Raw genomic sequence first — 72,089 nt, forward strand, 5'->3', positions numbered from 1 at the left:
GTTTTAGCCGTAACGAACTGTAATGGAACTTTTAACAGTGCAGCGCGTCAGCAATCGTGAATAATTTAATGATTGTAAAGGATCCGCCTCGATTGCAAATAGACACCGGACGTTGACCTAGGTTTCTGCGCGGATAACCACGCCTTCTTCGGAACACATTAAAACAACAAACTGCCGAAAGAGGCATGGTCCAACATTGATACAGAATGCGAGTCTTTTGCCCTTTTGGGGCAGTCTGGTGGGCAGTGGAAGTGTTTAAACTCAGAAGAGTGTTCCTGGAGCCACTCTACAGCAATTCTGGACGTTTAAGGTTGTCCTTCGATAATTGCGCAAGTCTATCGGAATGCACAATTGACATGAACGGATGCATGTGATCAGACAGGATGCATACGTACGTGTCACCTGTCACAGTGGTACCTAGACACATCAGGGGTCTCCAACTGCATACGCCCCAGACCTTTACAGAGCCTCCACCAACTTTAACAGTCCCCTGCTGAAAGACAAGGTCCATGGATTAATGAGGTTGTTTCCGTACCCCTACACGACCATAGGCTCGATACAATTTGAAACGAGACTCGTCCGACCAGGCAACATGTTTCTAGTCATCAACAGTCCAATGTCGGTGTTGGCGGGCCCGGGGAAGGCGTAAAACTTTGTGTCGTGCGGTTATCAAGACTACACAAGTGGGATTTCGGCACCAAAACCCCATATCGATGATGTTTCGTTGAATGGTTCGCACGCTGACAGTTGCAGCACTGAAATCTGCAGCAATTTGCGGAGGGGTTGCATTTCTGTTACGTTGAATGATTTTCTTCATCGTCGTTAATCCCTTTCTTGCAGGATCATTTTCCTGCCACAGAGGTGTCGAAGATCTGATGTTTTACCGATTCGTGATATTCGCGGTACACTCGTGAAATGGTCGTATGGTCAAATCACCATTTCATCGCTATCTCGGTGATGCTATATCCCATCGCTCGTGCGCTGACTGTAACACTACGTTCAAGCTCACTTAAAACTTGAAACCTGCCATTGTAGCAGTAGTAACCGATCTAACAACTGCACCACACTCTTGTGTTATATAGGCGTTGCCGACCGCAGCGTCTTGTTCTGCCTGTTTATATATCTGTGTTAATACGCGTGACTATACCAGTTTTTTAGGCGCTTCAGTGCAAATCTACTGTAGATGTTAACGAATTTCTTTTATTGAGAAAAAAATTTCTTGCCATTGTCAGTCTACATTTTCTGTCCTCTCCACTTCGGTGATCATCAGTTATTTTGCTGTCCAAATAATAAAATTCATCTACTACTTCTAATATCTTATTTCCTAAACTAAGCCCTCATCATCTCCTTATTTAATTCGACTACACTCCATTACCCTTGTTTTGATTTTGTTGATGTTCAAAAATGGTTCAAATGGCTCTGAGCACTACGGGACTTAACATCGGAGGTCATCAGTCCCCTATAACTTAGAACTACTTAAACCTAACTAATCTAAGGACATCACACACATCCATGCCCGAGGCAGGATTCGAACCTGCGACCGTAGCGGTCGCGCGGTTCCAGACTGTAGCGTCTAGAACCGCTCGGCCACCCCGCCCGGCTGTTGATTTTCATCTTATATCAAGACACTGTCTATTCTGTTTCACTCCTCTTCCAAGTCCTTGATGTCTCTGACAGAATTACAGTGCCATATTTGTGAATGTTGACCATTCCACGTAGGACACACTGTATGCCTGTGTCCTTTACACATAAGATATCATATGGCTATAGGTCCTCTGATAGCACTCAGCTGCAAAGAGAAAGGCTGCAAGTGATTAAAAGACTGCTTGAATTATTCAAACACTTTTTGCGATGCCAAGACACTTTTTATTTATCACGAAAACTATCATTGTGGAATTTATACAATCAAAATCACAGTCACTTTGAACACTAATCATACAGAATTAAAGAACACCATAATTATTACCATTGCTATTTACAGCACATGCCCTCACTATATACGTCTTCCTCGTATTGACTTCACCGTCAGACTGTAACCACCTATTTTGGTAGCTGAGTGGTCAGCGCGACGGAATGTCATACCTAACGGCCCGGGTTCGATCCCCGACTGGGTCAGATATTTTCTCCGCTCAGGGACTGGGTGTTGTGTTGTCCTTGTCATCGTTTCATCCCCATCGACACGCAAGTAGCTGAATTGCCGTCAACTTGAAAAACTTGCACCAGGCGAACGGTCTCCCCGACGGGAGGCCCTAGCCACACGGTATTTCCATTACCACCTATTTGTGGAAAATCCTTCTGGAATCTCTACTCTCGAACGCGAGCCAATCAGGGGCCGGAAAAGATAATGCTTCCTTATAAGGAAATACTCTGGACAGCCAATAGGAGACGACAAACTTATTTCTTTGTCGTTTCACACGATCGATCACACACCTACGGTACCGCCGGTGTCTCCCAGTTGACTTTATCCCACTTTGCGCAACGTTACGTACACCGCATTAGGTGGCTGTAACGTCTGTCTCCCCATAAACCAGCATCATGTCTCAGGTTTGGCAGTCTCAGTGTAAGCTCAATCAGCAACAGAACCTAACTGTTTCCTATAAGGACTCGCAAAATCTTCCTACATTCTGCCAGTGGAATGGGAAAACAAAACTTGAACAACTTCGTTTCAGCCATCTGCTAAGCTTATGTAGTACCTAGAAGTACCGATAGCCTCAACGAACTATTGTGAATGTTCGTATACACTACTTTTTTAATATTTTAGTGTCTGATTTGGGTTTTAGATCTTCCCTAATTACATATTTTGAATATAGCCGTGCATTAAATGTCTTATATCAAGCACTACTTCTTTCTTGAAGTCAACCAGCATGCTCTCCTGAAAATATGCTTCCATTTCTGATTGTGAATATTATTTGATTTTCCTTAAATTAGGATCAGGACCAGAAACATTTCGCCAAAATGACAGTGGAAAGTGGCCTTAATATGCAAAGCAGATCGTTGCAGTCAGTAGTGGTACGACGCAAGTTACCTTAAACAAATGGATACAAACGATTTTCGTTTTGTGTCTAGAAGTAATTAGTTGCAGATTAGTTGGGTTCTTTTAAATATCGTTGATGGAGAACACAATCAGCTACAAATACTGTTAAGAAGATAATGATGGAATCTGAAGAAATGAATTAAAATTTGTGCAATGGCCGGGACTTTTCTTCAGCTTCCACCATCACCGTAGATAAAGATGAGATACATATGTCTCAAGGAAAATATAGTTACGTCAGAACTATTAAGAAGCTTTAGCTTACCTCGTGACTGCTTTTGGGCAATTACACCTCTTTTCACATGGTTGCGCTCGTGTTATTACTGAATGAAAGTCGTCAGCGGCATATAGTTGCTTAAGCGCTGCAAAATAATACTTTAGTAGTTGGAGCCAATTAATATGTCGTATAGATGACTTGTACAACAGAGAAAAATATACTAATGTGCATGCAGTTTGCAATATTTAAAAGGAATTAGTTGTACGCATTTGCGTTTGTTTTAGTGAACGATATTCTGTTTTGTTCTGCTCCTGAGACGTTTCTGGGAGGATGTAAAAAATGTTTAAACATAAACAGCGGACACGTAGTACACGATTAACTGTGGCACACAATTATCTCACAATATCCTTGCAGTTTTAGACGGGTGCTTTACATGTAATGTCCTTGTTTACGATGACAGATTAACCACCAAGAAAACGTATCACGCATTTCGTCGCAAGTAAAGATCTCAAATCTCAACAACCTTATGACAAGCGTAGAATGTGAATGGGACGTGCAACAAGTTAATATCAGAAAAAATACTTTATTTGTAACAGCATATTTATTGCTTAAGGACTACAAGACAAATTGTCTTGGAGAGGCTTTTTCATATGCTTTTATCACGTAACTCAGAGGATCTTTGAGATATCATCTTGGAGCTATCAAGGTGGTTTTCGGCTACAAATCAGCAGTAGATAGTTGTAAATTAGTTTAGTTCTTTTGTATGTTTAATAGAGGGGATACGAAGATCATTGGCTGGAAAGCGAATATTATAGAGAGTGAGTTTCCCCGCAAGCAGTTAGACTACCGTATATCTCCGACAATACATGTCAACCCGAAAGGAAATAAATCATATTGTGAGCCATCTTTAATCTTCCCGCTTTCTTCTGTACATAAACCATTCACCAGATCTGGTAACTCCTCAAGTTGTATTTGTCGATTATGACTTAGCTCCCTCTGCACGACGATATCGGCTACTAGGGTCGCAAATTCTGCTACAGAAGCTTTCTTCCACTGTTTAAGGAACAGCGCGCACATCTGTTTTTCATCTGGTCCGGAAAACTTTCCAACTATGCAAGTTTTATGTGAGAACGGAGAAGCAGCGAGAAGGGAGGTCACTGTTGCCTCTGCGGTGCTGTGTAACGTTCGGACACGTCTGCTTTAATTCGAGGCGAAGCAGATCCATGGCTGCGAGGTGCTGCACCGCTGTTAATGCGATGCCCTTGCGCTATTTTATAGCTCTTGCTGTGGTGTGCCATGCAGCGTCCACCCTGCTCCTCTATATCTGTTCAGCTTCTGAGGTGAACTTCTGCGTTTATTACTGGCACTGATATTCCAAACAGAGTGTTCACATCATTGTGTCAATGAAAGGATTATAGTAACACTTAAAAAAATAAGAAAGAGAAATTTGGATTTAACATCCTGTCACGTGAGTTTAATTACATTGAATTAAATGAAAAACGTTTAACCATGAATCTCATGTTCAACAACTATCAGACTTTGTAGGAATTAAATGGTTAAACTTACATTAAATTCAGAAATGATGTCCATCATGATCATTTGTATTACGTGTGACCCCACAGGCACGAACACCCTCTTCTATTCATTATTTCGAGTAATCAAACAGCTACTTAAAATCTCGAGGAATTTGTTGCGTGTGTGAATCAGATGCTGTGTCATTTCGTGAAGGTAGCTGGCTGGAACTCATATGAAAGTACACGTATTCCCCTCCCATCTCATACATGCCCTGCACGTCACACTTCTGGCGACCGAAGGGCCAGTCAAAGAATATACATTCGTTAGTCGTTTCTGATGTAAACGGCAGGAGAAGTCTTGCATTATAATGATGGAATACGTCATTTGGCACTCTGACAAAAGGAATCATTCTTGTTACACACTGTCGAGCACTCAACATCTCTTCACATATTACCAAACGTCATACCCAATACCTTCCCACACCATGAATCAAGGAACCAGACACTTCTTGGTCTAAAGAACAGCAGCTTCCTATGATCTTTCACCAGCTCATTACGGACAGTTGGTTTTGGTCTGACCGCCATAGACAGCAGCAAGAGTCATCGGTGGACACCACATTCGCCCACTCAGAGTCCCAATTGACTCTGGTTTTACATCATGCGAGTCTCTGTTGTCTGTGGTACAGCGCCAGTGGTCAACAATGCATAGCATCTCAAGACATCAAACTAATAATTTTTACCGACTGTTCGTGGTGACCCTAACCACTGCATAAAATTTAAGCTGTTGTCGGCTATCTATAATACACTACTGGTCATTAAAATTGCTACACCACGAAGATGACGTGCTAGAGACGCAAAATTGAAATAGGAAGAAGATGCTGTGATATGCAAATGATTAGCTTTTCAGAGCATTCACACAAGGTTGGCGCCGGTGGCGACACCTACAACGTGCTGACATGAGTAAAGTTTCCAAAAGATTTCTCATGCACAAACAGCAGTTGACCGGCGTTGCCTCGTGAAACGTTGTTGTGATGCCTCGTGTAAGGAGGAGAAATGCATACCATCACGTTTCCGACTTTGATAAATGTCGGATTGTAGCCTACCGCGATTGCAGTTTATCGTATCGCGACATTGCTACTCGCCTTGGTCGAGATCCAATGACTGTTAGCAGAATGTGGAATCGGTGGGTTTAGGATGGTAATACGGAACGCCCTGCTGGATCCCAACGGCCTCGTATCACTAGCATTCGAGATGACAGGCATCTTATCCGCATGGCTCTAACGGATCGTGCAGCCACGTCTCGATCCCTGAGCCAACAGATGGGGACGTTTGCAAGACAACAGTCATCTCCACGAACAGTTCGACGACGGCTGCAGCAGCATGGACTATCAGCTCGGAGACCATGGCTGCGGTTACCCTTGACGCTGCATCACAGACAGGAGCGCCTGCGATGGTGTACTCAACGACGAACCTCCGTGCACGAATGGCAAAACGTCAGTTTTTCGTATGAATCCAGGTTCTGTTTAGAGCATCATGTTGGTCGCATCCGAGTTTGGCGACATCGCGATAAACGCACATTGGAAGCGCGTATTCGTCATCGCCATACTGGCGTATCACCCGGCGTGATGGTATGGGGTGCCATTGGCTACGCGTCTCGGTCACCTCTTGTTCGCATTGACAGCACTATAAACAGTGCACGTTACATTTCAGATGTGTTACGGCCCGCGGCTCTACCCTTCATTCGATCCCTGCGAAATCCCACATTTCAGCAGGATATGGCACAGCCGCATTTTGCAGGTCCTGTACGGGCCTTTCTGGATACAGAAAATGTTCGACTACTGCCATGGCCAGCACATTCTCCAGATCTCTCACCAATTGAAAACGTCTGGTCAATGGTGGCCGAGCAACTGGCTCGTCATAATACGACAGTCACTGCTCTTGATGAACTGTGGTATCGTGTTGAAGCTGCATGGGCAGCTGTACCTGTACACGCCATCGAAGCTCTGTTTGACTCAATGCCCAGGCGTATCAAGGCCGTTATTACGGCTAGATGTGGTTGTTCTGGGAACTGATTTCTCTGGATCTATGCACCCACATTGCGTGAAAATGTAATCACACGTCGGTTCTAGTATAATATATTTGTCCGATGAATACCCGTTTATCAACTGCATTTATTTTTTGTGTAGCAATTTTAACTGCCAGTAGTGTATCTGCTCTTCAGAGTCAGTCGAACTGTGCTACGACCTTCCCACTGTGTGGTCCTTCTGGAAAGACCCATGGTTCCTTTTTGCCGCTCCTGACTCATGATTCTGCAGTCATTGTCCTCTAGCCACTTGCCTGTGAGATATGTCAATATGATACTCCCACATCCATTTTTCCAGTGGTATAACAGTTCTCAGAGAGAGTAAGATGGCGGTACGCTGCAAATGCCGTTCTCCGGCCAGCGTGTATTAAATACTTTGCTTGAAAAGTTTGAATAATGTCAGAGACACTCGGTAGTTATCATACACTAACACCATTCTTCAACTGAGTGTAAGACTTTATCTGCACTTACACGACTGAAAAAAGCTCGCATACGGATGAAGTTTAATCGCTGTATTCCTCAGTCATGGAAACACTTTAGTATCAGTATAGTGACGTTAGTTCGAACTATTCATGGTGTGTGTGTGTGTGTGTGTGTGTGTGTGTGTGTGTGTGTGTGTGTGTATGTGTTTGTGTGTATTTGTAAAACTACTGTAGGCTATCGGAGACTACCATAAATAAGCGAGTCTACGGTAAGTTTCCTAGTAGCCTTGGTCAGTTAAGATCATAACCATGTTACAGGCACGTTATGTGTGTTGTATACCTATCGGGCGTCATCACATTTCGGTCGCTTTTTCTACGTGTCTTACTTGATTCCCCTAGAAACCGGTAGCGATGAACGGGCTAGAAACAGAGTGACAATATATAAACGGCCGCGTAATCTTTGTAATACTTTTGCTCTACATAGTTACCCACCTGCCTGTTCCTTAAAAATAAACAGTATTTATAGCAAACCTGAAATTATCAGGTTACCATCCATTCGAAAAGTGGGTGCACTCATCGACTCTTATGTGGCTTATAAATTATAGAGTGCAGCACTCAGTCATCCTTTTTTATACTTTATTACGAAAACCCAGATTTCGGCTAGTGGCTAGCCATTCTCAATGCAATATTTTCTGTTCTCGATGCATGTAAGTCCCTGTTGTTCTTTAGGGACTTGAAGAAACTTCTATCTAACGGTTGCAGTACAAGTGTACTGTGCGGAGGCAACCCCAAAAGTTCTATCCCATTTTCCCGACAATATTCTACAGCATCTAAGATGGTATGGCTGCCATGGTTGTCAATAATATGAAGTATAATAGGGCTACCGATTATTATGTATTTCTTGACGTGTCGAAGCCAGACCATGAACAATTCTTCATTAATATATTCTGATTCACTTATCTCCGTAATGGAACCAGGAGGTAAGCCATCTTGAAATTCAGGGCGTTTCCTCACTCCTTTAAAAATTACCATTGGTGGTAAATATGTACCACTTGCATTCATGAATGCAGCAACTGTCACATTCTGTCCTCTTTCCACGTTGTTAGTGAAACAAGTTCTCGCCTTCTTTTACGACTTACTATTTTTTTGGGTCTGTTCTTAAGAGGAAAGTCGGATTCATCCACGCTATTAAACACTTTGGTTTAGCTAACAAATCATATTTCTTTAAGATTTCTTCAAAATTCTGAAAATATTTACATACTTCTGCTTTATTTAAGCCTTCAACTCTGGCTCTCGGAAGGCCCTCGGGTTTTCTCAGGCTGAGGTGAGTGTGTCTCTTACCAAATGCTCTAAACCAATCGATTCCAGCAACCTTGCTTTATGGATGTTTTAAATTATTTTTTCAGCTAACCGAAATGCATCTTTCTTAACTGGAGTTGCGACAAACCCAATCCTCGTTGTTCTAGAAATGAAGCTCTCCGGAGCAAAGCATCTTTCATTTCAGAACCGAGTACCGTTGGATGACCAATACTGTCTTCTATAGGAGTAGAATGGAAAAAAAAACTGATAGAAGCCGACCTCGGGGAAGATCAGTTTGGATTCCGTAGAGATGTTGGAACACTTATCTTAGAAGCTAGATTAAGGAAGAGCAAACCTACGTTTCTAGCATTTGTAGACTTAGAGAAAGCTTTTGACAATGTTGACTGGAATACTCTCTTTCAAATTCTAAAGGCGCCAGGGGTAAAATACAGGGAGCGAAAGGCTATTTACAATTTGTACAGAAACCAGATTGCAGTTATTAGAGTCTAGGGACATGAAAAGGAGGCAGTGGTTGGGAAGGAAGTGAGACAGGGTTGTACCCTCTCCCCGACGTTATTCAATCTGTATATTGAGCAAGCAGCGAAGGAAACTAAAGAAAAATTTGGAGTAGGTATTAAAATCCATGGAGAAGAAATAAAAACTTTGAGGTTCGCCGATGACATCGTAATAATGTCAGAGACAGCAAAGGACTTGGAAGAGCAGTTGAACGGAATGGATAGTGTCTTGAAAGGAGAATATAAAGTGAACATCAACAAAAGCAAAACGAGGATAATGGAATGTAGTCGACTTAAGTCGAGTGATGCTGAGGGAATTAGATTAGGAAATGAGACACTTAAAGTAGTAAAGGAGTTTTGCTATTTGGGGAGCAAAATAACTGATGACGGTCGAAGTAGAGAGGATATAAAATGTAGACTGTCAATGGGAAAGAAAACGTTTCTGAAGAAGAGAAATTTGTTAACATCGAGTATAGATTTAAGTGTCAGGAAGTCATTTCTGAAAGTATTTGTATGGAGTGTAGCTATGTATGGAAGTGAATCATGGACGATAAATAGTTTGGACATGAAGAGAATAGAAGCTTTCGAAATGTGGTGCTACAGAATAATGCTGAAGATTAGATGTGTAGATCACATAACTAATGAGAAAGGATTGGGGAGAAGAGAAGTTTGTGGCACAACTTGACCAGAAGAAGGGATCGGTTGGTAGGACATGTTCTGAGGCATCAAGGGATCACCACTTTAGTATTGGAGGGCAGCGTGGAGGGTAAAAATCGTAGAGGGAGACCAAGTGATGACTACTCTAAGCAGATTCAGAAGGATGTAGGTTCAGTAGGTACTGGGAGATGAAGAAGCTTGCACAGGATAGAGTAGCATGGAGAGCTGTATCAAACCAGTCTCAGGACTGAATACCACAACAACAACATAGGAGTAGTTGATCCAGCTTGCATTTTCATTTTAATTTGCACTTTAACATGTATAGCCACGAAAAAAATATCATATAATTCTGAAGCAGCTCGAAGGCTCCAATGTCCACTCATTACAGTCTTTTTTACCTCATATTATGCAGCTGGACTCCATTCATTGTAGATTTTCGTTTCTGCTCGTTTTTGTGGCATCTAGAAAATAAGAGGTGGCTTTAAAAAATCGTTTAGAAAAATATTTAAATATATAGAATTTATTTGCAACGATTGTGTGTAAAATGTCTATGGTATCCAATCGTGACGGACTACACTAAAAAACCGCGTTGCTCGAAATTGTATTAGGGTATCGAAATTGTACCATTTTTATGATCCAAAATGAACTATTGATGTGAGTGAAAGAACGAGTAAATAGTAGTGATTTGTGCCAAGAGACGGCAGCACATATCACAGGGACTTTCTCTGTAGGTGCCTCAGAACACACCCGAACGGAAAATAAGTTTCTAACCTCACTAATATAGAATTTGCAAGCGCGTGGAAACTAGAAAATTTGTAAGAGCGCGTTAGACTAAGAAGTTTCAATTACCTCTAAACAACAAAAATTTTATGTCTCCGTAGCACAAAATGGTGTATTCTTGGAAAAGACAGGATGAGCAGTAGAAACCTGCTACACTACAACGACACGCAAAGGCAAGTGCTATCAACACTACGAGACTGACAAATGGCGCGAAACCTTATGTTGATCGGAATTGTACCTATATCGAAATTGTATCACCTTACCCTACAGTCCGCAAATTCGAAAATCCACTGACAAAAGCGACTTTGACTAATGGCAGACTGTGCGACTGCTACCGTCGCAGGTTCGAATCCTGCCTCGGGCATGGATGTGTGTGATGTCCTTAGGTTAGTTAGGTTTAAGTAGTTCTAAGTTCTAGGGGACTAATGACCACAGCAGTTGAGTCCCGTAGTGCTCAGAGCCATTTGAACCATTTTTTAATGGCAGACTGTTAAAGCCATGTGCCTGGAAATACACATCTCAGAAACGGCGAAGTTGGTCTCAGCTGTTTGCGTTCTACGTCGTGAACATGTATGGAATGTGTCCGAAGAACGGTGAAGCCACGGGAAGGTTCCGCGGAAGACGAACACTGAGTGTTCCCGTCTTGATCCAGCAGCATCGTCTATTACGACTACAGTGGGCACAGTATCACTGACCCTGGACCACATACCATTGAAACGAATCTTCTGCTCGGATGAATCGCTTGTTTTGTTACACCAAGAGTATAATCGTGCGAGGAGGTGCCATCTTTCAGTGTAAAGGTATCTAGAAACATGCTCTGCACCTCACCCGCTTGTGCGAGAGGGGAGAATTACGACACAGGGGGTATCCACCTGGGCTCCAAAGCCACCTGTGGTTGTGGACGAAGACACCATGACAACTGCAGACTATGTGCACATTGTTGCGGATCACATGCGTCCCTTCATGCTTGATGTTTTCTCCCGTGGCGAGAGCATCTTCCAACAGAATAACTGTCTGTGACCGTGATACAGCCGCTTGAGGAGCATGATAGTTAGGTCATGGCCACCAAATTCACCTGTTATGATTCCGATAGAATGCATCCGGGACGGTTTCGGGCGGCAACTCCGGCGTGCCTACAAGTCGCTGGCCTATAATTTACGAGAATTGCATGATTTGTGTGTAAACATGTGGTGCCACACTCCTCCGGAAAACGTGATGATTTTTCGAATCCATGCCACACCCAACAGCTGCTGTATTGTGTCTTAAAGATGGGCCAAGACGAACTGAGAGTTAGTCACAATGTTTTGGCTCATCAGTGTACGAAATGGACATTGTGCTGAATAGAAAAAAGGTTAGGAATTGAAGCTTCCTGGTAGATTAAAACTATATGCCGGACCGAAACTCGAACTCGGGACCTTTGCATTTCGCGGGCAAGTGCTCTACCAATTGAACTACGTCGTGAGTCGTGATTGGGTAGCTCAGTTGGTAGAGCTCTTGCCCGCAAAAGGCATAGGTCCCGAGTACGAGTCTCTGTCCGGCACACAGTTATAATCTGCCAGGAAGTTTCATATCGGCGCACACTCCGCTGCAGAGTGAAAATCTCATTCTGGAAACATCCCCCAGTCTGCGGCTAAGCAATGTCCCTGCAATATCCTTTCTTTTAGGAATGCTAGTCCTGCAAGGTTCGCGGAAGTGCTTCTGTGAAGTTTGGAAGATAGGAGACGATATACTGGCAGAGGTAAAGCTGTGAGGACGGGGCGTGAGTCGTGTTTGGGTAGCTCAGTTGGTAGAGCACTTGCCCGCGAAAGGCATAGGTCCGGAGGTCGAGTCTCGGTCCAGCATGCAGTTTCAATCTGCCACGAAGTTTCATATCGGCGCACACTCCGCTGCAGAGTGAAAATGTCATTCAGGTTAGGAACTACTAGCGCTGATTTTCTTCGTTACTTACACAGCGTCACATGACGTTAGTTGGATCTGGATGATTTCGTTTCGCTAGTTAAATTTCATCGTTTGATTTAAAAGTATGTCCCACTTTCGACTCACATATTTAGCTTATGCTGTACGCATTGCAACAGTCATTTGACCTGTACTCTTCCTTGCTTTTGATATCTGTCTAGCTAGTTTTAGTTTTTAGTGTTAGGTCTGTGTCATGACTGTTTCAGCAAAACTGAAGTACAACATAAATCACTCACTAGCAGAAGAAAACGGTGCAGTAAAACCAGGCCCTATATAAATGCGCTGTGTCTAGAATTAGTTCCTGGATACAACTACGTGTAATGAGTGCACGGTAATATTGTCCGAGAGCAATGCAATGAGGCTGAAAAAGGACTGTAACACAGAAACCGAGTAACGATCTCGTGGCACGAAAGGATTTGGGGTCATGATTTGCATAAGGTACTCATACTTACAACAAGTCCAGCACCTTGACATGCCGTACCTCCTGCGGTTGATTACAGATATTTCAAGTCCGCATATCAAATTCAGGCATCGATATATGATAACTGGCACATGAGCAAACATACGAATGCTTCATGATAGTTCTCTTTTCTACTACTGAATATCATCCATTTATGCGGTAGAGGCTCCTTAATCTGTCATGTACAACAGTTAACTCTACCTAAAATAGAATCTGTTTTCCTCATATTAGATCTAGATGTTATACAGAATAATGAGATGAGCGAATCATGTTCACAGCAAGGCTCCAACAATAACAACCAACAAGTGACCTTGCTGTACACAGCCGGCCGGTGTGCCCGAGCGGTTCTAGGCCCTTCAGTCCGGAAACGCGTTGCTGCTACGGTCGCATGTTCGAATCGTGCCTCGGGCATGGATGTGTGTGATGTCCTTAGGTTAGTTAGGTTTACGTAGTTCCAAGTCTACGGGAATGATGACGTCAGATTTTAAGTCTCATAGTGCTTAGAGCCATTTGAGCCCCTTTTTTTTGCTGTAAACAGTAAAAGCTATTTGTGTAACATAAGATACTGCTGCTAACATAGTAACTTGTTTGTCAATATCCAAACTCTGATGTAAACAGTGCAAAATGGTTCAAATGGCTCTGAGCACTATGGGCCTTAACTTCTGACGTCATCAGTCCCCTAGAACTTAGAACTACTTAAACCTAACTAACATAAGGACATCACAAACATCCATGCCCGAGGCAGGATTCGAACCTGCGACCCTAGCAGTCGCGCGGTTCCAGACTGTAGCGCCTAAACAGTACACTAAGGTGAAAAAAGTCGTGGGATATCTCCTAAAATTCGTGTCGGCGTACTGTAGCATCCCGGCGTGGCGTAGACTCAACAAGTCGTTGGGAACGCTTGCAGAAACAATGAGCCATGCTGCCTCCATAATGTTCCATGAATGTTCGATGGGATTCATGATGGGCGACCTCGGTAAACAAATCATTCACTCGAATTGTCCAGAATGTTTTTCAGACCAACTTTCAACGATTGGGCCCTGTGACATTGCGCAGTGTCATCAATAAAAAGTCCATCGTTGTTTGACAACGTTAGGTTAATGAATGGCTATAAATGGTCTCCAAGAAACTTAATATCCATTTCCAGTCCATGATCGGATCATTTGGAACAGAGGACCCAGTTCGTTCCATGTAGACTCAGCCCACGCCAATATGGAGCCACATCCACCTTGCAGTGCCTTGTTGACAAATTGGATCCTTGGGTTCGTGGGGTCTGTGCCACACTCGAACCCTACCATCAGCTCTCGTCGACTATAATCGTAACTCATCTGACCAGGCCACGGTTTTCCAGTCGTCTAGGGTCCACCGGATATGAGAACGAGCACAGGAGAGGCACCGCAGGCGATGTCGTGCTCTTTTCAAAGGTGTACAACTCGGCCGTTTGCTGTCATAGCCCATTAACTCCAAATATCGCTGCACTGTCCTAACGAATAGTGATTTCTGCGTTTAGCACTGACAACTATAAGCAAAGGTTGCTGCTTTCGGTCGTTAAGTGAAGGCCGTCGCCCACTGCGTTTACCATGGTGAGAAGTAGTGCCTGAAAAGTGGTATTCTGAGGACACTCTTGACACTGTGGCCGTCGGATATTGTATTCCCTAAATGTTTCCGAAGCGGAGTATGCCATGTGTCTAGATCCGACTACCATTCCACATTCAAAGTATGTTAATTCCCGTCGTGCGGTCATAATCGCGTTGGAAGCCTCTTCACCAGAATCACCTGAGTACAAATGACTGTTCTGCCAATGCGCTGCTCTTTTGCACCTTGCGTACACGATACTACCGCCATCTGTCTATGTGAATAACGGTGTCCCTTGACTTTTGTCATCTCAATGTATGTGCAATGCAGTGAATCTAATGAAAGCAGCAGCTTCACTTACAGTGCATTGAAAGGAATTCCTTTCTCATAATACAAGAATAAAATGTTTATCTGATATGTAACTGTCTTTTAACCCTTCGTTGTACGACTGCTTTATTATACACTCCTGGAAATGGAAAAAAGAACACATTGACACCGGTGTGTCAGACCCTCCATACTTGCTCCAGACACTGCGAGAGGACTGTACAAGCAATGATCACACGCACGGCACAGAGGACACACCAAGGACCGCGGTGTTGGTCGTCGAATGGCGCTAGCTGCGCTGCATTTGTGCACCGCCGCCGTCAGTGTCAGCCAGTTTGCCGTGGCATACGGAGCTCCATCGCAGTCTTTAACACTGGTAGCATGCCGCGACAGCGTGGACGTGAACCGTATGTGCAGTTGACGTACTTTGAGCGAGGGCGTATAGTGGGCATGCGGGAGGCCGGGTGGACGTACCGCCGAATTGCTCAACACGTGGGGCGTGAGGTCTCCACAGTACATCGATGTTGTCGCCAGTGGTCGGCGGAAGGTGCACGTTCCCGTCGACCTGGGACCGGACCGCAGCGACGCACGGATGTACGCCAAGACCGTAGGATCCTACGAAGTGCCGTAGGGGACCGCACCGCCACTTCCCAGCAAATTAGGGACACTGCTGCTCCTGGGGTATCGGCGAGGACCATTCGCAACCGTCTCCATGAAGCTGGGCTACGGTCCCGCACACCGTTAGGCCGTCTTCCGCTCACGCCCCAACATCGTGCAGCCCGCCTCCAGTGGTGTCGCTACAGGCGTGAATGGAGGGACGAATGGAGACGTGTCGTCTTCAGCGATGAGAGTCGCTTCTGCCTTGGTGCCAATGATGGTCGTATGCGTGTTTGGCGCCGTGCAGGTGAGCGCCACAATCAGGACTGCATACGACCGAGGCACACAGGGCCAACACCCGGCATCATGGTGTGGGGAGCGATCTCCTACACTGGCCGTACACCTCTGGTGATCGTCGAGGGGTCGCTGGATAGTGCACGGTACATCCAAACCGTCATCGAACCCATCGTTCTACCATTCCTAGACCGGCAAGGGAACTTGCTGTTGCAACAGGACAATGCACGTCCGCATGTATCCCGTGCCACCCAACGTGCTCTAGAAGGTGTAAGTCTACTACCCTGGCCAGCAAGATCTCCGGATCTGTCCCCCATTGAGCATGTTTGGGACTGGATGGAGCGTCGTCTCACGCGGTCTGCACGTCCAGCACGAACGCTGGTCCAACTGAGGCGCCAGGTGGAAATGGCATGGCAAGCCGTTCCACAGGACTACATCCAGCATCTCTACGATCGTCTCCATGGGAGAATAGCAGCCTGCATTGCTGCGAGAGGTGGATATACACTGTACTAGTGCCGACATTGTGCATGCTCTGTTGCCTGTGCCTATGTGCCTGTGGTTCTGTCAGTGTGATCATGTGATGTATCTGACTGCAGGAATGTGTCAATAAAGTTTCCCCTTCCTGGGACAATGAATTCACGGTGTTCTTATTTCAATTTCCAGGAGTGTATTACAACACTGCATTATGTCAGTAACAGAATATGTGACATGGAATGTCCATTCTTGAATACCGATTCCTATTATTCTCACATTCTCTATTGCCGAAGAATGGCAGGGTTCAGTTCGTCACTCCTATCATAGTGACCCAACATTATAGACGTGATATTCGGGGGATGATTACTATGCTGAATAAGAATTTCACACTTGTATTCGTTTTTGATTAAAGAATTACTAGGTGGTCGTGCGGTATCGTTCCGCTTCCCGCGCACGGGGTCCCGGGTTCGATTCCTGGCGGGCTCAGGGATTTTTCCTGCCTCGAGATCACTGGGTGTTGTTGTGTCGTCTTCATCATCATAATCCATCCCAATTGCGGTCGGAGGAAGGCAATGGCAAACCACCTCCACTAGGGCCTTGCCTAGTACGGCGATGCGAGTCTCCCGCATTGACCCCTACGCTCTTCACAGTATGGGACCTCCACATCGCCAGGTTGATGCATAAGTTCGTACCGTTTTTGTTTTGCATGTTGGTATCCGGGTTCCCATGGGTGTATTTATCGATTGTCACTTTATTTATTTGTAGATCACTGTTGCTGTTTTTGTTTATCTGCTGTCATTTTGTCTTTTGGAGACAGTGAGTGGAGTTGTGGACGCTAGAAAATGGAGTGCCAAGTGGACAAATTTGAACGGTTTCGATATGTTCTTCTGTTTGAGTTCATTAGAGGCCTGGCAGCAGCGGAGACAGCCGGAAACATTTGCTCCGTGTATGGATGATAATGCCATTGGACGGAGCACGACAAGAAAATAGTTTTCCCGTTTTAAGGAGGATCGTTTAGACATTAGTGACTCTCCACGTTCAGGAAGACCTTCGGGGTTTGATGATCGTTTAAATGCATTAATCTACAATGATCCAAGTTAGTGCAATCGAGAACTGGCAAATATGATGAATTGTTTTCGTTCCAGCGTCGTGCAGCACTTGCACGCAATGGAGAAGGATAAAAAATCTGGTGTGTGGGTACTGCATGCTCCGAGCCAAAAATCACAAAAATCACTGCAAGTCCTCATATGCATCTCTACTTGCTCGTCACCAACTGGCTCATCAACAACACAGACCGTTCTTACCCTGTATCTACTCCTACATCTATACTCCGCAAGCCCTCCAACGGTGTGTGTCGGAGGGCACTTTACGTGCCACTGTCATTACCTCCCTTTTCTGTTCCAGTTGCGTATGGTTCGCGGGAAGAACGACTGCCGGAAAGCCTCCGTGCGCGCTCGAATCTCTATAATTTTACATTTGTGATCTCCTCGGGAGATATAAGTAGGGGGAAGGAATATATTCGATACCTCATCCAGAAACGCACCCTCTCGAAACCTGGACAACAAGCTACACCGCGACGCAGAGCGCCTCTCTTGCAGAGTCTGCCACTTGAGTTTGCTAAACTTCTCCGTAACGCTATCACGGTTACCAAATAACCCTGTGACGAAACGCGCCGTTCTTCTTTGGATCTTGTCTATCTCCTCTGTCAACCCGACCTGGTACGGATCCCACACTGATGAGCAATACTCAAATATAGGTCGAACGAGTGTTTTGTAAGCCACCTCCTTTGTTGATGGGCTACATTTTCTAAGGACTCTCCCAATGAATCTCAACCTGGTACCCGCCTTACCAACAATTAATTTTATATGATCATTCCACTTCTAATCGTTCCGCACGCATACTCCCAGATATTTTACAGAAGTAACTGCTACCAGTGTTTGATCCGCTATCATATAATCATATAGTAAAGGCTCCTTCTTTCTATGTATTCGCAATACATTACATTTGTCTATTTTAAGGGTCAGTTGCCACTCCCTGAACCAAGTGCCTATCCGCTGCAGATCTTCCTGCATTTCGCTACAAATTTCTAATGCTGCAACTTCTCTGTATACTACAGCATCATCCCCGAAAAGCCGCATGGAACTTCCGACACCATGTACTAGGTGATTTATATATATATTGTGAAAAGCAATGGTCCCGTCACACTCCCCTGTGGCACGCCAGAGGTTACTTTAACGTCTGTAGACGTCTCTCCATTGAGATCAACACGCTGTGTTCTGTTTGCTAAAAACTCTTCAATCCAGCCACACAGCTGGTTTGATATTCCGTAGGCTCTTACTTCGTTTATCAGGCGACAGTGGGGAACTGTATCGAACACCTTCCGGAAGTCAAGGAAAATAGCATCTATCTGGGAGCCTGTATCTAATATTTTCTGAGTCTCATAAACAAATAAAGCGAGTTGATTCCTACAGAGTAGATTCTGGGTTTCCAGAAACGACATGATACGCGAGCAAAAAACGTGTTCTAAAATTCTACAACAGATCGACGTCAGAGATGTAGGTCTATAGTTTTGCGCATCTGCTCGACGACCCTTTTTGGAGACTGGGACTACCTGTGCTCTTTTCCAATCATTTGGAACCTTCCGTTCCTCTAGAGGTTTGCGGTACACGGCTGTTAGAAGGGGGGCAAGTTCTTTCGCGTACTCTGTGTAGAATCGAATTGAAATCCCGTCAGGTCTAGTGGACTTTCCGCTATTGAGTGATTCCAGTTGCTTTTCTGTTCCTTGGACACTTATTTCGATGTCAGACGTTTTTTCGTTTGTGCGAGGACTTAGAGAAGGAAGTGCAGTGAGGTCTTCCTCTGTGAAACAGCTTTGGAAAAAGGTGTTTAGGATTTCAGTTTTACGCATGTCATCCTCTGTTTCAATGCCATCATCATCCCGGAGTGTCTGGATATGCTGTTTCAAGCCACTTACTGATTTAACGTATAGACCAGAACTTCCTAGGATTTTATATCAAGTCAGTACATAGAATTTTACTTTCGAATTCACTGAACGCTTCACGCATAGTCCTCCTTACGCTAACTTTGACATCGTTTAGCTTCTGTTTGTCTGAGAGGCTTTGGCTGCGTATAAACTTGCAGTGTAGCTCTCTTTGCTTTCGCAGTAGTTTCCTAACTTTGTTGTTGAACCACGGTGGGCTTTTCCTCTCCCTCACAGTTTCACTCGGCACGTACCGGTCTAAAACGCATTTTACGATTTCCTTGAACCTTTTCCATAAACACTCAACATTGTCAGTGTCGGAGCAGAAATTTTCGTTTTGATCTGTTAGGTAGACTGAAATCTGCCTTCTATTACTCTTGCTAAACAGATAAACCTTCCTCCCTTGTTTTATATTCCTATTAACTTCCATATTCAGGGATGCTGCAACGGCCTTATGATCACTGATTCCCTGTTCTGCACATACAGAGTCGAAAAGTTCGGGTCTGTTTGTTATCAGTAGGTCCAAGATGTTATCTCCACGAGTCGGTTCTCTGTTTAATTGCTCGAGGTAATTTTCGGATAGTGCACTCAGTATAATGTCACTCGATGCTCTGTCCCTACCACCCGTGCTAAACGTCTGAGTGTCCCAGTCTATATCTGGTAAATTGAAATCTCCACCTAAGACTATAATATGCTGAGAAAATTTATGTGAAATGTATCCAAATTTTCTCTCAGTTGTTCTCCCATTAATGCTGCTGAGTTTGGAGGTCGGTAAAAGGATCCAATTATTAACCTAGCTCGGTTGTTGAGTGTAACCTCCACCTATAATAATTCACAGGAACTATCCACTTCTACTTCACTACATTACAAACTACTACTAACAGCGACAAACACGCCATCACCGGTTGCACGCAATCTATCCTTTCAAAACACTATCTGTGCCTCTGTAAAAACTTCGGCAGAATTTATCTCTGGCTTCAGCCAGCTTTCCGTACCTATAAAGATTTCAGATTCGGTGCTTTCTATCAGCGCTTTCCGTTCCGGTACTTTACCAATGCAGCTTCGACAGTTTGCAATTACAATACCGATTGCTGCTTGGTCCCCGCATGTCCTGACTTTGCCCCGCACCCTTTGAGGCTGTTGCCCTTTCTGTACTTGCCCGAGGCCATCTAACCTAAAAAAAACCATCCAGTCCACGCCATAGAACCCCTGCTACCCGTGTAGCCGGCTCATGCGTGTAGTGGACTCCTGACCTATCCAGCGGAATCCGAAACCCCACTACCCTATGGCGCAAGTCGAGGAATCTGCAGCTCACACGGTCGCAGAACCGTCTCAGCCTCTGATTCAGACCCTCCACTCGGCTCTGTACCAAAGGTCCGCAGTCAGTCCTGTCGACGATGCTGCAGATGATGAGCTCTGCCTTCAACCCTCTAGCGAGACTGGCAGTCTTCACCAAATCAGATAGCTGCCGGAAGCCTGAGAGGATTTTCTCTGATCCATAGCGACACACATCATTGGTGCCGACATGAGCGACCACCTGCAGATGGGAGCACCCTGTACTCTTGATGGCATCCGGAAGGACCCTTTCCACATCTGGAATGACTCCCCCCGGTATGCACACTGTGTGCACATTGGTTTTCTTCACCTCTCTTGCTGCCATCGTTACTGGTGACGAGAAATTGTGTATTTGTGTTAACCTAAACAAAGTAGCAGCTCCCCGTAAAAAGACCTGCGCTCATCCACATAAAATAATGTTATGCATCTGGTGGGACTGCGTCTGTGCCTTGTACTACGAATTGCTTTTTCGAGGTGTCACCATCACTGCTGACATTTCTCAGACAGTGAGACGTCTTGCATGCGCAGTGCAAGAATAGCGTTAAGTGACGCTGCTCCACGATAACGCCCACCCGTATTCTGCTAGAGCAAGACTGACAAAAAACACTATAAGGATGCTGGATTGAGAAGTCATTTCCACCAATCTTATTCACCTGATCTTGCACCCTTAGATTTTCACCTTTTCCTTTTCTATCTAGCATCCTTCAAAGGAATTACTCTCCGGATGAAAATGCACTCCGAACATGCCTCTAAGAGTTCGTGACCTCAACACAATGTGATTTCTACAGTCTGGAAAAGCTACCCCAGCGTTATCAGACTGTCGTAAATAGTGAAGGAGAATATATTATTGATGACCAAAGTGTCTGGTGTGCGCTACGAAGTATCTGTATATAGTATTATTAATCACTAAAATTCTCAGCACCAATAATAATAATAAATAATAACAAATAATAATAATAATAACTTATTATTATATAGATTATTACAGATACAGAAGAAACAATTAAAAAGCAGTAAAACGTTTCAGAAAAAAAGGAGAAATTCATTGAATCAGTGGACAACATATTTTATAGGGGGTGGTCAAGAAATTTCGAATTTATTGCGTTTTTACAGCGTCTATGCAACCAAGCGTGACTTCTAAGCCGGTATATAGATATCGAATGTGGGTTTGGGGTTGGAGTAGCCTCCGAACGGAAACTTTTTGCTTGCCCGTTATATGAAGTCCGATACCAGTGATGAGGCACTAATAGAAAATTTGTGTAAACTGATATTCCTAAAAATTTATTTAAGAAACATGTGTCCATATGTTATAGAATATTGTAAGATCTGTTACAATCTTTATGTTTCAGTGCGAAGTTAGTCATTTGTGGAGCAACAATTACTATTGAAGATGGGAAAACAGTGTCAGATAACGTGCAACATAACTGCTCATATTCGTATCACCGTCCTGAAGAGAGACACGTCCTTTCTGTCAAATGTAGTTGTGTTCCATCAGGTAAGAGCACAGATAATGACGAGTGGATTAGAGTAATCACCGTGTAACGTGAAATATGCTCAGATACGTACATTAAGGTGTAAACAGAGCTGTAATATGCATATACACTCTACCACTAAAAATAGGGGGAAATCGGTAGTCGTGATGTACATGTACAGAGAAACAAATTATTACTATTTCAGAAAACTTGGGTGGTTTAGTCAAGAGAAACAGCTTCACATATTGAGCAGCTCACTGATATGTTGGGCCGCTTTTAGCTCTTATTCAAGCAGTTATTCGGCTTGTTACTAATTTACAGAGTTGTTGGATGTCATACTGAAGGATATCGTGCCGAATTTTGCACAGTTGGTGCTTTATATCGTCAAAATCCCTGTTGGAGGTCCCACCATAATTCTCTAAATTCTCTGAATTAGGGATAGATCCGGCGACCTAGCTGGTCAAGACAGTGTTTGGCAAGCAAGAAGACAATCGACAGAAACTCTCGCCGTGTGAAGGTGGACATAATCTTGCTGAAGTATATGACCAGAATGGCTTGCAATGAAGAGCAACAGAACGAAGCGTAAAATGTAGTCCACTTATTGCTACGCTGTAAGGGTGCCCCAGATGACAACCAAAATAGTCAATGAGATTTTTCACTTTGCAGTGGAGTGTGCGCTGATATGAAACTTCCTGGCAGATTAAAACTGTGTGCCAGACCGAGACTCGAACCCGGGACCTTTGCCTTTCTCGGGCAAGTGCTCTACCAGGAAGTTTCATATCAGTGCAAACTCCGCTGCAGAGTGAAAATTTCATTCTGGAAACATCCCCCACGCTGTGGCTAATCCACGTCTCCGCAATATCCTTTCTTTAAGGAGTGCTAGTTCTGCAAGGTTTGCAGGAGAGCTTATGTAAAGTTTGGAAGGTAGGAGACGAGATACTGGCAGAAGTAAAGCTGTGAGAACGGGGCATGAGTCGTGCTTGGGTATCTCAGTTGGTAGAGCAGTTGCCCACGAAAGGCAGAGGTCCCGAGTTCGATTCTCGGTCTGGCACACAGTTTAATGTGCCAGGAAGTTTCAAAATAGTCCTGTCTTGAAAAGAAATGGTCCTATAGAACAACAGTCCTAGTCATCGGGCCATATGAAGGGCGACAGTCAGGTTGCTATCCCTCCGCTACCCAGGGTGTCTCCAGAGACGTCTTCGGTCTGGAATCTCATTGACTGGAGTAGAATTGTCTTCAGTGATGAGCCCCGCTTCGAATTTACCTCCCATGTCCTGCGAGGACGTATATAGGAGACGCTCCGGACAGCGGTTGTATACCAACCTGACTGTTGCCCGCCATATGGGCTGGCAACCAGATTTGGTGGGTGGGGTGCCATTTACTTTCATATCTTCTGTGGTACCCTTACACCACAGGGGTACGCCGACGATATTCTATGTCCCATTTTGATGTCCTTCATGACAGGCCATCTTGGGCATACATTTCAGCAAGATAACACCCGCCCGCACACGGCGAAAGTTTCTACTGCTTGTCTTCGTACTTACCAATCCCTACTTTGGCCAGAAAGGTCACCAGATCTCTCCCCATTTGAGAACATTGGAGCATTATGTGCAAGGCCTTCCAAGCAGTTCCGAATTTTGACGATCTAACGCGACAGAATTTGGCACAAATCCCTCAGGAGGACACCCAACAACTCTGCAATCAATGTCAAGCCGAAAACTGCTTGCATAATGACGAGGTGAACCAACGAGTTACAGACTTGTTAAATTTGTAAAGATGTTTCTCTTAAAAAAATCGTTCAAGATTCCTGAAATATTAATCATTTGTTCGTCTGCACATGCACATCACATCCTCTGATTTCTGTCCCATTCATTCAATTCCTTCGTGGTACGTCGTTTTCATTTGTCTTAGCGTAGAGTGTATTTCGATATACGCATTTATAACAAAAATTCCGCGGAGTGCAGAACTAAAGAAGAGAGTAAGTTCAGCGTGATTTGTCACTGCCAAGTAACACTGCTCAAGGAATGTGGTCCATACATAGAAGGAGCTGGATACTATACAAGATAACTGAAAGAAATACACAATGAGACGAACAGAAATAATACTGTTATTCAAAGACAATAACACCTGAAACCATCGAGATTTATGGTATTATTATGGACATTACAAATGGCCGGACATAGTTCTTAATGCGACGTGTTATTACCAAGGATGACAATGCATGTTCTGCAACCTCATTCCATGCCGGCCCCTTGGTTGGTAAGGAGTTTTCTGGTTGGGCGCCCCATCCCTCCACCACGGTGGTTGACAACTGCTGGATGGTCGTTAGTGTTTATGGGCTTGCTGCAACACGCCTTCCTAGCGCTTTACACTTGATCTTGATGAATTTGTCGGGGGAACGGGCAAGCCGGTCCATTCTCCGAATACTTGCTTGTTCCACGAGCTCCACAACCTGTTTTGTTATATGTGTTTGTGTACTGTCTTCCACAAAAATGGAGTCAGATCCGAGTGCATCTCTGAAAAGACGTGGGGAAGGGGTATCGTGTCACAGTAACGTTGATCGGTGACTGTATCATGTTCAGAGACTTGGATGTCAGCACGCTCACGCAACGTTGTGCCTCCAGTCAGCACAACACCTGGACTACCGAAACTACATGATCGACAATGTTAGAAGCACCCGCATAAGGCGAAAGGTGGGAACACATAATGCACCCAGGAACATCGTCCGATATGATTGTTTTGGTTGTCCAGGTGGTGTGGTGTGCAAAAGGCATAATGTTACTTCGATGGATTGACTTCCAAGACGGTACACTTACAGTGTAACGATGTTACGATAGTCTATTTCTTCCTCATGTGAGTCTTTCTGGGGATGTATTCGGCCCTGACTTCAATTTTATGGATGACAAGCCGAGATTACATCGAAGTGCTCATGTTGAGGGGCTCTTGGAACGAGAGGCAATTCTGGACTAAACTGGCCTGCCAGTTCCCCTGACTTAAATCCTATCTAGCACTTGTGGGACGCGTCGACAATACGTATTACAGAACGTCTACATGTACCAATGACCATCTTCTAGTTGTCAGCCGACTGGTGGAGGAATAGAACGCCCTACCACAAGATCTCCTCTCCAACCTTGCAGCACTGGAGCACGCTGCACAGCATGCAATATCGTACATAGTGATCAGCAATCCTATTAAGAACCACTTCCTGCCTTTTTTGACGCCCGGGCCACCATCATAAATCGCGGCGACCTCCGTGTAACCATTATCTTTGAATAAAAATGTCATTTCTGTTCCGTCTCATTGAGTATTTCCTTCAGTTATCTGCTGTATTGTAGTATGACTTCTCTTCCTATGTATGATACTGATTTCAACGAGCTGTATTACTTGGCAGTAACACATCATGCGGAAATTACTTACGTACTTAGGTTTTGGACACCAGCGAAATTACACTCTTTCACTAACATAAATGTGCAGCCTGCATTTACATGCGCAATTCGCAAACAACCTTTCTATTTGTCTTCGAGGGGCTTCCGGTACTACTACTATGGACCCCATTCCTCCTTCAGTAGCGAACGGTTCGCGGTAAGGAAGACTACCAGTTAGAACTCGTGTGATCTCGAAAATCTCTGAATTCCTTATGGTAGTCATTTACAGAGAAGTATATGGGGGGAAGTAAAATTTAGCCCCACACGTCTTGGAGCATACTCTCTGGAAATTTCAACAGGAATCCCGATCGTTCCACACAACGCCTCTCTTCAGTGCCTGACACTGAGCCTCTGCTTGATAGTCAAACACGTCGCTCGTCTTGGGATATTCTTTATCTTCTGTTCGGTCCAATCATATTGATGTGAGCTCCACAGTGACCACCAGCTATGTCCGACGTGCAATAGCCGCTCTCAGACGGTAGGTGGCAGCACTAGCAGTGAAGGGTATGTAAAGCCTGTCGGGGGGAGGGGGGAGAGGACAATAGTGAAGTCCTCGTAATGCGGAAAAGAAGCGATTTATCTGACATGATCGTTGGCTTTCGTGCCAACGGTGGAAGCATTTCCGGAACGGATAAGTCTGTAAGCTGTTCGCCTCCCGCCATGATTAAAGTCTACAGTACATGGCAAAGTGGCACTATACAAAACAGGGGCCGAGGCAACTGTGGTGCACCACAAGCCATAATTGACAGGATGAACGACGGCTGCGGAAATGTGCACGATCAAATAGACGTGCAACTGTTGAGCAACTGACCGCCCAGACGAACCAAGAGGCTACCAACAACGTCTACTCAACAACCGTTCAGCGAACGTTGGTGCGTGTGGCCCTCTGCAGCAGGTGCCTGGTTCATGCATGTGCTTATTGCTGTTCACTGGCGACGAAGGCCGGAATATGCATTCCAATACACAACTGGGCGTCCACTAAGTGGTGACAGGTGCGCTTTTCAGACGAATCGCGTTTTATGCTCCATCGGACGGATGTCCTTTGGCGTATAAGGCCCCGCAATAATCATTGCGAACGTCCACGCCAGCGGAGGCAGTGTTATGGTCAGGGGAATATTTTCTCGGCATTCCCTGCGTTATCTGGGCATTCTGGAAGGCACAATGGATCAACACAAGTACGCATCTATCGTAGGGGACCTTTTCCACTCCTATACGCAGCTTGTTTTACCTCGACACGATGGCACTTCACAGCTGGACAGTGCAAAGTGTCAGACAGCTCAGAGTGTACGTGTGTGGTTCGAAGAGCGACAGAATGAGTTTACCGTACTGCCCCACCCAACAGACCGATGGATTTAAACCCAATCGAGAACCTGTAAGACCAACTCGATCGAGCTTTTCGCTCCATGGATCCTCAATCGCGAAACCTATGCATGGATTCACATCCTTGTCGGTACGTTCCAGATCCTCACTGACTTTCTTCCTGCATGTCCGCGCTGCAGAAGGCGAATAACCATTCATGCTTTTGCAGTTGGTTACTTTAGTGTGACTGGACCATCTATATTAATACTTCGTGGTAGGTCCCAGAGTCACTGGCAATACTCAGGAATGGGTTCAACGAAGATCTAATTGATGAATAAATCGCAATTTACAGTTTATGTTAGTTTAGTCGCTCACTAAAAATAGCAGAAGTCTGACGTGTGCGAAACCAAATATTGCAAGTGTATGATTGGAGCATACATTCTCTAACAGTTATGTGACAGTTGTTTGACGACATGTTTCAACGTTAACGACGTTGTATGACGTTTATGAACTTTATAAAGAATCAAGTACCTCTTATAAAATAAGACTGCACAAACGTGTGTACCTCTGAGTTGGATGACACATAATTAAGAGCGCGTTGTTTGTGACATTCTTGGTAACCTCTGTGATGTAGCCCAAAAATTCGTTTGAACGTCTTCACTTACTGCAAGCGTGAGCATTTGAAAATCTTTCTAGTCATTGTTTCGAAACAATTCTAATAATGCAATCACATGTACAAAGACCATCGTAGCTAATTCGTAACTGTTATGAGACGATAAAAATGGGAACTACTTTTTGCAAAAGAGCAATACACTCCTGGAAATTGAAATAAGAACACCGTGAATTCATTGTCCCAGGAAGGGGAAACTTTATTGACTCATTCCTGGGGTCAGATACATCACATGATCACACTGACAGAACCACAGGCACATAGACACAGGCAACAGAGCATGCACAATGTCGGCACTAGTACAGTGTATATCCACCTTTCGCAGCAATGCAGGCTGCTATTCTCCCATGGAGACGATCGTAGAGATGCTGGATGTAGTCCTGTGGAACGGCTTGTCATGCCATTTCCACCTGGCGCCTCAGTTGGACCAGCGTTCGTGCTGGACGTGCAGACCGCGTGAGACGACGCTTCATCCAGTCCCAAACATGCTCAATGGGGGACAGATCCGGAGATCTTGCTGGCCAGGGTAGTTCACTTACACCTTCTAGAGCACGTCGGGTGTCACGGGATACATATGGACGTGCATTGTCCTGTTGGAACAGCAAGTTCCCTTGCCGGTCTAGGAATGGTAGAACCATGGGTTCGATGACGGTTTGGATGTACCGTGCACTATTCAGTATCCCCTCGACGATCACCAGAGGTGTACGGCCAGTGTAGGAGATCGCTCCCCACACCATGATGCCGGGTGTTGGCCCTGTGTGCCTCGGTCGTATGCAGTCCTGATTGCGGCGCTCACCTGTACGGCGCCAAACACGCATACGACCATCATTGGCACCAAGGCAGAAGCGACTCTCATCGCTGAAGACGACACGTCTCCATTCGTCCCTCCATTCACGCCTGTCGCGACACCACTGGAGGCGGGCTGCACGATGTTGGGGCGTGAGCGGAAGACGGTCTAACGGTGTGCGGGACCGTAGCCCAGCTTCATGGAGACGGTTGCGAATGGTCCTCGCCGATACCCCAGGAGCAACACTGTCCCTAATTTGCTGGGAAGTGGCTGTGCGGTCCCCTACGGCACTGCGTAGGATCCTACGGTCTTGGCGTGCATCCGTGCGTCGCTGCGGTCCGGTCCCAGGTCCACGGGCACGTGCACTTTCCGCCGACCACTGGCGACAACATCGATGTACTGTGGAGACCTCACGCCCCACGTGTTGAGCAATTCGGCGGTACGTCCACCCGGCCTCCCGCATGCCCACTATACGCCCTCGCTCAAAGTCCGTCAACTGCACATACGGTTCACGTCCACGCTGTCGCGGCATGCTACCAGTGTTAAAGACTGCGATGGAGCTCCGTGTGCCACGGTAAACTGGCTGACACTGACGGCGGCGATGCACAAATGCTGCGCAGCTAGCGCCATTCGACGGCCAACACCGCGGTTCCTGGTGTGTCCGCTGTGCCGTGCGTGTGATCACTGCTTGTACAGCCCTCTCGCAGTGTCCGGAGCAAGTATGGTGGGTCTGACACACCGGTGTCAATGTGTTCTTTTTTCCATTTCCAGGTGTGTAGTTCGTCACATAGGTTTTTGAGGAAAGAATCACTTGGGGGAAAAATTCTGTAGTTTCACTGTAGGCAACAAGTTTTTTTTAGCGGTGCATAAAACGTATAATTTGCAATGTGGCAATGAAAACAGTATCTATTTTTGTTTCAGGACGAATTAACATTTGTGGAGGTATAAGTTCTTAAATACGAGGAAAATAATTTCTCAACAAAGCTATTATTGAAAAATGATTCAGAATCGAGCATTCATCAAAGATAACGAAAAAATCTTCAAGAATAAACTCGTGGTTGACACATAATTTTCGACACCAACAATGGAGAGTCGGTGGAGTACCTGTATTCGTATTCAACGTACAAATAATAGGCTATGGTTGACAAACAGATGTGAATATTTTGTTGTTATTGTGGTCTTCAGTCCAAAGAATGGTTTGATGCAGCTTTCCATGCTACTGTAACCTGTGCAAGCCTCTTCATCTCACAGTAACTACTGCAAGCTAAATCCTTCTGAATCTGCTTACTGTATTCGTCTCTTGGTTTCCTTCTACGATTTTTACACCACACGCTTCCCTCCAGTACTAAATTGGTGTTCCCTTGATATTTAACAATGTGTCCTACCAACTGATCCCTTCTTCTAGTCAGGTTGTACCAGAAATTTCTTTTCTCCCCAGTTCTGTTTAGTAACTGCTCATTAGTTACGTGATCCACCTATCTAATCTTCAGCATTCTTCTGAAGCACCACATTTCAATAGCTTCTGTTTCTTCTTTCTGTTAATCGTCCATATTTCACTTCCATACATGGCTACACTCCACACAAATATTTTCAGGAAAGACTTCCTGACACGTAAATCTATACTCAATGTTAACAGATTTCTCTTTGTCAGATATGCTTTTCTTGCCATAGCCATTCTACCATCTTATATCCTCCATTCAACTGATTTTCCAAAACTTTTCTTGTCTCTGACAGAATTTCAGTGTAACCCCAAACCTCGAGGTTTTTGTTGCTTGTCCCTGAATTTTAATTTCCACTCAACATTTTTCTTTGTTTTCCTTTACTGCTTGCTCAGTAACATGGGAATTGGCTACAACACTATCTCACTTATTCCTCAGTCACTGTTTCCCTTACATGTTCCTCGACTCTTACAGCTGCCATCTGGTTTCTTACAAATTGTAAATAGCTTTTCGCTCCCTGAATTTTACACTTGCTACATTTAGTATTTGAAAGACAGTATTACAGTCAACATTGTCATAACCTTTCTCTAAGTCTACAAATGCTATAAACAAGGGTTTTCCCTTTTTTCAATCTATCTTTTATGAGAAGTCGTAGTGTCTGCGTTGGCTTACGTGTTCCTACATTACTCCGGAATCGAGACTGGTCTTCCTCGAGATGCGCGTCAACCAGTTATTGCATTCTTCTATAAAGTATTTTACAGCCGTGACTAATAAAACTGATATTTCGATAGTTTTCACACCTGTCAGCACCTGCTTTCTTTGATACTGGAATTATTACATTCTTCATGAAGTCTGAGGGTATTTCGACTGTCTCATATATCTTGCTCACCAGATGGAAGCGTTGTCATGGCTATCTCTCCCATGGTTATCAGAACTTCTAACGGAATGTTGTCTACTCCTGGGGCCTTCTTTTGACTTAGGCCTTTCAGTGCTTTGTCTGATTCTCTTCACAGTACACAGCTCGCATCTCATCTTCATCTACGTCCTCTTCCCATTTCCATAATATTGCCCTCAAAGCACATCTCCCTTGTATAGACCAACTATGAACTCCTTCCACCTTTGTGCTTCCCCTTCTTTGCTTAGGACTGGTTTTTCACCTGAACTCCTGATATTCATATGGCTGGTTCTCTTTTCTCCAAAAGACTCTTTAATTTTCCTATAGGCAACATCTGTCGTACCCCTAGTGATATACTCTGCTACATCCTTACATTTGTCCTCTAGCCATTCCTGCTTAGCCGTTTTGCACTTCCTGCCGATCTCGTTTTTTTGGCATTTGTATTCACTTTCGTCTGCTTCTTTTATTACATTTTTTATATTTTCTCCTTTCATCGATTAAATTCAATATCTGTTTTGTTACCGAGGGATTTATACTAGCCCTCGTCTTTTTACCTACTTGATCCTCTGCTGCCTTCACTATTTCATCTCGCAAAGCTACCCATTCTTCTTCTACAGTAGTCCTTCCTCCGTTGTTCTTAATCGTTGCACAGTTCTCCCTCTGAAACTCTCTAAATCTCTGGTTCTTTCAGCTTATCCAGATCCCGTCTCCTTAAAATCCTACCTTTTTGCCGTTTCTCCAGATTTAATTTACAGTTCATAACCAATAAATTGTGGTCAGAGTCTACATCTGTCCCTTTAAATTTCTTACAGTATAAAATCTGGTTCCTTAATCTCTGTCGTGCAGACATCAATATACACTGACGAAATATAGATATATATACCAGCACCAAGAAGGAGTTGTGCGACACAATAGAAAGTTGGTAGCTGTGTTTCTACATCTGAAAGATTACGTCTATTAAAATTTCGCGCCAGTCGCACGAACGGAGCTATTAGCCCTACTATGAGGATGCTGAGCAGGTCTGCTTTAAATACACACTGTAACGGTCGTGAGCTTTAGTTACCTTCGCCATTGGACATAGTGAGTTGATGTTAGTCAAGAATGGCTTTAAGAGGACGTAGGTGTTATTATTAACAGCTCACTATGTTTTAACGAGGTCGTGTAATAGGGCTGCAAGAAGCCGTACGTTCCTTCCGCGATATGGCAGAAACGCTTGGTAGGAATGTAGCCACCGTACAGTAGTGCTGGCCGCGGTGGTCACGGGAAGGCACGGTCGCAAGAAGACCAGGCACCAGATGGCAACATGGCACTGCCGAAACAGAAGACCGTCGTGTTCGGCGTACGGTTGTGACGCATCATACAGCAATTCGAGCAGCAGGTGGCACCACAGTTACACTATGAACTGTTACAAATCGGTTACTTCACGGTGAGCTGCGAACCAGACGCGCTGTAGAATACATTCCACTGACTCCAAACCACGCCGTTTGCGAGTCCGGAGGCGTCAAGCGAGAGCTCATTGGACAGCCAAGTGTAGGTCTGCTGTGTTTTCTGATGAAAACCGATTCTGCCTCTGTGGCAGAGACGGGCGCGTTTTGATTCGATGGAGGTCAGGTGAGCGCGTGCAATCAGTCTATCCGCAGAGTGCACACTTTGGGCTTATACCTGCAGTTATAGTCTAGAGTGCGATTTCGCATGACATTAGAAACACTCTCGTGGCTATCACACGCACTGTGACTGCAAATTTATACGTCAGTCTGGTGATTCTAACTGCTGTGCTGCCATACATCAACAGCATTCCAGGGGTTGTTTTCCATCAGGTAACGCTCACCCGCATACCGGTGTTTAACCGTCCCTGTACTATCCGACCAAGTGCAACAGGCATGGAACTTCATACTCCAAACCAGCACCTGCACGACCCAACACATACATGTTTGCACGCTTGCATTCTACATTCTGGCGGTTACACTAGTTATTAACGGATGAACATTTCACATTTTCAGTGGACTTTCACGTGCTTACATCAGTCTTTGAACTAGCAACGTCAGTGACTTAAATGTAATCCCGAAATTTCATTCCTATATATTAATTATTTCTAGTTGTTGGCATTTTTTCCCACCAGTGTATGATGGCTCAGGGATCAGAAAAAGTTGGCCAGCCTTCGTCACTGCGAGGTGTCTACCCTATCAGAACAGCGCACATGCTAGACCTTCATATAAACTGTTGAAAACTGTGGAAACATCTGTTAAGTGTCGAGATGATCAATGTTTGACAAAGAACACTAACATTAATTTAACACGACATCTTTATTTTTCTCCTCATCATCTATCTTCATAACTTACACAAACTCAAGTTTTGATTTTATTTACTAAGTCCAAGAACCATTTGCTTGTAATAAACGGGGATAATGCTTGCCTCGTCTCTGGCGTTCGATAAGCCAAACGAGGGTAAATACCGAGCACCTCGTTTACTGGGTCCGTGTTTCTGACACTGGGCGTTTGAGCTTGGGCCCTTGAGCGCCGCCAGTCCTCTGTAATAAGGTTACCTACCATTAGGAAATTGGGTGCAATCAGTGACTGTTACGTAATTTATAAATGATAGAGCTGAGAATTGTGAGAACTGTGGCTGACGCCGGGTCAAATGGCTCTGAGCACTATGGGACTTAACATCTGATGTCATCAGTCCCCTAGAACTTAGAACTACTTTAACCTAACTAACCTAAGGACATCACACACATCCATGTCCGAGGCAGGATTCGAACCTGCGACCGTAGCGGTCGCACGGTTCCAGACTGATCCGTCTAGAACCGCTCGACCACACCGGCCGGCGACGCCCGATCATCAGGGAGCTAACATGCATCGAGATTAACAAAATAGTGCGTTGATAATGGCTAGGCACTAGCCGAAATCTGGATCTGCGCAATAAAACCTGCAAAAAAAAAGGACGACTTATTGCTGTGCTCTATCATTTATAAGTCCTCTGTAACCTTAAGCTCTGGACACTCTTCGGCGACCATCATGCTGAGCGGCAGTGGAACGCGGTGTCCCATGTAGCGGAGGTCTTGGCTTATTCCCCGGATCGCGAGGACGGGGCAAATACACTCCTGGAAATTGAAATAATAACATCGTGAATTCATTGTCCCAGGAAGGGGAAACTTTATTGACACATTCCTGGGGTCAGATACATCACATGATCACACTGACAAAACCACAGGCACATAGACACAGGCAACAGAGCATGCACAATGTCGCCACTAGTACAGTGTATATCCACCTTTCGCAGCAATGCAGGCTGCTATTCTCCCATGCAGACGATCGTAGAGATGCTGGATGTAGTCCTGTGGAACGGCTTGCCATGCCATTTCCACCTGGCGCCTCAGTTGGACCAGCGTTCGTGCTGGACGTGCAGACCGCGTGAGACGACGCTTCATCCAGTCCCAAACATGCTCAATGCGGGACAGATCCAGAGATCTTGCTGGCCAGGGTAGTTGACTTACACCTTCTAGAGCACGTTGGGTGGCACGGGATACATGCGGACGTGCATTGTCCTGTTGGAACAGCAAGTTCCCTTGCCGGTCTAGGAATGGTAGAACGATGGGTTCGATGACGGTTTGGATGTACCGTGCACTATTCAGTGTCCCCTCGACGATCACCAGAGGTGTACGGCCAGTGTAGGAGATCGCTCCCCACACCATGATGCCGGGTGTTGGCCCTGTGTGCCTCGGTCGTATGTAGTCCTGATTGTGGCGCTCACCTGCACGGCGCCAAACACGCATACGACCATCATTGGCACCAAGGCAGAAGCGACTCTCATCGCTGTAGACGACACGTTTCCATTCGTCCCTCCATTCACGCCTGTCGCGACACCACTGGAGGCGGGCTGCACGATGTTGGGGCGTGGGCGGAAGACGGCCTAACGGTGTGCGGGACCGTGGCCCAGCTTCATGGAGACGGTTGCGAATGGTCCTCACCGATACCCCAGGAGCAACAGTGTCCCTAATTTGGTGGGAAGTGGCGGTGCGGTCTCCTACGGCACTTCGTAGGATCCTACAGTCTTGGCGTGCATCCGTGCGTCGCTGCGGTCCGGTCCCAGGTCGACGGGCACGTGCACTTTCCGCCGACCACTGGCGACAACATCGATGTACTGTGGAGACCTCACGCCCCACGTGTTGAGCAATTCGGCGGTACGTCCACCCGGCCTCCCGCATGCCCACTATACGCCCTCGCTCAAAGGCCGTCAACTGCACATACGGTTCACGTCCACGCTGTCGCCGCATGCTACCAGTGTTAAAGACTGCGATGGAGCTCCGTATGCCACGGCAAACTGGCTGACACTGACGGCGGCGGTGCACAAATGCTGCGCAGCTAGCGCCATTCGACGGCCAACACCGCGGTTCCTGGTGTGTCCGCTGTGCCGTGCGTGTGATCATTGCTTGTACAGCCCTCTCGCAGTGTCCGGAGCAAGTATGGTGGGTCTGACACACCGTTGTCAATGTGTTCTTTTTTCCATTTCCAGGAGTGTATCTTTAGAAGAAAACTCAGTTTCAAAGTGTGTTTCGCGCTGATGACATTGATGGTCGTTCAGACGAAACAGTCGCTAGCAGGCAGCCGCTGGGGAACCTGCTGCACCTCAGTTGTATGTGGTTTACCCAGGCAAGAGGGGCTGTACCTCGGTGGACTTGTATTACACTGGCTGTTCGTGGGACGTCTGTGAACCTTAGATCAATTTTCTCCCAGCCGTTCGGGTGGCCGGTTAGACAGCATTGACATACAAACCGCGAAGAGACTCCACATGGCTACTCCACCTGAAACATCTGTCAATGTAAGAGGAAGTACCAATAGTAACAGATCATAGTGCCACACCATCAGCAATGCAAAGAATCTTTTCCTTTTATAAAGCGTAAATAAGTGTGCATACTCTGCAATGAAACCCTAGGTGAAGCTAGGTTTGATTAACCTTGCGCCAGACGTAACTGGCCTGACGAACTGTTATTTGCACGTTATATTTTGGATGACCTATTATTTTGGAATTATGTTGATAACATGATCATCATAACCAGAATGTGTAGACAATACTATGCAAAAACGTTCCTATGTCTTTGTATCTATGTAAATCTGTTAAAAAGAATTTTAGCAACAGAGCACAACTTTACAATAAAATATACAGGGCAATTCAGCTAGGATATTCTCCCCAGATTTTTGCTAAACTGTTTAAGATATCGTAATTCTATTGTCACCCAAATGATATGTGAAGACCTCGCCAAATTACGTACGATATATTTTCACGTCTAGCTTAATCACAGAGATATTGGTCACCACGTCATTTTTAATAGAACTATAGTAGTTTCTATATTCCTTATTTTTCTATATTCCTTTTGCTGTAGAAAATATTTTGCAAAAGCGGTTGTAAAGCTACATAAATAAATAAATGTACTAAAAAGATTCCATCAGTAATTTTAGCAAGAGAAACCAAATTCACAACAAATGTGTGTCAGTCACAGGATGTTAGACTGGCTGTGTAGATGTGCGTATCTCCTCGACGCATTATCGCACTATGGTGAGATGTCACGTTTCAGTCGAAGCAAAGCCACGGACTAAATTTGTTTCCATTATCTATTACTATCTAATCTATAGAGATTGGTGTGTGAAAGAGCTCGGAATGTATATTCCAGGTATTGGCCACAAGTGTGAATAGAGGTATTAAAACAATATCTATTTCTTCAGAAGAGAGAGAGGGAGAGGGAGAGAGAGAGAGAGAGAGAGAGAGAGAGAGAGAGAGAGAGAGAGAGAGAGCATGTTAATGGGACTTCTAAGAATGCTGACGAACTTAGCAGCGTTCAGTGGGGATATCTCATAACCTATTTTTCTACATCAATACAAGTAATTCTACTGCTATTCAGGTCATTCTGTACTATCAGTTTAATTGTAAAGATTGGAAGTCTTCTAATTAAGGAAGGTACACTATGTGATCAAAAGTATTTGGACACCTGGCTGAAAATGACTTAAAAGTTTGTGGCGCCCTCCATCAGTAATGCTGGAGTTCAGTATGGTGTTGGACCACCCTTAGCCTTGATGACAGCTTCCAGTCTCGCAGGCCTACGTTCAATCAGGAGCTGGAAGGTTTCTTGGGGAATGTTAGCCCACTCATCACGGAGTGCTGCATTGAGGAGAGGTATCGACATCGGTCGGTGAGGCCTGGCACGGCGTTCCAAAACGTACGAAAGGTGTTCTCTAGGATCAGGTCAGGACTCTGTGTAGGCCAGTCCATTATAGGGGCGTTATTGTCGTGTAACCCCTCCGCCACAGAGCCTGCATTATGAACAGGTGCTCGACCTGCTGAAAGATGCAATCGCCATCGCCGGCCGGAGTGGCCGAGCGGTTCTAGGCGCTACAGTCTGGAAACGCGTGACCGCTACGGTCGCAGGTTCGAATCCTGCCTCAGTCATGGATGTGTGTGATGTCCTTATGTTAGTTAGGTTTAAGTAGTTGTAAATTCTAGGAGACTGTTGACATCTGCTGTTAAGTTCCATAGTGCTCAGAGCCAATCGCCATGCCCGATTTGCTCTTCAACAGGGGGAAGCTAGAAGGTGCTTAAAACATCAATGTGGGCCTGTATTGTGATAGTGCCGCCAAAAAAAAAGGACTGCTTGCCCCCTCCATGAAAAACGCGACCATACCGTAACACCACCATCTCCGACTTTTACTGTTGGCACCACACACCCTGGCAGACGATGTTCGCCAGCCATTCGCCATTCGCCATACCCACACCCGTCATTCGTCAATCCACTAAACGTTTTTCCACTGTTCGATCGTCCAATGTTTGCGCTCCTTACACCAAGCGAGGCGTCGTTTGTCATTTACCGGCGTGATGTGTTGCTTATGAGCAGCCGCTCGACCGTGAAATCCAAGTTTACTCACCTCCCGCCTAACTGTCATAGTACTTGCAGTGGATCCTGATGCAGTTCGGAATTCCTGTGTGATAGTCTGGATAGATGTCTGCCTATTACACATTACGACTCTCTTCGACTGGCGGCGGTCTCTGTCAGTCAACAAACGAGGTCGGCCTGTACGCTTTTGTGCTGTACGTGTCCCTTCACGTTTCCACTTCATTATCACATCGGAAATAGGGATGATTAAGAGTGTGGAAATCTCTCATACAGGCGTATGACACAAGTGACACCCAGTCACTTGACCACGTTCTAAGTCCATGAGTTCCGCGGAGCCACCCATTCTACACTCTCACGATGTCTAATGACTACTGAGGTCGCTGATATGGAGTACCTGGCAAAAGGTGGCAGCATATTGCATCTAATATGAAAAACTTATGTTTCTGGGAGTGTCCGGATACTTTTTATTACATAGTGTATATCATTCTCGTATGTGCATAATCTTCTGAGCACAGAGCAGAAACTGTAGTCTCTTTAATTCTGATGCAGACAATGATTAGTGTAGCTCCACTTAATCCAAGTAGATCGTGAATATATAGGGATACGGTGACGTTTGTTGCAGAAGTGTCACGCAGATTGTGAAATAGACTAAACCGTGTTACATTTGTATCTTGCACGTAGAAAGACAAAAAGATTGGTAACGAGGATCACAAAATGTAAGTATCATTATCATGATTGTTACAAAAGAAAACTGTAGAAGAAGTAAGTTGTTCGCCATGTATCAGTTTATCGCCTCTATGAGCTGTTTTGTGAAAATCTAAGTATCTTCTACCTCATTTTATGTTCTGTTTTTCCGTTCATTGAGAACTCAGAGGACCTGTAACATGTAGTGTGTAACGTCACATAGTATGTGTGATCCCACTGTTGATTTATCTAATGACACTATTTCCTGGTTTTACAGCATTGTTCCTTCTGCGACAGATCTTTTTGACGAATATACTTTGCTTTGACTGTCTCCTACAGCAGTATCGTACAGCTGATTCAAGTTTTATTTAGTTGGTCTATAGTATTCATAGGACTGTATTTTGGACTACTATAATTCGAATATTCTATTTCTTAGCACTACGCCCTCGACATAACTCTTTCACTGATCCAGAGTGGACGAAATAGTCAATCTATTTTAGTATGCACACTTCCTTTTTCAGTTTAAATAGTTCTTTGTAAAAGCAGTTTTCCTTTCCTTACATTATGATGATTAGTTTTTGCTTGCATCAAATTTTTCGTGTGTCCCTATGTAAAAAATAATGTTAAGTCGGAAGGCGCCTAACCGTTGACAGAGATCTAATACATTCCATTAAAGGATACCGGTGGAATTTGGTCCAGATTAGACATAATAAACTATTTGGAAAGATCGTTGAATAATGAAAACGTAACCAAGTTCATTCAGAGATTATGTTTTATTATTATTATTGTTATTATTGCAGTTACTTCACTCTCTGAATGACAGTGTCTCGGAACACTGCATCTTTCCAACCAGCATACTGAAAACTGTCCTGCAGTCTCCAGGGAGCAGTGCCGTATGACTATCTTCTGGCCGGCCTACTCTTTCAAAGTCTATTACTTGACTAAGGAGGAAGAGGCTGCAGTGTGGTAGAAGGGGCTATTTGTGGAAGGAGCCAACTTCAATAGATGGATCCCAACACTGGAGAAGATAGAATTTCAGCAAAACTTGTAAACTGATCCGCCACCAATTCCTCTCCTGTGGCAACCCTTTCATCTCAGTGTAGCATCTCCAACATACATCCCCAATAACTTGCTGGATGTATTCCAATCTCTGTCTCCCTCTACAGTTTTTACCCTCTACAGCTTGCTCTTGTACCATGGAAATCATTCCCTGGTGTCTCAAGAGACGTTCTATCATCCTATTCCTACTTCTTGTCAGTATTTTCCACATTCCTCGCCGATTATGAGGAGAACCTCATTTCTTACCTTAAGAGTCCACATAATTTTCAACATTCTTTGGTAGCATCAGATCTCAAATGCTTCAATTCTCTTCTGTTCCGTTTTCCCACAGTCCATGTTTCACTACCATACAGGGTGTTTCAAAAAGCAAATATGTATTTCGAATGCATATATTTATTAAACTTTAAGACAAGCGGATATGAAACTTCACACACATATTTAGGAACCTCTCAAGTTGAGATTAGAGATGTTCAATATGTTCTCCATCAGCGACACAAACAACATCACATAGATACTCAGATTCCTCCCATACTCGGGCAAGCATGTCCTTCGTCACTGATGTTATGGCATTAGGGAACCGGTTCTTCAACTCTTCCAGGTTTTGTGGGAGCGGTGGTACATAAATGTTGTTTTTAACGAAACCCCACAGGAAGAAGTCAGAGGGTGTTAAATCCGGTGACCGTGGAGCCCACCTGAGACGTGCTAAGTCGCCAGCTCCTTGACGACCAATCCAACGGTTCGGTGGAGTCTCATTCAGATATTCACGCACTTGGCAACTCCAGTGAGGGGGTGCCCCTTCTTGCTGAAAGATGATGATGTCTTCGTGCAGCCTCGGAAAAAACCAGTTTTGTAACATAGCGAGATACTGCTGACGGTTAACCGTGTTTCCATCAAAGAATAATGGGCTGCAAACACATGATCGGTATATCGTACAAAACACATTGACTTTGGGTGAATCTCTTGTACTTTCAGTGGCTGCATGTGGATTCTTTAGGCTCCAAATCTGAACAATGTTTTTGTTTACCTGACCACTAACAAGGAAAGTCACTTCATCACTGAACACAATGCGTTGTGTGGAAGTATTATCATTGTCAATAGCATGAAGAATCTCGTTACAAAATGCCACACGTTTGCGTTTGTCATCAGGATGCAGAGCTTGTAACAGCTGTAACTTGTACAGCTTCATAACCAACAGACGTCTCAAAACACGCCAATTTGTTGTTGAAGGCAGTTGTAACTCCCGACTGGCACGACGAGTTGATTTTGAAGGACTACATTGGAAAGAAGTTTGAATTCGTGCGACATTTTCTTCGGGAACATGACGGCGGCCAGGACTCTTTCCTTTACATACACATCCTGTATCTAGAAACAGTCGATACCATCTACGAATGTTCCACCCATTCGGAGGATCATTTTGGAACCTCAACCTGAAACGTCTTTCCACTGTAATCACGGAATTGAACTTCGCAAACTAGAGAATACAAAATGATTTCTGCTGCAGAGTAGTTATTTTAAACATATGACGATTACCAAGCAAAACAGAAGACAACTGGCATCTAGCGGATATTGATATAAACTAGACTATGTATTCGTTTCTCCAATAGCCGAGCCGAGGCGCAGCGATAATTTGGGCAAAATAATACTTGGTAATACGTATATTCTTTTCGAAACAAGCTGTACAGTGCTGTGTTCCGAACGTATGTTCTTAGAAAATTGTTCGTGAAATTAAGGCCTATGTTTGATTCTAGCAGACTTTTGTCGGCCGGGAATGCCATTTTGGCCAGTGATAGCTTGATTTTTATGTCCTCCTTGCTTCGTCCATCATGGGTTACTTTGCTGCCTAGTTTCTTACTTCGTGATTACCAGTTCTGATGTTAAGTTTCTCGCTGGTCGACAAATCATATGTGTCTTGACTCTCCTTCAGTCTTGCTTCAGTTGTTAACTACAGTGCCAGAACTACTTGTCTGACGCGTTCTCTTCCCTTAAGCCGAGCTCTTCATCATCTAGCAGATCTTCAATTTCCTTTTTCATTTCCATATTATAAGTCTGAAAAAAACTTTCAGCAGCAACGTAGACGACAAGTCAGCAGCTATTTCTCCAGAAGGAAAACATTTCCACTTCGAGTCACTGAGATTGCAATACGAGAAAAGCTGCAAGTAACGAAACTTGACTTATTGTGCTTACGTTATTGAGACTGTAGGTGAAGCTGGAATATACCTGTAGGGTAATTTAATACACGTCATCCCCCGCTGCGTCAGCTCCCTCCTAGAGTTCATTATTCGTAGTGGCTGGTGAGCTGTGGCAAGCCTGAAAGAGTCAAGAAATATATTGCTTCCACCTACGCATATCTCGTGAAAGGATCGTGAAGATAAAATTATAGAGATTCGAACTCATACGGCTTAGTGGCAATTCTTCTTCCCGTGAACCATTCGTGAATGGAACAGGAAAAGGAGGGGGAGGGGGGGGAATGACCGTGGTAAGCAAAGTACACTCCACCACACACCTCAAGGTGGCATGCATAGTGTAAATGTAGATGCAGATCCAGACGTAGCTCAGAACGGAGTGGCTGCCATGTGTTTTACATTATCTTAAAGAAAGACAACCTCATGTTGAAGATCTGACTTAGCGCGTGAGAAATATGACATACAGGAAATATATTCGCAGCGAATATGAACCACCTTCGGCTGTGTATTAGAATGACAACAATGAAAATTTGTGTCGGAGCGGGACTTGAACCTGCTTTTCCTTTCTACCCAAGCGGTCGCTTTAACCACTTCGGCTATCCGTGCACGAATCACAGCCACTCTTAAACTTCCATATGTAGTCGTCTTTGTGTCACAACTCATCCAGAGTCGAGGGAGTGGTATTGGCGGATAAATACTAAACAGCAGGCCTGCTTTATTAAGAAGTACAATGCAATGTTGCTTCGAACGTCCGAAGAAACATCTCAGGTACTGCTATTTCGTACAAATATGACAGCTGCAGTCCAAATTGCCGACTTTGCGAACCAGATCTCGCTGTGTACTGAATGGAACCCCACCCCATTCACACCAAGTGCAGAGTAGTCTCCACACAGGGATACGCCAATGGGATGTTGTACGTCTGAAAAGATGACGCAGTACCATTCCTCTGTCCATTGTTCCCATTATACGCACCACTGTCGCCTTGCGTCTCTATGGTGGACGTACATCAGAGGAAACCACAACAATGGACCCAACGCTGATAGTTCTGATGCTAGAGATAATGTTTCCTGTCTGGATACTTGTGTTGCTGTAAGCGAACCCAATTCCTGATTCAAGGTACGTAGGCGAGTATACGATCGGGTACGGACGAATGAACGATATCACTCTCGTCTCGGGAGACGGTCGCGTGAGGCCTTTACGATCCTGCTTGCCATTGCGTATGGCGCTCCTCAACCGACCGATTCCGTATTCGTGGAAAATCGTTGAATGTTGAAAACTGAAATCACAGTTTCGACAGTCCACGATGCTCTGGCTGTCGAACTCCGATTCTTGTTTCTCCTTCTTAAACGAGGCATGACACGATCTTCTCGCAAACAGCGTGGCGATTTCTGAATCAGAAGCATAATTTTCCTGTATATATCAGTTCGTACATATGACAAGGCGCGATATCAGTATGTTCCAAAAAAGGAAGCTCGGAAATGCGATTTTTCAGGGGATCACATCTCGAGTACTTTGATCACAGAGCTAAGGGGTCAAATGCTTTGGATAGTCTTCGACCTAGTGATCATTTGTATACCTATCGGAATAACGGGCTCACTGTAGCTATACTACAGAGACAAAATTCAAATATTACAAACTTCCTGCAGCAAAATTGAGCAATCATAGGAGCCTAATAGAAGCACTAACCCAGAAAAACCATGATTTTTCGGTACTAAATTCTTAAGACGATGTTCTCCGAAAATCTTAAAACGTTTTTCAGTATCATTATCCGTTACCTTCGTTACCGAGATTGGGATATTCAAAGTTACCGTACACATGCACGTAAAATATGAACATAATATCCGGTCTGAGGCGTAAACGTCATTTTAACTCAGGTAGCGAACTCACGACAGTAGTTCTAGGGTCATAGCAAGGGTTCTGATGTCACAAAACTGTATTTTTAGTCAGCATTTATTCGCCAATAACACTTTGTCGAGTGCTGTCTCCATTTAATGGGCACTTCACGCCTATACAAATATGCCCCAAGTGGTGCTGAAGCGCCAAACAATATGAGATTAAAAGGACGTCAATATACCTGAAAATAATTTAAAATGACTGCTACAATTTATATAAAATTGGAAAGACTGCAAATTCATAGAAATAATTCTAATTACATTTTTATTCTTTTAAGTTACAAATCTTCAGCCGAGTGTTTTCTATGAACTGCTGTCGATGAGCAGAAAAAAAATCTAAATCGAACTATTTTGCTTTATGCTCACATTATACGTATTTATTTATTGTTTATTTGTGTTAAAGCGTATGAATGTTGGAAGCTGGATTTTAATAATCCTTTGCAAAGTTGACCAATGATTCTGCTGTGGTGCGCACACACAACTCTGAGTCTGAGATATTATTATCTCGAGTAGTCGCGAGCGAACAGCTGAGAGGAGCCGGAAGTGGAGAGAAGCCGCGCGACACTCGAGGTCGCAGCCTGCCGTGGTCGTTCCACTAGCGCCGGAGGAGACTTCGGTATTAATTGAGGATTTTTGGTAATTTGCCTTTTTTTACAAGTATTTGTTTTGTGGTTGGGCACTGGAGGGATTTTGTCAGATTTGTGTACGGATACATTGAGAGTAATATTCGTGTCTTTGCCACGACCAGAGACGTGTTTATTGAGCATAGACATTGTGAAATAATTAACGACTGTGTAAAGTTTTTCAGTGTTTAAATAATTTATTTTGCGAATATAGCAGATTGGTTTCTTTGTACCGTTTAAGGCTACTTGGTGAAACCCCTGCTGATCATTCAATTTCTCTAAAAAAAAGAATATGACAGTAGTTGTTGCAATTATTATTACCATGCATTGCAGTCTGCGTGGATCGCAGTATTCCTTTTGAGATATTTTTTTAGCATGATGGTGATCACACAGTTGTAGCGGCAAGTCGAGGTAAGTTATCTGTTGTGTGTGGGAGCGTTGCAGAACAATTGGTAGCAGTTGTCAGAGAATATTTTAAAAGCCGCAGTCATATACTTGAGAACTGATAATTTTTTAGCTTGTTGGAAGGGCAATTCATTTCTGTTTCTTTTTGTTCCCAATCAGAATTCTATTATTGCCAGAGATATCATGGGTGACGAACTGCAGGGAACTACACGCAATTCAGGCGATAAAAAGACGCTGACACAATCTAATTTTGTTACGAGAGATTCAAGCATTGCTTCTGCTTCTACAGAGCGAAATAATTTTGTCTTCTCCTCTTTCCATAATAATGTTACACAATTATTAGTAGCCCAACTTGACGAGATGATAAAATCCATTAATGAATGGTATAGAAAATCCAATAACTAAATTAGAGAATTTAATAATAAGATTAAAAAATTTAACGACAAACTTCGTGACGAGATCAAAGAAACTAGTAGCAATCAAGAAGAGAACTTTAAGTTATTTCGGGATGATATTAATGATGATTTAAATCGTAAACTGGAGGAAATCTCAGAACGGTTGAAAACTCAGGAACGTGAGGCACTCAAGTCTGATATTAATAATCTTGAGCCCAGACTTGATAATGTACAGTCTGTTGATACTGTTGAGTTGAGACCACAGAAGTCACAACAAGAGTTGCAAATAGAGAAATTAGCACAAAGGTTTGAGTCATTACAGTTACAAACTAAAGACGAAAAATCAGTTAATGACTATTGCAAACCGTGTCGAAGAATTATCCGAGAGACTGACACAAACGAGCAATGAATCAGACAAAAGATCAGCCGATACTCAGCCGGCTCCGTTCGCTGATAACGAAGAATTTCAGTCTCTGCAGTGTTTTAAGGTCTGATGATGATTAATCAGCAAAATAAACGTGACGTAAGAAAGACACAGGGACAGCTCGCCAGTATCGAAGAAAAGATCGGTCGTGATAACGATACCAATAGGTTAAATAATTGTCACGTTGTAAATCACATTGAACGCATTAATTCTCAAAATGCTAATCACTTTTCTCGTGAACGTGATATGTCTGCAGGACACAATGTCAGGAATTCGAGTCACGGTAGACGTTCCCAATATCGAAGAAAATATCGGTCGTTATAACGATGCCAATAGGTTGAGTAACTATCACGTTCTAAATCACAGCATTAATCGCATTAATTCTGAAAATGCTAATCACTTCTCTCGTGAACGTGATATGTTTCCAGGACACAATGACTGGAATGCGAGCAACGGTGGACGTTGGGCTTTACTCCTTCAGGAATTCAGTTTCCCTGTGATTTACATTCCGGGTTCAGAAACCATTATTGGTTATGCACTTTCATGTTCGCCTGTTCGTTCAGTCCAGAGTAACGAAGAAGATTGCGAAGAAAATAATTTTAATTTCTTATAGATGCAAAAAGTAGTCTTGAAAACTTTATTTCATCTTCGTTATGTGATATTGTTCATGAACAGTAGAAGGACCCAACCTGGAAAGACATAAAGGAGAAATGGCGAAACAAATCAAATACTGCGGTAAAACGGTTATACCTTGTACATAACGACAGTTTATTCAGACTCAGATGTTCTGACAATCCTATTTGGGTAGTGTGCATCCCAGACGAACTCGTAAACAAACTCAATTGGTGTACACAGTTACGCACACTTCGATCAAAGAAATGTTTTCATAAATTACGGGATACATGTTGCTTCAACAGCATAGAAAATCGAATTCGTACCGTGTTAGCAAAATGCAAACCGTATCAAAAGGCAAAACCACCTGCCGTTATGCACAGAACACCACTATTTCCAATCATTTCTGCGAAACTAAGAGAGTTAGTTTCTGTTGACTTTTCGGTCCTGTTACGAGACTTATACATGGTCATTCTCTGATTGACCATATCTCCAAATTTTTGTCATTCACACTTTCGTAAGGAATTTTCTGAAAGAAGTACGGCATGTTGACAACGTAATTTTTGATCATGGCCCAGAATTTCGTTCGAATACATGGCTAAAAACTTTGAAACGTAAAAGAATTAAAGCAATATTTATGTCGCGTATTATATGACCTTGTAACACTTCAGAATGCATTATGGAAGTATTAGGTAAACTTTGCAGATTCTATCGCTATCGTCAACACAGAAACTGGGATTTACACCAACCTGATTTTCAAAATATCATTATCGAACTACCGAATGATTCTACAACTTTGCCTCCACTCCTTGTATTAAAGAGTAAACCACCACTAAATCGTATAAAACAGTTAGTAGCCTTCCCTTCACAACTACATTTAAGACACCGTGAAGTAATTAATTTAGCATTGGGAAACATCAAGAAAGCCGCAGAAAAAAGAAGAAGCTGCAGAACTCACGAGTGAACATCAAGAGTTTACAGGTAGCTTAGAAAGTGTTGTTCGAATTGCACCGTTTATCTCATAAAGGAAAGTCTTTAAGTAACAAGATTATCTTGGTGTATGAAGGTCCTTTTCGCATACGCCGAATCGCAGATGCAAATACTGTGGAACTTGAAACCAGACGTGCGCATAAATCACGAGGTCTTCATCATGTATCGAACATCGAAGTTCACAAAGAATGGTAACCTAGGGGGTTTATTGTACTTTGGTAAACATCTGCAGTGGCGAACGTAGGTGCCCCAGCTGTTGCACTGCATTTTCTTACTTTAGCTTTCACCACTGTTTCATACTCTTCAACTAATCTGTACACTTACTAATGTAGATCTTATTGCCAATCTATGTAGCTCTCATTGTCAATTTACTTAACAGGGCATTTTAATGAATAGTGATGATCTATGATTTGTGTTGTGTGAAGTAAAGTATTTTGAATTTGCTGAGCATCGTCTGACAAGTTGACAATACAGTGGAAAGCGACTATCTTTTTTACATCTATATTTGCACTTTGCCAATATGGGAATGGTAAGCCATTTGCGAACAATTTGTATTCAGCTGGTATTATTCTGAGTTTACCGGTGGAGTATCTGATTGAAATGTAACACTGTTATCTTATTTGATGACCAGCCGCTGTGGCCGAACGGTTCTAGGCACTTCAGTCCGGAACCACGCGGTTGCTACGGTCGTAGGTTCGAATCCTGCCTCGGGCATGGATGTGTGCTGACTTTATTTTGAATGAGACACTGTGTATGAGTGGATCTGAACTGAAAAGGGTATTTTTGTTGGGCAGTAGTTAAACTACGAACATTTGTGACTGATGCTTTTTGTGCTGTCTAGGAAGTGTTTTGAAGAGTGATAATTCCAGGTTTATGTTCATACATGTGATGAATCTAGGGAATACTATGCGATATAGATACGGAATATGATGAGGAATTTTGTTTTACGATTGCCATGGGAGGCTTATGATGCTACTGTGGTGCAACTATGGTATATTATTGTGAAATTACGGCATATTATGTGAAGTGTATTATGATTCTTATGGTATTACGCTGCAGGTTAATGAAATATGTTTTTCTGAGGAAGACACTAGAGGCATTATATACGATTTAGTGGTGAAGCATATTTTGCAGCTATTTATGTAACAAGACAAGGTAAGGAACGTACACTCTTTACACGAAGCAACCCACAGTTGTGCTAGAGACACGGAGGTTCTGTTTGTGCACACTTCAAAAGTGGTTCAAATGGCTCTGCGCACTAGGGGACTTAACTTTTGAGGTCATCAGTCCCCTATAACTTAGAACTACTTAAACCTAACTAACCTAAGGATTCGAACCTGCGACCGTAGCGGTAGCCCGGTTCCAGACTGTAGCGCCTAGAACCGCTCGGCCACTCCGGCCGGCGTGCACACTTCGTTCGAAGGTAGTCACAGTGATATTTTCAAAAGAAACTTATTTGGTCATAATAGGGTTTCTGAGAGGACAGTACTACTGAAGTTTTGTTGCTACTGACGAGATGTTTTATGACGTTAAGAGCTGTCGATTTCGAAAGGAACACTAATTACAGTTTGAGAAATAATACCTCCTATATACACTGAAAAATCCAGAAAACAGGATACTTTTACTTGTCAGAAACTCCAGCGCATGAAGATGATACATTTTCTTTTTACCTATTTTCAGATAAGAGTGCATATCTTAATGTATCTGTCTATTAATGAGCATGGATAGTTTTACAAACATTTTTCTCTACTGCTGAATTATGTGTGGTACGTGTGTAATGAATTTCCAAGCTTTGCGCAGTTGTAAAGTGAAATTGTCTCAGAGAAAAATTTTGTTTTTTTACTTATTACTGTTTGCATGTACTATATTTTTTGTGTGTGACATGATAATAATTAAATTTTTTTCTCTATTGCTGTAGTAATAAAAAGAACACAGAACTATATGCATTTGTCTGAACTAAGCAATATTTTCAGGTCTGAGTATAATTTACTTAGCGAGCGAATTACATTCTAACATTACGAATGTTGCAGTATTCTGTTATAGAGAACTAAACATTCCACACGTACCCAGTCATGTTAAAAACATTGATCCGTGGCTTGTAACTAAATATGTTTTGATATCTTGTCTTTTTCGGCTTGCAATATTTTTACGCCTTGATGCAAGTTGATCAGCAAAATTTTTATGCATGTTGTAAATAACCGCTTAAAGTAAGTTACTTCAGTACTTTAGTGTCTTCCTATTTAAACTATTTTTTTGGCCTTTTTCTTATGGTTCTGCTACAGCACATTAAGTTAATCACATTAAGTTAATAATCATAAGATGATGATTTTTTTCTTGTCATTAAGCAATACTGAAGCTTAGGAAAAGTTATTTGCTTCATTTTCGGTTAATAAACCATTTCTTTCAGCTAATACTGAACAGTTCGAGAATAAATCTTCTTTGTGATGCATCTTAGAGCAAGTTATGTCATTATTAGTTGCTTTACAAGATATGTCTTTTTATGTTATATCTATTTTGCAGTTTTGACTAACTACGTACGGCTGTACGGTTGTGACTCTGTACGGTTCTGACTCCGTACGATTCTGACCCCGTACAATTCTGAACCCGTACGATTCTGACCCCGTACGATTCTGACCCCCTACTATTCTGACGCCGTACTATTCTGACCCCGTACATAGATAAGTTGACATTTAATATCTGACGATATTGGCCTTGTGATACTACTTACTATTTTCTATTCGACGATCATCATGTAAACAGTACTACTATTTTTAAAAATGAACTAATTATATTATAATAATAACGAAGTACCTGTGATAATCACAGACCGATTACCGATTACTCAGTGATTGACTGTGTAATAAGTTATGAGAACTACTATGAATATGCATTAATAAGAAATGACATTCTTTACTAATTTACCTTAGCTCGACCTCAAATCACTAATACAAGAAGAAATTTCATGTATACTCACATACATTTTTTCTTGAGTATCTGATACAGAAATTGGATTAAATGAATTTCGTATTTGGATTGTTTACCTTTAATTTTACTGTGTATGTAAGTGTATCTTCGAGCAATCCTAATTTTCTGTTTTATGATAATTTAAATCACATATAAGTAGTATGTATATATCACTTAGGAATGTATAATTAATTGTAACATTTTTTTAATTTTTCATCATTAATGTCTTTGGACAAACCGGTACGTCATTCTGGGATATTATATGTCACATATTTTGCATGTTCTCGATCAAAACATGTACTTTAGGGTACGCTGTGTTCTGTACCGTCAGAAAGTGAATTTATATACAACTAATTTGCCATGGTCATACATCTTTTGAGTCATTTACTGAGCACTGATCTTATGTGCCTATTCATATAATGTTGACTTTTATATCTACATCTACATGACTACTCTGCAATTCACATTTAAGTGCTTGGCAGAGGGTTCATCGAACCACAATCATACTATCTCTCTACTATTCCACTCCCGAACACTCAAGTGTATTTAACTTATCTACTATTATTCAATTGTTAACTGTGATTCGTTTTTGTTATTGTGTCATATATGAGACTTTTTATCTTCTATGTCCGTTATGAGAACCTGTTTTGTCAGAGGGATACAACATCAATGTTTACATGATCTTCGTGTATTCTTCGGTACTTAACATGCTATACTTTTGCCTTACACCTTTACTACTGATTTTGTATAGTATCTTTATGTGAATATGAAAAGGAGTGGCATACTAAAATATTTCGGTGTGGTTGTCAGTGGACATAGTATGAGTTATCCCTGAGTCTGCTGCACCTAAAACATGTGATTCTTTACCTGGTTTTCTATCTCCAGATTATTTTTGTTCTTTTGAAGAAGTTAAGATAACATTTTGTGATCTTGTCAAAGGAACTACTGCCAATGCCATGCACATATGAGTACTTAGCTGCATAATGATACTTGTATATTTATATTCTCTCTCTTCGCACTATTTGCAATTCTATGCAATATTTGTATCTATACAACTACAAGAAGCTCTTGGAGAACTATAAATAACATTTTTTATTCTGTCAAATGACGTGAGTTTCGTATAGGAGGTGCAATTTCAAGTTTTAGTTACTGTAATCGTAAATTCAGCAGATTGTAGCGCAGTCGTTAGGCATTTGTACAGGTTAGTTGATACATTCTTTGTGTGTTCCGCTTGCGTCATCTAGGCACGGACTCGTGTTTCAGTAACTGTTGTTAAACATCAATTAGAATGGACAGGGACTGCGATTGCTGTGTTCGGATGAGGGCTGACTTGGCATCCCTTCGCTCACAGCTGCAATCGGCGCTGACTTCGGTCGCGCAGCTTGAGGCTGTTGCCAATGGGCACCACTGTGGGGAGCCGGACTCGGGTATCACGGGGATGTCAACCTCATCCCGTCTGTCCCCAGATCGGTCTGCCGCTGTGGTTGCCCCGGTTGCTGCCCGCAGTGGGGCTGACTCCTCGCCTGTGGTTGATTGGGAGGTCGTTCCAAGGCGTGGCAGGCAGCGAAAGGCGTCCCCGGAGGCTGATCAGAAAGCCTCCCCGGTGCGTCTGACAAACCGGTTTCAGGCACTGTCTCTGGCTGAGCCAGATGCAGCCGCCTGCCCTGTTTCAGAGGATCATTCTCAGCCTTCAAGGTCCGGGCAATCGCAGAGGGTGGGCTTACTGGTAGTTGGGAGCTCCAATGTTAGGCGCGTAATGGGGCCCCTTAGGGATATGGCGGCTAAGGAGGGGAAGAAATCCAGTGTGCACTCCGTGTGCATTCCGGGAGGAGTCATTCCTGATGTGGAAAGGGTCCTTCCGGATGCCATGAAGAGCACAGGGTGCAGCCAGCTGCAGGTGGTGGCACATGTCGGCACTAATGACGTGTGTCGCTTTGGATCTGAGGAAATTCTCTCTGGATTCCAGCGGCTATCTGATTTGGTGAAGGCTGCCGGTCTTGCTTACGAGATGAAGGCAGAGCTCACCATCTGCAGCATCGTTGACAGAACCGACTGCGGACCTTTGGTGCAGAGCCGGGTGGAGGGTCTGAATCAGAGGCTCAGACGGTTTTGCGACCGTATTGGCTGCAGATTCCTTGACTTGCGCCATAGGGTGGTGGGGTTTCGGGTTCCGCTGAATAGGTCAGGAGTTCACTACACTCAGCTGGCGGCTACACGGGTAGCGGAGGCTGTGTGGCATGGACTGGGCGGTTTTTTAGGTTAGAAGGCCTCGGGAAAGTGCGGGATGGGCTGCAATGTCAAAGGGTGCTTGGCAATTACAGGACGTGCTTGGATCAAGGAACAGTCGGAATTATAGTTGTAAACTGTTGTAGTTGCGCTAGAAAAGTCCCTGAGCTTCAAGCGCTAATAGAAAGCACAGAAGCTGATATCGTTATAGGTACAGAAAGCTGGCTAAAGCCTGAAATAAGTTCTGCAGAAATTTTTACGAAGTCTCAGACGGTGTTCAGGAAAGATAGATTAGGCAGAATTGGTGGTGGAGTGTTGGTGTCTGTCAGTAGTGGTTTATCTTGTAGTGAAGTCGAAGTAGATACTCCGTGCGAATTGGTGTGGGTGGAGGTTATACTTAACAGCCGAATTAAGTTAATAATTGGCTCCTTCTACCGACCCCCAGACTCCGATGATACAGTTGCGGAACAGTTCCGAGAAAGTTTGAGTCTCGTAACAAATAAATACCCCACTCATACGGTTATAGTTGGTGGGGACTTCAACCTACCCTCGGTATGTTGGCAAAAATACTTGTTCAAAACCGGTGGTAGGCAGAAAACGTCTTCCGAGATTGTCCTAAATGCATTCTCCGAAAATTATTTAGAGCAGTTAGTCCACGAACCCACGCGAATTGTAAATGGTTGCGAAAACACACTTGACCTCTTGGCCACAAACAATCCAGAGCTGGTAGAGAGCATCATGACTGATACAGGGATTAGTGATCACAAGGTCATTGTAGCTAGGCTCAATACCATTTCTTCCAAATCCATCAGAAACAAACGCAAAATAATTTTATTTAAAAAAGCGGATAAAGTGCCACTAGAAGCCTTCCTAAAAGACAATTTCCATTCCTTCCGAACTGACTATGCGAATGTAGACGAGATGTGGCTCAAATTCAAAGATATAGTAGCAACAGCAATTGAGATATTCATACCTCATAAATTGGTAAGAGATGGAACGGATCCCCCGTGGTACACAAAAAAGGTCCGAACGCTGTTGCAGAGGCAACGGAAAAAGCATGCGAAGTTCAGAAGAACGCGAAATCCTGAAGATGGGCTAAAATTTGCAGACGCGCGAAATTTGGCACGTACTTCGATGCGAGATGCCTTTAATAGGTTCCACAACGAAACATTGTCTCGAAATTTGGTAGAAAATCTGAAGAAATTCTGGTCGTATGTAAAGTACACAAGCGGCAAGACGCAGTCAATACCTTCGCTGAGCAGTGCCGATGGTACTGTTATCGACGGCTGTGCCGCTAAAGCGGAGTTATTGAACGCAGTTTTCCGAAATTCCTTCACCAGGGAAGACGCATGGAATATTCCAGAATTTGAAACACGAACATCTGCTAGCATGAGTTTCTTAGAAGTAGATACCTTAGGGGTTGTGAAGCAACTCAAATCGCTTGATACGGGCAAGTCTTCAGGTCCAGATTGTATACCGATTAGGTTCCTTTCAGATTACGCTGATACTATAGCTCCCTACTTAGCACTCATATACAACCGCTCGCTCACCGATAGATCCGTACCTACAGATTGGAAAATTGCGCAGGTTGCACCAGTGTTCAAGAAGGGTAGTAGGAGTAATCCATCGAACTACAGACCTATATCATTGACGTCGGTTTGCAGTAGGGTTTTGGAGCATATACTGTATTCAAACATTATGAATCACCTCGAAGAGAACGATCTATTGACACGTAATCAGCATGGCTTCAGAAAACATCGCTCTTGTGCAACGCAGCTAGCTCTTTATTCGCACGAAGTAATGGCCGCTATCGACAGGGGATCTCAAGTTGATTCCGTATTTCTAGATTTCCGGAAAGCTTTTGACACCGTTCCTCACAAGCGACTTCTAATCAAGCTGCGGAGCTATGGGGTATCGTCTCAGTTGTGCGACTGGATTCGTGATTTCCTGTCAGGAAGGTCGCAGTTCGTAGTAATAGACGGCAAATCATCGAGTAAAACTGAAGTGATATCAGGTGTTCCCCAGGGAAGCGTCCTGGGACCTCTACTGTTCCTGATCTATATAAATGACCTGGGTGACAATCTGAGCAGTTCTCTTAGGTTGTTCGCAGATGATGCTGTAATTTACCGTCTAGTAAGGTCATCCGAAGACCAGTATCAGCTGCAAAGCGATTTAGAAAAGATTGCTGTATGGTGTGTCAGGTGGCAGTTGACGCCAAATAACGAAAAGTGTGAGATGATCCACATGAGTTCCAAAAGAAATCCGTTGGAATTCGATTACTCGATAAATAGTACAATTCTCAAGGCTGTCAATTCAATTAAGTACCTGGGTGTTAAAATTACGAACAACTTCAGTTGGAAGGACCACATAGATAAAACTGTCGGGAAGGCGAGCCAAAAGTTGCGTTTCATTGGCAGGACACTTAGAAGATGCAACAAGTCCACTAAAGAGACAGCTTACACTACACTCGTTCGTCCTCTGTTAGAATATTGCTGCGCGGTGTGGGATCCTTACCAGGTGGGATTGACGGAGGACATCGAGAGGGTGCAAAGAAGGGCAGCTCGTTTTGTATTATCGCGTTATAGAGGAGAGAGTGTGGCAGATATGATACACGAGTTGGGATGGAAGTCATTACAGCATAGACGTTTTTCGTCGCGGCGAGAGCTTTTTACGAAATTTCAGTCACCAACTTTCTCTTCCGAATGCGAAAATATTTTGTTGAGCCCAACCTACATAGGTAGGAATGATCATCAAAATAAAATAAGAGAAATCAGAGCTCGAACAGAAAGGTTTAGGTGTTCGTTTTTCCCGCTCGCTGTTCGGGAGTGGAATAGTAGAGAGATAGTATGATTGTGGTTCGATGAACCCTCTGCCAAGCACTTAAATGTGAATTGCAGAGTAGTCATGTAGATGTAGATGTAGATGAGGTGGAGATGAGTACTAAATGCACAAGATAATACTTGGTTCAAAATGGTTCAAATGGCTCTGAGCACTATGGGAATTAACATCTAAGGTCATCAGTCCCCTAGAACTTAGAGCTACTTAAACCTAACTAACCTAATGACATCACACACATCCATGCCGAAGGCAGGATTCGAACCTGCGCGGTTCCGGACTGAAGCGCCTAGAATCGCTCGGTCACCGCGGCCGGCGATAATACTTGCATATGACTACATTCTACAGTTTATCAATTTCCTATTGTATACATAACTTACGTAATCTTACGCTTATACTTACGGATTCTAACACCTTTGTAAAATAACTTATGCTATTTTTCACAATATTGTTATGTAGGAATTTTGCGTTTGCTACTTGTCAACACATTAGGCAAGAATCACCCCAGAAAATTCTTAAAAGTTAGAGTGGGAGTTATGAAAGTTGGACGTTAATACATCTCTATAAAGTCGATCAATGATTCTGCTCTGCTGTGCGTATACAAACTCTGAGTCTGAGATATTATTATCGCGAGTAGTAGCGAGCGAATAATTGTCGAGGGAACTCGGAAGTGGTCAGACGCAGCCTGTGGTGGGGAGAAGACCATAGAGTAAATATCTCTGTAGTGAGCATTCACATGCGCAGAACAGATTTTGTGTTGTCAACATACATTGCCTGCCTGGTCACGGGATCTTGGGACGTCGTGTGTTTGTCCGTATAGCGCCCTGTATATTTAGAATGCCACTACATCGTTAGTACAGACGGATTCTTTTCGTATGTGTCGTGGATTATTTATAAATATTGTGCAGACATTATCCACTTGATACCGGGAATAAACCAGCTACGCAACTTTTAGGGGCAAGTGATATTACATCCTGCTTCTTTGCGATAGGTCTCACAGTTAAAATGCACTCAATTTTTGGTAGTTTTCGATATGGTACGGCACTTTATAGTATTACAGAGCCTGACGTACATGCAGTGATAGTCTTGCAAAACGACCTGACAGTACGCTAGTACTTTTGCAAACACCGAATTTGCCACACATTAGCGATTATATCCGTGCTAATTCGTCGTTTTTTCTGCTATTGCTGCGTATTTATTTTCTCGTTTTTGCGACCTAACGCCCCATTTTTCTTACTGGTGGCACTTTGAAGTATTTATTTAATGCATTTCACATACTTGCTCCCAGTTTATTAAATAAAGAGTAGACTGAGTAATCTATATACATAATCGACAAGTCACTGATAAATGCTTGAAGGATAGTATTTGCTGAAACAACTAACCATTCCCTTTCCTGTTCCACTAGGAAATTTACGAGAGGAAGCGACTGTTTGTAAGCTTTTGTACGAGCCGTACGAAACTTTTAAACATGTACAGTGTCTCTTACTAATTTGATAACTATAATTAGAGGTACATGGTATGTACCCAACAAAAGTTACTCTCTCTCCATTCACATATTTTTCTTCGCATCCGTAGCAACAACAGTAATTCACCATCGCTATTACACTATCAACAAACGGCGAAACACAACAAAAACTCTTGATATTATAAACTAAAACGCCGCAGAAAGCACACAGGCACAGCGAAGTCCCGAAAACACTTGACAGTCCTGGTTTAATGTTGACAACATGCGCAGAACACATTTACTCTATGGAGAAGACGCACGATATGCGGGGTCGCAGCCTGTCGTGGTAGTTCTAGTCGCGCCGGAGGAGACTTTGGTATTAATTGAGGATTTTTGGTAACGTGCGTTTTTGTTGTATGTAATTGTTGCTTGCTTGCACACTGAGACGGTATTGTCAAATTTGCGTACGCATACATTGAGAGTAACATTCGTATCTTTGTTAAGGGCAGAGTCGTGCTGATCACGCATTTGCAGCGGTAAGACGAGGTAAGCTGTCTGTTGCGTCCAGGAGCACTGTAGAACAATTGTTAGGAATTGTCGAGAACGTTTTAAAACTCTCAGTCAAATATTTGAGGAGAACTGATTTCTTTATGATTTGTGGGAAGGGTAACTGATTTCTGTTTCTTGTTGTTCTCAATTAGAATTCTGTTATCGTCAGAGGCAACGTCACACGATTCGGCACGTCTTTCAGCAGAACAAATAATAATTACAAATATACATGTGTTAAAAAAGTAATTACAATTCGGTTACAATGTGTCAAAGCTTATAAATTAAACTGTCAAAATTTTATGTCCACAGCACACCCTTCTGTAGCAGGGAAAAGAAAGGAACCAGTGGCAAATGCTGCAGTCAGAGAACGAAAAAGACTAATATGCTGCTCGTTGAAAGAGTTTGACAGAAAATTGGGGAATCAGATGCCTCAATCCTTATTCCGCCTTCATCTCCAAATATTTTGTCTTGCTATCATGTTCTCGCATTTTTGTGCAGAGAGGGTGATGGTGGAAGTGAGAGGAGATAATGCCAGCGGGAAAGTAAGAGAGAGACGATAGGATGGTGGGAGAGAAAAGTGAAAATGGATGAGAAAGAGACATGGATGAAGATAAGGATGGATACAAAGCGAAAGGAGATATGACACTCAAGGAGAGACAGTGACAGTATACGGGAAAGAGAGTTGGATGGAGATACGAGTGGGAGCACAAGAGAGACGAGACAGATGAAATTAAAACTACAGATGACTGGCTCCTCCCAGGGCGGCAATATTTTAACACGTCTGTATGGGGAAGGGCTCATTTCGGATCGAAATTTTAAACACCTGGGTGTAGGTGGAAAACTTTTGAGCTGCCTATGTGTGGTGGAGACCGTTGCTGTGGGAAGGAAAGACGAAAGGAGACAGTGTAAGTGAGAGGGGAGACAGAGGCAGTGGAATATACTGCAGATCAAATGGGAGAAAAAGGAAACTATAGGAGAGAGAGAGAGAGAGAGATACGCAGAGAATGACATGGAGAGGGAGATGGTGAGTATGATGCCTTAACTACAAAGATAGACTGGGTAAAAGAATTTAGAAGATTATGCGTTGAAAGAGCCTGTATCTATTCGCATTCCGTAATGTTTGATGTGGAAGCCGGATTGAGTATTCTGTCAGAATCTTTCAAAGAAGAAAAAATTCGCCTTTTTTGTGCTGCCGTGTGAGTATTTTTCCACTGGTGGCGCTAATCCTACCTCATATGTGCAATAGCTCTGAAAGGCTAATCGTTTGTGTATACAAGCATGTAGGACACATAATTCAGTTTAGTGCAGGAATGAAGACTGGTTTGTGTTCGCAGACCATCTACGTACACTGTAAACAGGATTGTGAGAACAGTCCGTGTCTTTCATTTACAGAGATCAGGGAGCAAGTTAAGCTACGATCTCGTGAGTAGTTTGCTGCCCGAACGAGTGCAGCGGTGCGCTGCGGACAAACGAACCGTGCAACTGCGTAGCCGCGCAGCTTCCGTGACTGCGAGTTACCGATGGGGGAACGCAGCCATAAAGAAAACTCCTTCCTGCCATGTGGCGAGAGGGCAGCGCGACTACACACTCCAGAACTCCCCGCACTCCGTACGGCTTCAGCATCCCTGCGCAAAGACGACTAGCGCTGAAGAGACCGATTCAAGCAATCTCCGCTTTGTAGTGTAGGGGGACAGCTGACTAAAAGCGAGATTTCGTCATCTCCCCTCTTCAGATATATCTTCGTTATACCTCTCAGCGCTCGTTGCTACCAGCTAAACATCCGATGATAGCGTGATATATCGACCTCGTCGCGAAGAAGGTCTCGTCAATTCTGAACGAGAATTTTGAAAGCTTATGAGGCAATACTGACCCTACGAATTGTCTTAACTAGATTAAGAAAAGGCAGACCTACGATTCTAGCATTTGTAGACTTAGAGAAAGCTATTGACAATATTGACTGGAATACTCTTTTTCAAATTCTTAAGGTGGCAGGGGTAAAATACAGGGAGCGAAAGGCTACTTACAATTTGTATAGAAACCAGATGGCAGTTATAAGAGTCGAGGGCCATGAAAGGGAAGCAGTGGTTGGGAAGGGAGTGAGACAGCGTTGTTATTAAATCTGTATATTGAGCAAGCAGTAAAGGAAACAAAAGGAATTAAAATCCATGGTGAAGAAATAAGAACTTTGAGGTTCGCCGATGACATTGTAATTCTGTCAGACACAGCAAAGGACCTGGAAGAGCAGCTGAACGGATGGTCAGTGTCTTGAAAGGAGGATATAAGATGAACACCAACAAAAGCAAAACGAGGATAATAGAATGTAGTCGAATTAAGTCGGGTGATGCTGAGGGTATTAGATTAGGAAAGAGACGCTTAAATTAGTAAATGAGATTTGCTATTTGGGGAGCAAAATAACTGATGATGGTCGAAGTAGAGAGGATGTAAAATGTAGACTGGCAATGACAAGGAAAGCGTTTCTGAAGAAGAGAAATTTGTTAACATCGAGTATAGATTTAAGTGTCAGGAAATCGTTTCTGAAAGTATTTGTATGAAGTATGGTCATGTACGGAAGTGAAACGTGGACGATAAATAGTTTGGGCAAGAAGAGAAAAGAAGTTTTCGAAATGTGGTGCTACAGAAGAATGCTGAAGATTAGATGGGTAGATCACATAAGTAATGAGGAGGTACTGAATAGACTTAGGGACAAGAGAAATTTGTGGCACACCTTGACTAGAAGAAGGGAGGACGACGGTTCAATTCCGTCTCCGGCCATCCTGATTTAGGTTTTCCGTGATTTCCCTAAATCGCTTCAGGCAAATGCTGGGATGGTTCCTTTCAAAGAGCACGGCCGATTTCCTTCCCCATCCTTCCCTCACCCGAGCTTGCGCTCCGTCTCTAATGACCTCGTTGTCGACGGGACGTTAAGCACTAATCTCCTCCTCCTCCTCCTAGAAGAAGGGATCGGTTGTTAGGGCATGTTCTGAGGCATAAAGGGATCACCAGCTTAGTATTGGAAGGCAGCGTGGAGGGTAAAAATCGTAGAGGGAGACCAAGAGATGAATACACTGAGCAGATTCAGAAGGATGTAGGTTGCAGTAGGTACTGGGAGATGAAGAAGCTTTCACAGAATAAAGTAGCATGGAGAGCTGCATCAGACCAGTCTCTGGACTGAAGACAACACAACAACAATTTCAGATTTAGTAAATATATAAGGGGTGATAAAAAAAAATTCCGTTCGAAGAATCCAGGATCAGTGAGCCAATTACGTAAATCGCCGTAAGAATTGAGGGAACACCCCACAGTCCCCTCATGCTGAAAATACCTGTTTGGTAAAACCCTGTGTCCTGTTGAGTGTAGAAGTCCATAACTGCCTGCTGCACATCTTCGTCTGACAGAAATGTCGACTCTTCAAGGCCTTTTCTAAGTGACCGAGGGCGTGATAATGGCATGAGGAGAGAGAGATCGCCGGCCACGGTGGCCGTGCGGTTCTGGCGCTGCAGTCCGTAACCGCGGGGCTGCTACGGTCGCAGGTTCAAATCCTGCCTCGGGCATGGGTGTGTGTGATGTCCTTAGGTTAGTTAGGTTTAAGTAGTTCTAAGTTCTAGGGGACTGATGACCAAAGATGTTGAGTCCCATAGTGCTCAGAGCCATTTGAATCATTTGAGAGAGAGATCAGGACTACATGGTGAATGCTCGTGTGTCTTCCACTTGAGTTTGCGTAACTTCTGCCTTACATATTAGATATGGCGACGTGCGCTACCACGAAGCAACAGCATCCCTTGTCGCGCACTATTCCACAACAGTGGTTTTCGATGGACGTGCTACACCATACACATTCCTTATCATTCGACTGACTCTACCGATGTTTGTCTGTGGGTAGTGAAGAAAAGAAAATAACAGAACGTTGGTCCATTTTGGACGCATTTGGTAATAACGTCGTCATGGTTCAAATTTTCATATTGATCGCACACACGAATGCCACACTAATCCCTTGACTACCTGTCGGTTCTCATATACCCGATTCGGAGTCATGCTACAGTGTATAAACACTGCAACAACACCCTCAAACGGAATATACTTGATCGCCGATATGCATTCTGTCAAGTAACAAGGCCTGTCTTATAAATGCTTTATTTTTAGTTCAACATCTCTTTACGATAAATGAAGGCACGTTTGCTACTGGTGTTGTTTTATTTCATGTTGTTTCTAAGTCATTAAGGTGTGTTTAATGACCAATTTTTGATTTTTAAAACTCTGCGTTTTGCAAATGATTATGTTTTCCCTTTTTATTTTTTACTCAAACATGTTTCGACTTTTTTTGTCGTCCTCAGTGGGTTTCGATTCATTTCTGTAAAATATTATACAGTTTTCTGGTTGGCCGCTTACTTTATTCAAAACAGTTATGTGCATTTTTGTTGTGATTTTGAGGTTTTACAGGTTGATGACCCTTTCGGCTGTTATGCTTCACAACATGACGTCAGAAAAATAGTAAAACGTACGTTCATTTGCTCTTAGAGGAGTTGTTTTTGCATACTTTCCGCGAGAGTAACTCTAGACAATGTCGTGCAGTTAAGTTCAACAACATGAACAAGATACTGTTTGGAGGATACTCGTCACATCATGAGAGCAGTAAGACATCTGTATGCCTAATTATTTGTTTGTGTGGATATAAATAAAAGACAAACAGTGTTGGGTAACATCAACCATGACAAACCCGCAAGTCATGCGTAACAGGAAACAAAAGTTATGAGTTTTCAATTTATAAATTTCTTTTTATTAACGTATAATGTTTGTAACTGAGATTATTAGACACTGGACTCGGTATCACTTTAGACACGAATTCTAAGAGAAGACGATGAGATCGTAAGACCCAGAGCGTTGGATCGTTTTGAACACATCAAACAATTTAGTGTCTGAAGAAAACAAAACAAGGCAGCCTCAGGTGAGAAGTTAAGCTTTTGGACAAAGCCACCTGCGGGACGCTCGTTTAATAATCCTCTCATGTACTTGTAATTCATTGATCATGTCACTAGAGCCACATGTATTTTGAGAAAACAGTAAAGCGCATTGTATGTGAATGTAACGTTCAAAGGGAAGTCGACTACTGATGGCTGCCTCCAACGTACATTTCGCGTAGGTACAAGGTACAAGAAATTAGGTCTTGTGCGGCGGCATATACTCGTAGACAGTTGTGTTTCCCCTCCTGTGTTTGCGAGTGGAACGGGAAAGGAGGTGAACGGTAATGGTATAAGGTACCTTCCGCCATGCACCACACCGCGGCTCGCGGAGTACGTATGGAGATGAAGAACAGCATGTGTTGGTGCTGTCTGTACTTACACTTCACCATAAGTGTAATTTACATTGCGGCATGACGTTAATGGTGCTGTAGAAGTAAATTAATGTAAAATAGTCACACAAATATGGGAAGATTTATGTGTACATACTGTAGTAGGTGGGAACTATAGGGAAAAAAATCCTGCTCACTAAAATTTATGAACAGTTTGATTTATGACGCCATTGGTTCGTCAGCGTAAAGTTTCGTAGCTGTCTGATGACGCACTTCAGCTGCTAAAAACTAACTGCGTCGTAACAGCAATATTTTTGAGCAACAAAAACACGTCTCACATGCTATTGTATGGGGAAGCACTAGTAGGGTATCGAGAGAATTCTCATCGAAAGTCGTGTTCATTGCTGAGCGTCGTGACCATCCCGGACAGTTTCCTTCTTCTCTTAGAGTCTGCTGAAGATGTAAACTAGAGATCATCTTGACCTGATCCATCCACCTATTCGCTGCTCGCAACTGAATTTTTTCCATTTGCTCTCACAATACGATGGAAACACTGGAAAACCTTATGGTTGACACGAGAAGAAATGTATCTCGAGATACTGAGTTGCTCAGCAAATGACATATTAGTTCTTCTTTCGGTCCATTTTATGAGCAGTGTCCTGCGCCCGCTCAGATGCATCAATACGGTGCATGTCTCTGGCCTTAAGGTTTCATGTTTCGCAACCTTAAAAGGAGACGGAAAACACGAGTCCTTCAACAACTCGGACGTTTGTGGTGTTTTTTATCTTACTGATCTGTCAGATCTTGGTGAGCGTCTTCCAGCAGCTCGCCCTTTGCCTGAACCGTCTTATCTCATTTTCACAACTTTTCGTGTCGTAAATGATTACACAAGACAAACAGTAGAATGCACGACTTCGAGTTCCTTTAACCGAATCGAGCTGTGAGTTAAACGTTTGCTCCACGGTCAGTTATCACGAATTTCAACTTGCTGAGATTGGTTTCATATTTATATTATAGACTAACGTCTTTTACTTTTATTAGTAGCTTAGCAAGTACATCTTCGCTGCTGTCTAGAAGCACGGTGTCACCAGCAAATCACAAGTTGTTAATAGTTCTTCCACTTTTTGAGATGTCTTTAGTCAAACTATCAAGAACTCTCCCAATGACATGTTCGGTATAAATTTTGTACAGTTGAGGGTTAGGAAACAACCCTGTCTGGTACCTTTTCGTACACTGAAGAAATCAGATGTGTTGGAACTTGTCTTCACAGCTGTGAGATGATGATTGTAGCTGCTTTTGATAGTGTCATCAAGTGCCATGGGACACCGAACTCTGCAAGCACTTCCTACAACCTTTCTACATTAAGTCAGTCCTGATAGGTTCAACACAGGAGCCAACTAACAGACGATAATTATTGTTGAGGGTGGAAGAATTTTAATGATCGCTATGGAAAACCTAATGAGCTGCTTGAGTTTTCAAATACATTCATGATAAGTAACATAAAGTGACAATAAAGCTAATCCTTTAAAATATAAAGAGTAGTGAGAAAAGCTTGCAAAGCTGTTGCCGGGAAGGTTGTGCTAAAAAATAAATGTTAAGAAAAAAATTCTGTCTGTCACGCCGTTTCAGATTTGATTAGCATTGAAGTTATCCAATCAGTTCTTTGCGAGGGCAAATTCAAGCTCCTGCATGCGCTAAAATGCATTAATGCACGGACATCGGGGGGGGTCTGTGAGTTACCACTTATTCAAATCCTCATTAGCAGTTACATTGTGGCTTTTCTGGAAGTGAGGAAAAGCTACCTTTTCAGACTGTTTGTGACCGTCTCTGATATTAATTAACCTCTACGGCTGTATTTAGTCCTTTATTTTTAGATCACTGCCGGTATTCTTCAGGTTAACAGTTTTATAACAATAAATCCAGAAGGAATAACAATCCTGAACATCCACTGATATGATAATTTTCTGAAATTATTTGAAGATTTAAAAAGAAATTTTAAACTATTAGAAACTCTTACATGATGATATTAAAATATTTATACTCGCATGACTAGAACCTTACGGCTCAAAAGCTCCAAACTTTCTACCCAATATTTGTTGTCCCTCAGAACAAAACACCGCTAAAAGGCAGTATGTAATGGAATGAAATAGCTGGATTCCAAGCCGGTATGGTGGTTGGGCCCTAAATTAATTATACCATAGTGATCCACTGATAAGGTGAAAATTAATGAAAAAAACCTGATTTGCAGTGCCCGATTTCTTATCTTCAATATGACACAGCAAACTTCCGCGTCCTCTGTTACCGATTGAACAAAGACCATAGAAGCGACAAGTGGGGTTTTCGGGTTCTGCTTTTCCGTCAACACCTATTCACTTTGCGCATTTGGGCCGGGTACTACATCCTCTTTGCTGCAACCACTACTTGGTTTTTCATGCAAGCGGCAAAAAAAAAAAAAAGGGGGGTCAAATGGCTCTGAGCACTGTAGGACTCAACATCTGAGGTGATCAGTTCCCTAGAACTTAGACCTACTTAAACGTAACTAACCCAAGGACCTTACACACATCCATGCCCGAGGCAGGATTCGAACCCGCGACCGTAACGGTCGTGCGGTTCCAGACTGAAGCGCCTAGAAACGCTCGAGCACATCGGCCGGCTGCTAGAGGCAGATTGGGTCTTAAAGTTTTTCATTAATTTTCAAAAAATGGTTCAAATGGCTCTGAGCACTATGGGACTTAACATCTATGGTCATCAGTCCCCTACAACTTAGAACTACTTAAACCTAACTAACCTAACTAACCTAAGGACAACACACAACACCCAGCCATCACGAGGCAGAGAAAATCCCTGACCAGGGAACCCGGGCGCGGGAAGCGAGAACGCTACCGCACGACCACGAGATGCGGGCTTCATTAATTTTCACCGTGTCAGTGGGTCACTATGGTATAATCTTTTTAGGACACATACACCATACTGGATTGGAATCTGGTTGTTTTATTCCATGACATACCGTTTTTGAGCGGTGTTTTGTTATGACGGTTAATATATGTCGTGTAGAAAGTTCCGAACTTTTTAGTTCTGATGTTTTAGTTATGAGAGTACAAATGTTTTAATATTCTCATGTAAACATTTCTAATAGCTTTTTTAATTTTTTTTAAAACCTGAAATTAATTTCAGAAAATTATCAATGGACGTCTCAGGGTTGTTATTCCTTCTCGATTAATTGTTATACAGCTTTTAGTGTCACAAGACCGGTAGTGATCTAAAAATAAAGGACTACATACAGCTGAAACCGTTTATTAATACCCAAGATGGTTACTCATAGCTGTGTTTGCCTTACGTACAAGGCTGCCTGTTTCTGACCTCTCCGTAGAACCTGCCAGTGCAGACGAGCATATGCAGTAGGGCTTTCGTTAGTTCTAGAGCTACTCTGTTTAACCTATCATGTAAAGCTACCTGCTTGTACTTTTACTAGGGTAAAAGCGGTACGCCGGTATCGCTGTTGCATCTCGAAGGAGCATTGTTCAGTCACATACGAGCGGAGAGTTGTCTTCTTGTCCCTTCAAGACGACTCCTTTGTACCCTGCGCGAGCTTTCTCAGCGAGTACCAGCGTCGCAGCTCTCGCGAGATTAAAGGGTTGCGGCTCATGTTCCGAACCAGGCCGCGGTAGGGGTGGAGCTCCGTTCCCACGTCGCTAACTAAGGATGGATTGCGAATCTTCATCTTTCCTTATGCTCGCTGTGTTTGCATCTCCGCGTTAAAGCATACGTTTGGTGGCTACTAAGAAAATATTTGAAACAGGAAACGTGATTCTTAATTACTTCTAGCAGTCTCTTAAGAGCTGCTCCTCATAAATTCTATGTCTCGTTAAAAACTATACTTCTACACTTTCCTTCCGTGATTGGGCTGAAAGTGGTGTACTTGCAGGCTACGTTTTGAGAAGTGGTAAGTTAGATCATACTGTGCGTGCTTAATTGAGTAATGTCATGAGGAGAACTAACGAGCTCTAAAAATGCTGCATTGTTTGGAGCTTACCGAAGTGGCTTTATTTTTCTTTAGACTTTCGTATCGCCTTCCTTATGCAACAAAATTTACCTTACATTAGAAAATCTTAAATGTCACTGAGTACCATTCCCACAGTTGGAAGTGATTAGCCAGTCGTCTGGTGCACTCACGTTAAGGAAAGAAGGGCATGCAATTGCTCCCGTGCGAATAGCTATTTTGATAGTGTCGTAAACAATGTGCGTATTCAAGCATTTAACCACTAAACCCTTTTATTGTTTTCGCAGTGAGCTGTATGCAAGAAAAAAATTGTGTGCGGAGCCAGTACTGGAATTCGGAAACTTACTTTTCGCGGTAGTATTTGGATGAATTACCTAGGAGAAGAACTTTTTAGACGAGATCTCTATAAAAATAAAAACAAAAGCGTCCTTATGGCGCCCTGGTGTGCATGTCGTAATCGGTACGATGTTTTGGCTAATTGTGATGTACATAATAATTTTAATTATGACGTACCAACGCATCGCTCATTTCGTGTCTTATGTACCTGGAAATTAAATGGAAAAATTTTGTGCGTAGCTGGCATAAGATGTGTGTAATAAAGTTTATGAAGATCTGGAGACGGTAACTTAGTTTTACCAGAACCAGTTAGCTACAACGAAGTTTTTTATAGCGATACTCTTCTCGTAAGTAATCACTACAGATCGTCGCTTAGAGCTCATCGTGAGTAAACTATGTGGAAGAGCTTCTGTGAAATCTGCAGATGAATAGGAGTGATGTAGCGAAAGTTGTGAAGGCGACGACAGGGTTTGTCAGTCGGTGAGAGCATCGTCTACACGAGGGAGGCTTGTGTTTTTTGAGTCTAGTCAAATCCACAGCTTTAAACCGCTGGAAAATCCTACTTATTCTTTATATTAAAACTTTTTACTGCTGTGTCCCCTCAGTTAAGATGACTAGGAAATTCTCCGTTTGTGTTAACTTTCATTTCATGTTTTTAACAAATTAAGTGTGACCTTTCTGTTAAACAAAATATTTAAATTGACATACATCAAGGTGACCGAACGGTTAAGTATTCTGTACACATTATTCGTATTTCAAGCACTGCAGCCTATCATTTGGCGCATAGGTCTAACCCCCACCTTCTATCTATCACGAAAACAAATATGACCATTGTGGGCTACTTTCAACTAATAATTTTCTAACACTCATAAATGTCCTAATTTTAAATTTAGATGCAGCAGTTCCACTATTATGGATTTTTCCAGAGAACTTTAAACCAAGTCTGTCGATGATTCACGTGGACTTTTACACGACTTACGGATCCACAGAGTATACTCGTATTAGTGCAGGAACGGCCGAGTGTCCCTAACCGCAAAATTGGGCAGTTAACCGTTTACACGACTTATTGTGGCAATGTTTCGGAGTCTATAAGATACCGGCGAAAATATGACTACTGGTATCAGAACGTCGTTTCTCGATAGTCAGACGTCGCCCTCCCCCTCCTCGCCCCTCCCCTCCTTTCCTGCAATAGTTTTATCCAGGTCGTCATCTCTTGTATTGTCCATGTCCCTTTGGCATTTAGTTATTTTTTACGGCACTTAGCCCGACCGCTTTTTTCTAAAATGTTATATGGAACTTCTTTTTTTTGTTTTCTCATATGTACTTCATATGTACTACTGCGTATTAAAATTATTAAGTTTCGGTCTCTTGTTTATTTTCCGTATCACACCTGATGATGGGCATGTAAGAGCCCGAAACCGGTAGAGGTTAAAGCATTGGCAAATAAAAAGTATATTACAGTATTTGTAACCTCTGGTACTTTAAAACAACTACAATAGTATTTGTAATTTGATAATATTAAAAGGGAGTCTCTTATTCGTAATTAATAAGTTAGCTTCGCAAAATATAGGTATGAAATCTCTTTCATGTTAAAATTTTACACTAACAGCAAGTTATAGCGCAAAATCGGTATGCAATGTCAGAAGCCGGTTAAAAAACATTTCTAATGTTGCCTCTTTCACCCCTGTTCCATTATTATGTGTTGAGGGAAAGGGATGTTAACTTGAGAAATAACATAATGATGTAGGAAACGGGATAGATATATAGTTATGTTGGTCTTCTGCATGTATAAACCTTTTCTAAAACGGATGCCCTATACTCATGAGCAGTGTCGCTGGCAGGATTGTAAAAAAATGTTTATTTACCGGTGACGCGTTTGCCTGAGTCAGGCATCTTCAGATTGGCGCATACGAAAATTACACATTTTGTTGGAAGCGGCATGACCCCATTTTGCAAATATGCGTTTCTAGCCAGAAATTGTAACACAATTTATTGATAGTAAATAGTGTGGGATACCGAGCGTACAAAACGTCCCAGCAAATGTATGCTCAGTGACTAATATGCCTGACACTTCCTGCTGCCAGTAAGTTGTGTTACAGTTTCGTTCTAATAACTCCAGTTTTGTAAAATGGGATGAAGACATTTCCAACAAAATGTTAATTTTTCGTGTAGGCCAATCTGAAGATGTCTGAATCAGGAGAAACGCGCCATTTGTAAATGAATAGTAATTACAACGGTGCAACCAAGACTATTTATTTCTTCATCGTGAATTACTTGTTGCTGTACCATCCCCGTTATGTGTGGGAAAAAATATTGTATTCAGTTTAAAATGTAATTTTAAACATTTAAACAACCTCCTTATCCTTCTAATTTACCTTAGGTCTCGTGCAGTGCAGGATTTGACTGCAATCACACACCTGGTGTTCTTTCTCAACCTAGCCTAACCTTCTTACTGTTTGTTTCTGCGCCCTACTAGACCGGTATTAAGACAGAGTGATACATGCTTCGGTAATAGAAGGGGCATCCAAGAGAGTGACCTGCGACTGATTAAATTAGTCAGGACTGAATCTTTCAGCAGCGTTGTACTATCGGGAAACTTCCCGACAGGTCAAAGCTGAGTGCCGGGTCTGCACTATGGCCCGGAACTTCGTCTTTCGCAGGCAGCGCTCTTGTCGACTGAAGTGTCCGGGCGATGGTCTAGTTTAGATTCTTGGCACTTTACACAGTTTTAATGTGTTGTGAACTTGCAATACAGCGCAACTCCGTTACAGGAACTTTGCACATGTAGATCGTGCTTGAACAGCTTGCAAACAGGCGCTGAAATGCAACTTGGTGTTTCATGCCAGGTTTTTTTGATCCGCAGGTTTCCTGTTAATCAATCAGAAGAAGCATCGCTGTGAGACACGGCACGCTATAAAAATATCTTTAATATCAACCACGCGCAACGAAGTTTTCGGTGCTTTGGACAATGTACAAGTTGCTCCCTAATTTGTGAACTAGCACTTACGTTTAGATATACTGTTAGAATATTTATGCCCTTAAATACATCTCCAAAATATAAGAAATGATATAAAGGACATTGTAATATGATTAGAAACTGGTAGGGAGATAAAGCGGGCCCGGGAGGGGGGGGGGGGGGGGGGGAGAGGGTGGAGGGAGGCGAATGAAATACATTTAATAGTGGTGTCTTATTCAACATTAACACAACGGTAAACTTTAAGTCCCTAGTTCCATTACTTCTAGATAGGGCTGAAAACAGCTAAACCGATACTACTACTATTTTATGATCAACGAATCTATGTTTCTGCCAACATTACTGACTACAAGTCGTTTGTCTTCTCCGTCGAAACGTCTCAGAGAACACTACAACCGCACCAGACTTACCTTTCGACATGCAAGGAACACATTGTTCAATGTCTCACTGACGATATGAAATTTTATTGATCGTGTACGCTCAATGAGCAGTTACATGAAAATTTCCACATGGATAGCGTAGCTCGTGGGAAGCTTACGACTCGGAAATAAGGGCGAAAGCAAAATTGCGTAACTTAAAACTGAGTGTGTAAGGTTCTCAGTTCAGTAATTTAGAGTCTCGGTGCGTTACACAGTTTTAATGTGTTGTACAGTTTCAGTACAGCGAAAACCTGCTCCAGGAATTTTGTAGCTGTAGATGGTGCTTGGACAGCTCACAAACAGACGCTGAATTGCAACTCGCTGTCCAGTTAGATTCAGTAAGAACACCCGAGGCAATATTAACCCTACGGCTTATCACAGAAGATAGGTTAAGGACAGACAAACTTACATTTGTAGCATCTGTGACTTAAGGAAAGGTCTTGACAATGTTGACTAGACTGCTTGCATTGAAATCCTGAAGGCAGCAGGAGTAAAATACAGGGAGCGAAATGTTATTTGCACTGTAACCAGACGACAGTTGTGGGGGCCCGGATGTATGAAAGGGAAGCAGTAGTTGAGAAGGGAGTGAGACAGGGCTGTAGCCTATCCCTGATGTTATACAATCTGTATATTAAACAGTTAGGAAAAAAAAACAAAAACAAAGAAATATTTGGAGCAGGAATTAAAGTTCAGGAAGAAGAAACAAAAACGTTAAGGTTTGTCGATGATATTATAATTCTGTCAGAGATAGCAAAGGACTGGGAAGAGCTGTTTAACGGAATGGACAGTGTCTTGAAAGGGAAATGTATGATGAAGGTCAACAAAAGCAAAAAAAAGTGGAATGCAGTCGAATTAAATCATGGGATTCTAAGGGAATTAGATTAGGAAACTAGACACTTCAAGCAGTAGATGAGTTTCGCTATTTGGGCACCAAAATAACTAATGATGGCCGAACTAGAGAGGATCTACAATGTACACTGGCCATGGCAAGAAAAGAATATCTGAAGAACAAAAACTGCTAACATGGAATATAGGTTTCTGAAGGTTGTTGTATGGGGTGTAGCCATATTTCGATGTGAAATGTGGGCGATAAACAGTTTAGACAAGAACAAAATATAAGGTTTTGAAATGTGGTGCAACAGAATAATGCTGAAAAGCAGATGGGTAGATCAGATAATTAATGAGGTGATACTGAGGAGAACTGGAGAGAGAGGAAATACATGGCACAATCGGATCATAAAAAGGGATCCGTTGAAAGGACGCACTCTGAGACATCATGATACCACCAATTTAGTATTGGAGGCAAGCACGGAGTGTAAAAATCATAGAGGGAGACCAAGAGGTGAATATAGTAAGCAGTTTAAAAAATATGTATTTTTTTTTGTATGTCCATCCTTCTGTTTGGAGATCATTGGGAAGACGGGCGCTTACGATTGCGACAAAATAACACACCTACAGCCATCCTTATTATTTTATTTTGTTGCAACCAGTTTCAACGCTTCAACGCGCCATCGTCAGGCTGTTGCTGATGCGGTATGGGTTGATATGATCCGTATCATATCAACCCGTACCGCATAAACAGCAACCTGTAGATGGCCCATTGAAGCTTTGAAACTGGTTGCAATAAAATGAAGTAAAATAAAATCAGAAGAACGGCTGTAAGTTTTATTTTGTCACAATAAAGAAGATGTAATTTGCAGTAGGTATTCGGAGACGAAGATGTTCGCAAAGGATGGAGCAGAATGCAGAGTTGCATCAAACCCGTTTTCGGACTGAGGACGACAACAGCAACAAAATTTTCTCATATTCACATGCAGTAACAGATGATTTACGACAAAAAATCAAAGGATCTCATTTATATTTAGCTGCTGCGTCTGCTAATTTCTGTTTGCTTTGAGAATATCAGTACTCCGGACACTAAAACAGCATGCTGAGCAAGAGGTAAGTGACTTTTATTGCAGGGCAGATCTCGCCAGACATTCTTGAGCAAATAGTGCGTGGTCAGGGTTTTCAGGTGTCGTTCTAGATAGCAGATCAATGTTCTGTGAAGAGTGTTGGTAATTACAGAAAGTTATTTTCTTCCAAGTGCAGCATTTTTATTTTTTTATTTTCCAAGTGAATCATTGCACTGCATATCACGCAGCTTTGCTGACGTATTCCGGTACTGAATTTTACTAATTTTTCATTTAGCATAGAATTAGTTTCTTTTGGCATTTAATTGGCTTCCTTTTCTTTATTTCAAGCATTTCATGAAGTTTAAAGTTTGATTTCACGATACATGCACTGCAAAGGGACAAACAACAGTCGGTTTTGCTCAGCAATTTAATACGATACCTAAAGTACACGTTACACGAGAAGAATGTTTTCGAAATCACTTTATTCATTGTTCTCTAATACTGACAATA

Source organism: Schistocerca gregaria, chromosome 5, assembly GCF_023897955.1.
Source record: "Schistocerca gregaria isolate iqSchGreg1 chromosome 5, iqSchGreg1.2, whole genome shotgun sequence".
Classification (NCBI taxonomy): domain Eukaryota; kingdom Metazoa; phylum Arthropoda; class Insecta; order Orthoptera; family Acrididae; genus Schistocerca; species Schistocerca gregaria.